The 72,000-nt window shown below is 36.4% G+C and overlaps 3 protein-coding genes across 3 annotated transcripts; 1 reads left to right on the plus strand and 2 right to left on the minus strand.

Annotated features, from left to right (window-relative positions):
- Window positions 1–660: 660 nt before the first annotated feature.
- Window positions 661–21,853, minus strand: LOC131842740 (cytochrome P450 4d8-like). The gene is made up of 9 exons (XM_059191304.1): window positions 21,847–21,853; window positions 13,782–13,892; window positions 12,175–12,360; window positions 10,376–10,572; window positions 8,868–8,919; window positions 7,899–8,091; window positions 6,997–7,148; window positions 2,706–2,885; window positions 661–838 (listed from the first exon to the last, which is right to left on the minus strand). The coding sequence occupies exons 1-9, from the start codon at window positions 21,851–21,853 to the stop codon at window positions 663–665; spliced, it is 1,254 nt and encodes a 417-aa protein (XP_059047287.1). The 3' UTR covers window positions 661–662.
- Window positions 21,854–26,180: 4,327 nt separating this feature from the next.
- On the plus strand, window positions 26,181–32,521 carry LOC131842737 (alpha-tocopherol transfer protein-like). The gene is made up of 6 exons (XM_059191301.1): window positions 26,181–26,313; window positions 28,066–28,219; window positions 29,073–29,231; window positions 30,687–30,780; window positions 31,195–31,411; window positions 32,367–32,521. Exons 1-6 carry the CDS (start codon window positions 26,181–26,183, stop codon window positions 32,519–32,521), a joined length of 912 nt encoding a protein of 303 aa, XP_059047284.1.
- A 12,503-nt stretch (window positions 32,522–45,024) lies between these two features.
- Window positions 45,025–49,337, minus strand: LOC131842736 (cuticle protein 16.8-like). The gene is made up of 3 exons (XM_059191300.1): window positions 49,139–49,337; window positions 47,666–47,866; window positions 45,025–45,335 (listed from the first exon to the last, which is right to left on the minus strand). The coding sequence occupies exons 1-3, from the start codon at window positions 49,335–49,337 to the stop codon at window positions 45,172–45,174; spliced, it is 564 nt and encodes a 187-aa protein (XP_059047283.1). The 3' UTR covers window positions 45,025–45,171.
- Window positions 49,338–72,000: the final 22,663 nt, after the last annotated feature.

Here is a 72,000-nt window from a genome sequence, read left to right on the forward strand (position 1 = left end):
ATAAATTGAATATAATGAAATATATGAAAATAAATGAATATAAAAAAAAGAAAGATATATTTAGTTAATCATCTTCATTACATAGTATAACTCACTCACTATCTGTCCGTCTCTATATATGCTTAAATCTTTAAAACTACGCAACGGATTTTGAAGCGGGTTTTTTTTAATAGATAGAGTGATTAAAGAGGAAGGTTTATATGTATAATATATGTATAACCGTGCGAAGCCGAGGGGAATAGCTAATCTAATGTATAAAATTTTCGTGTCATAGGTTTCGTGTTTATACTCCTCTGAAATGGATTGACCGATTTTGAACATATTTTATTTGTATATTCAGTAGGTCTGAGAATAGGTTTAGAACTAATTTTTATACTCCAAATGTTAAGGATGGCTCACCCCAAAAAAATATTATTGAGTTTGTCGACAATTTTTTATTATGTAGCAGTAAAAATACATACAACCTCAATTTTTCACACTTCTTATGTAATATTATATTATCTGTGCTTCTACCATTAACCCCTATTTTTTAATAGTGATTTTAATGTACTTATTGAAACAATATAGGGTGATTTAGTAATATATGACAATTTATATTATTTTTGTAATTATTCCACATGAATAAAGAGTTATACATATATATATATATATATACTTCGTTTTCATTGCTGTATTCTATCCCTACGTTTCAATCTAATCATGTAATTGTCAGCATCTTTGAGTATAATATCGTAGAGAGGTCGTACAGGCGCATCAGTCGTGGTGTTCGGGAGAAATCTGTACTCCTTGAGCAGAGATGCTAGTATCACTTTTAATGATAACATACCAAAGTGCATTCCTGTAACAATAATGATGTAAATAAAATGTCAAATAAAGACAACGAAAGTTTTTGCGAGCCGTGTAGAATAGAATAGAAAATCATTTATTCAAATAAACGTAATTTAAGCATTTTTGAATAGTCGTAACCTTTTTTTTAAATCTATCGCTCATTCGGAAAGCTTTCTCATCACAAGAAGAACGAGCAAGAAACTTGCGTGTTGCTCTTTTAAATAATCATTGTAACTTTACATTTCCAATTCGAACCTGCGAATACAAACCACCAACTAGCACTAATTTATTAGGGTCAGATATTAAGTAGATCAGTCCTTACAAGCAGCACTCGTTCACGAGTATGACGTACATAGTTTTATAATTAATATTTACATATATTTTCTATTAAGAATTTTATTACATATTTTTTTATACCAAACTCAGTCTAATAAAGAGTTTTGACCGACAACAATAATAGCAATAATTGAAGGCCTCGATGGTCCAGTGGTTTAGGGCACCGCTTTACTGCCGATGGTCGCGGGTTCGATTCCTCGCACGGTGCAAACATTGGTATTAATGTCGGATCAGACACAAGGTCTTAAGTTAGGTTAAGCTGTACATATACAAGACTAGCTGTGCCCGCGATTTCACGCGTATGAAATTTATAGCCTATATGTTATTCTGATGTATAAGCTATATGTTTAAACAAAAATTCAGTAGTTTTTGTGTATACATACATCCATATTACAAACTTTCGCGTTTATATAAAGTTTAAACATTTGTATTTATGATTGTTGGTCTTGTGTGTTTTCTATGTATATACTTATGGATGATAATGGAATGGTTCAGTAGTTTTTGCACCAGTGGAGGATGAATGAGGTCAGGCCAGTTAGGCCATCGTGACAAACATAATTTATCCATACTACAAACTTTTGCTGGCAATAAGATCATCAGTCCACATTACTAACAATCCACTTTCCCCTTGAGTGTAAATTATGTATGTATTTACAAAATATATATCTAAGTATATCTAATAGTTCTCTAGTACCCATAACACTAGCTATGCTTAGCATGGGACTTGCTGGTTCTGTCTTAATTGTCGAGTGTCTATAACTTACCAATACAACCTCTAGATTTATAACTAAAAGGCATCAGACACATTACTAACAATCCACTTTCCCCTTGAGTGTAAATTATGTATGTATTTACAAAAAAATATATCTAAGTATATCTAGTTCTCTAGTACCCATAACACTAGCTATGTTTAGCATGGGACTTGCTGGTTAAATATATCTAAGTATATCTAATAGTTCTTTACTACCCATAACACTAGCTATGCTTAGCATGGGACTTGCTGGTTAAATATATCTAAGTATATCTAATAGTTCTTTACTACCCCTAACACTAGCTATGCTTAGCATGGGACTTGCTGGTTAAATATATCTAAGTATATCTAATAGTTCTTTATTACCCCTAACACTAGCTATGCTTAGCATGGGACTTGCTGGTTAAATATATCTAAGTATATCTAATAGTTCTTTATTACCCCTAACACTAGCTATGCTTAGCATGGGACTTGCTGGTTAAATATATCTAAGTATATCTAATAGTTCTTTATTATCCCTAACACTAGCTATGCTTAGCATGGGACTTGCTGGTTAAATATATCTAAGTATATCTAATATAGCTATGCTTAGCATGGGACTTGCTGGTTAAATATATCTAAGTATATCTAATAGTTCTTTATTACCCCTAACACTAGCTATGCTTAGCATGGGACTTGCTGGTTAAATATATCTAAGTATATCTAATAGTTCTTTACTACCCATAACACTAGCTATGCTTAGCATGGGACTTGCTGGTTCTGTCTTAATTGTCGAGTGTCTATAACTTACCAATACAACCTCTAGATTTATAACTAAAAGGCATCAGAGTAGCCGGGTGTTTCGGTGGACTATCGAAGAATCGTTCAGGTCTGAAGGAGTCTGCATCCGGACCCCAATATTTAGGATTTCGATGTATTCCCCATATGCTGATGAAACAGGCTGCTCCAGCGGGCAGGACTGTACCTGATGCTGGAATGAAATGAAATTTATTGATTAAATGTGGTTTTACATATCGATATAAACCATAGAAAACTGTAGAACTAATATATGTTAAACCAGACGGTTTAACATATATTAGTTCTATAGTTTCACACACATACACACATACACACATACACACACACACAGAGGCGCACACACTTAAAACAAATTTATATGAAGGGGAGACCTGGTGTCTAAGGTACAGGCTATAGCTTAGTTTCGGCTCCAGATTTCCCACAAATTATAGAATAGAATAGAATAGAAAATCATTTATTCAAATAAACTTAATATAAGCACTTTCGAATAGTCAACATTTTTTTAAATCTACCGCTTATTCGGAAAGCTGTCTCATCACAAGAAAATCTGTTTCATCACAAGAAGAACGAGCGAGAAACTTGCGTGTTGCTCTTTTAAATAATTTCATTGTTACTTTACATTTTAAGTTGAAGTATGTGAATGCAATAGATAACATGTGCTATTTGTCATTAGTAGTTTTATATATATATAACTAGTTATACGTGCAACTTCGTCCGCGTGGAATTTAACTTTATTTTTCTGAAATAAAAATAGCCTAAGTTACTTCTATTACATCAGCTACCTGCCAAAAAAAGACCGTCAAAATCGGTCCAGCCATTTCAGAGACATAAATTGTAAAAAAATGTTATTTTGGTGTATGTACCGTATTTATATTCATATGCATGTAGTAAAAAACGGTTATTTCAATATTACAAAGAGACACTCCAATTTTATTTATATGTATTAGCAAATAAATAAAAAAGGCAAAAATTCACGGTGCATTCAGATGTTTTATTTTGTGACTAAACGTAGAACGAAAATAAAATAATATCACTTCATATAATATAATATCCATTATCATTGGTCCATTTAATCCACATGGCACATGGTTATTACACTTATAACTCTCAACTGATTACTAGTCTGAACTAGTAGTTTATCCCACATCCCCCAATGTCACGAGAGTTTTTCAAAATTAAAAAAAAATATTGGTTTGTGCTATTATTTGCACAAAACAATTTTTTTTTTAATTTTGAAAAACTCTCGTGAGATTGGGGGATGTGGGATAAAATCTCACGACATCTCACCATTACAGAAAATTAAAAAAAACTCCTCACATAGTTTATGGCCGCCCCCTTACGAAAGGTAAAGATTTCTCACGAAAGAAAGAAAATTAAAAGAAATATTTATTCATCTTAACATTTTTTTATGATGTTGGCCAAATTGGAATTGATCTCTTGAGTTTTAGAAGTAAGTATAGTGAATCACTGAGTCATAGCTAACAGCTCTGTGGGTGCGAGAGATTAATTACATATGTATTTTTTTTTCTTTTGCGTCACGTTGCTGTCTCGGGATGAAAATGAGTTTAATTGTTATTCCAGAAACACACGGCGTAATATTATTAATGTTCAAAGTCGAAATACATATTTTGCGTACATACATGTAGATTTTTTCTTTGGGTGATATGCAAATTTCTGACAGGCATGTCACAGACGCATTTACCTATATTATATTACAAAATGTATTTACTGTTTGGACAGCTGTCTGTCTATTACTATATGTTAATATTTGTAAATACGTAAATTAGGAAAGCTTTTATTTTTTTTAATTACCAGAATGACAAATATGTTGACGGTTCCTTTGGTGGTAAATGGTGATTATGACCGTCTGTATATGAACAGGAGAGAAGACATCACGTCATCATGTGCCCGTGATAGCTCCCATGTGTTGCACTTTATAATCAACTGCCGGGGCGACGGGAATTGTTAATAATGGGGACTGAGCCTATTGCAAACAATGTACCATGTCAGGTTGACCTCCACGCGGTTCCTCCTGGAAACTATCGTGATAAACTCTTGGCGAATTTGTCACGACGTTCTAACTGATCTGACCTCATGCTCATCTTATCATCCTCCACTGGTGCCCCGCCGGTGTAAACCGTTAGCGCAAGTGGGTGAACCATTCCATTATCATCCATAAGAAAAATATATACAGAGAAAACACCCAAGATCAGCAATCATAAATACAAATGTCTGTACCGTGCGAGGAATCGAACCCGCGAAATATATAAACGCGAAAGTTTGTGAGTATGGATGTATGTTTGTTACTCTTTCACGCAAAAACTACTGAACCCGTTTTTGTTTAAACTTTACAGTAATATAGCTTATACACCAGAATAACATATAGGCTATAAATTTCATGCGGATGAAATCGCGGACACAGCTAGTCTTGTATATGTACAGCTTAACCTAACTTAAGACCTTGTGTCTGATCCGACATTAATACCAATGTTTGCACCGTGCGAGGAATCGAACCCGCGACCATCGACAGTAAAGCGGTGCCCTAAACCGCTGGACCACCGAGGCCTTCAATTACTATTGTTGTTGTCGGTCAAAACTCTTTATTAAATTGAGTTTGGTTTAAACACAATAACTAAGTGCCACCCATATCCTATATTAATAACCCTTACAACAATTACAATATCCCAAGATATTGACAGAAAACTGATATAATATAATAATAATAATAATAATCTCAGGACAATTCACACAGCGCCATCTAGTCCCAAGTTAAGCTAGCTAAAGCTTGTGTTACGGGTACTAGATAACTGATACAAGTACATAGATATTTTTTTTTGTAAATACATACAATATATACATAGAAAACACCCAGACCGATACAAACAATCATAGTCATGAATACAAATGTTTGTGTCGTGCGAGGAATCGAACCCGCCACCATCGGACGTAAAGCGGTGCTTGACCGCTAGCCCACCGACGTCGTCGATAGATGATGATAGAAAACTCTAATAATTTTTTTAACATATTCACAATACATTGACAGACAGATGATAGAAATACTTTTATATATTTTTAACATATATACAATATACATAGTGTTAGGGAAAATACTCTCTGCTACCAAAATGTTAGGGAAAGTACTATGTATATATATAGGGAAAAATATGTGGAAGCGTCTGTCTCGTACCTGTATGGTTCTGCGGATTTCTTGGGCTTCAGGGTCTCGAAGATATCTTCGCTAGCTTTCCAGTTTCACAGTAGGTTTAACACAGTTCTAATTTATTTTAATTTACAACACAAAGCGCGCGCGCGTCAAGGCCGCTGTACGGTCAGTTCAGTACTGGGTAAGGGAGGGGAAGGCAAAGCGCGGGAACAGAAACTAACGGGCTCTAATATAATAATCTGTGCTTACGATGATACAGGGTAGATTTTGAACACATAGAAAACACCCAGACCTATAAAAACGATGAGTAAAAACTGGTGAACTGATGAGTACAAATGTATGTACCAAGTAAGTACAAGTAAAACAGCTGGACATCAAGGCATTCAATGATGATAACATCTCAGGACAATTAACATAGCGCCATCTAGGCCCAAGCGAAGCAGAGCTCGTGTTATGATTACTAGCACAGATAACATAACATTACATAACTAGGTAACTGATCTAAATCTATACATATAAATAAAATTGGAGTGTCTGTTTGTAATATTGAAATAACCGTTTTTGACTACATGCATACGAATATAAATATGGTACATACACCAAAAAACCACTTTTTACAATTTTTGTCTGTTTGTCGGTCTGTTTGTTCCGGCTAATCTCTGAAATGGATGGACCGATTTTGACGGAACCTTCTTTGGAAGGTAACTGATGTAATAACGAGTAACTTAGGATAATTTTATTTTAGAAAAATTCAGTTAAATTCCACGCGGACGAAGTCGCGGGAACAGCTAGTAATTAAATATTTCTTTTGTAAATACATATCATTACATAGTATAAAACAAAGTCGCTGTCGCTGTCTGTCCGTCCCTATGTATGCTAAAATATTTAAAACTACGCAACGGATTTTGATGTGATTTCTCATTATAGATAGAGTGATTCTATAGGAAGGTTTATATATATATAATACATGTACACCCGGGCGAAGCCGGGGCGAGTAGCTAGTATAATATACAAATATTTCTACTGTGCGAATTGAACCCGCTACCGAGTAATAAATAAACCGGTGTGCTATCCGCTACATCAGTGAGGCCGTCAAAGTTATGGAAAATCGAATACTCACGCATCTCGATATCTTTATCGATTTTCCTGGACACAGTAGGGACTGATGGGTAGAGTCGAAAAGTCTCCTTAATGACCGCCTCCAAATATTTGTTCTCATGCGGTCTGCTTTTTGTTAATCCTTTTTCGTAACGACTACTTTCTTCATCTAACCTGAGAAGTCATCATCATCATCATCATCATCATCATCATCATCGTCGTCGTCATCATCATCATCATCACCATCAACATCATCATCAACATAGTATAAAATAAAGTCGCTGTCTGTCCGTCCCTATTTCCCTAAGTATGCTTAAATCTTTAAAACTACGCAACGGACTTTGAATCGGTTCTTTTTAATAGATAGAGTGATTCAAAGGAAGGTTTATATAATACATGTACACCCGTGCGAAGTCGGGGCGAGTAGCACTAGCTACTAAATAATAAATAAATACAGTGTATAAACATTTGTACTAGATAAGTAATACAAATACATACATAATTTTTTTTTCGTAAATACACACATATTATAAATAGAAAACACCCAGACCGATACAAACAATCATACTCATGAATACAAATGTTTGTGCCGTGCGAGGAATCGAACCGGTGACTATCGGACGTAAAGCGGTGCGCTAAACCGCTAGACCACCAAGGTCGTCAAGTATAGGAGAATATCTCAGCTCTTAATAGACATTTGTAAGGGGTGTAATGCTTATGATATGATGGAATATTTGTAAATCACTACATAGTATAAAACAAAGTCGCTGTCGCTGTCTGTCCGTCCCTATGTATGCTTAAATCTTTATAACTACGCAACGGATTTTGAAGCTGTTTTCTTAATAGATAGAGTGATTCAAGAGGAAGGTTTATATACATGTACACCCTGTGTCTTCAATAAAATAAAAACTGTTTGGTACGCACTCTCGAATAAGTTTCTCCTGTACATCTGGATACTTCGCCAGCATCATGCATGTGAAGCATAATGAAACGCACGGTAGAATAGTACTGCCGAACAGCATCACGAACAATTCCTCTCGTATCTCATCAATTGAGAATTTTTTATCATCAGGCGATGAGTACAGGAAATCGACAAGTGATTTCAATGAAATATTTGCTGTAAAATAGTAAAAAATTAAATGTTAATGATTAAAAAACTTAATAATATTATGAATGCGAAAGTAACTCTGTCTGTCTGTTTCGTTTTCACGTCAAAACTACTGAAACGATTTAAATGAAATTTGGTACAGATAGTAGTACAGTTAGATTGTCATATTTGATCAACAAATTAAAAATAAGTTTCAAGCTTCCATGTTTAAAATAACGATATTTCCGTACAACCTTTTTTCTTCCCTTTCAACCCCTTACAACCCGTAAGGGGTTGAAAGGGGAGAGATGAATTATATTAATCAACAGCCTAGAAAATGAGTTTGAACCTTCTAACTTTTAAAATGGCGAAACTTCCATATAACTTTTAATCACCCTTTTCAACCCCCTAAAACCCTTGTTCGCATTAAAAAGTAGCGTATGTATGTTTCTCAGGTTCAAGACTATCTGTGCAATAAATTTCATTTTTAGATTCTGCAGGTTTGGCGAGAAAGCGAAACAGACAGACAGACAGATTTACTTTCGCATTTGTAATATTAGTAAGGGTAGTTATACAGATTGTCCCGTAAGTAGTGGACCAACGGGACAACATGTATATAATTTTTATAAAGGGTATATTAAGGTTTCTTAGGGGTCGGCAGAGCACACCTGACTCTCCTAGTATTTAAGGCGTCCATAGGAAATGGTAACCGTTTACCATCAGAGAGACCGTATGCTTGTCTGACACTTATCTAAAAAATACATATATAGGAATTATTCGTTTCATAATATCAAAACATCACATACCATCGACGTTGTTATTTTTTCCATCATATAACTTTTGTTTAGAGGCCATTACCTAAAAAATAAATTATATGTTAATTAAAATACATTTACACTTCTGTTGGAGAGTGACGTCACCGATATTTCTCTATCTGTCTATCTGTCACGCTTTAAAATTGAAATTAAAAAAATAAATTATTCGTGTAGGACATTTTAGCCGCTTTTGAACGTCAAATTTTTTATATTATAATTGTTACCCTACCGTCCAGTTCAGCATATAGATCCAATTGAGAAGAACTGGCAAGAAACACAGTGAAAAATGTCTCGACACTATAAGTAGTGAACCAACCCTTTTTTCGCATTAAAAGGTAGCCTATGTACTTAGGACCTAGATTCAAATTCAAATTCAAATTCAAAATATATTTATTCATGTAGGTCTATTACAGACTCTTATGATATGTCAAATCTACCGTCAGTTCGGAATGATATCGAGATGAGAAGAACTGACAAGAAACTCAGCTCGTATTTTTTTCAAATAATAGTGGAACATATTTATGATAAATACAGTTATTAAAATTCAAATTTGAGAGAATAGAGTGACCACCAGCATATGCTATCGCAAAGAACAAAAAAATTAATCAGTGTTCACAACCTGAACAGACTATCTATGTACCAAATTTAATTTAAATTGGTTCAGCTTTAATACGTTCAAACACGCGGGCCTTACCCAACACTTATGGGCCAAAACAAAGTATGTGCAATGTGTGTGTGTGTGTGTGTGTGTGTGTGAGTGAGTGTGTGTGTGTACTTATTGTGTGACTGATGTTATGTTATTATTATTATTATTATTAATAATAATAATAATCATTTATTCAGCATAAAAAAGAGTACAGAGTAAAAAAGAAAACTTAAAAACTAATAATTCGCTGCTGAAAAGGCTTCCACTCAGCTGGTGCCGCAGCGTGTCACTACAGCGCTGATTTTCAGTGGAGCCACTTGAAAAAAAGAAATAGCATTCGTGATGAATTTAAATATCTAAAAAAGGAAGAATCAGTTTAATGGATGAATTATAAGTTTGTGTGATATATAGAAGGCAAATATATAAGGATAAAAAAGTGTTGATAGAAAGACTTTTGTGTAATATAATATAGATTGAATTATATTTATTTATTTAATCAATATATATGTATATATAACTACTGTATTTATCTGCCACGTTTAAGATTTTTGTACTTTTAGTAAATAATTTTTTAAAATGATGTTTAAAAGACGAAACTGACTGAATAGTATTTTTTGCGGGTGGTAAATTGTTCCAGCATTTATTATATACAGCATTATTCTCTCCATCGCCCCAGTCTCTCAGCTTTGGCTTGTTGTTACAGCGTGTGTGTGAGCGTGCGTGGGCGCGTATGTGTGTGTGTGTGTGTGTGTGTGTGTGTGTGTGTGTGTGTGTGTGTGTGAGTGTGTGTGTGTGTGTGTGTGTACTCATTGTGTGACTGGTGTGACTAGTGTTATTATTATTGTTTACGTACTTTGGCGATTAATCTTTGAATGTTTTGTTTGTCGTTTAAGAACTTCGCCCATATCGGTAGTCTGCTGTAAATGATTTCGAACTGGAGATACGGTTGGAAGAGGAAATAAGCTACGCTATTGAAGCAGTCCGGTACAGCTTTCAACACCCTGGTGTCTTCTTCTTCATGGGAGTTTAGTGTGAGACCCAGTATTAGTTCTGCAAAATAATACCAATTTTCAAAATACACATTTTTTTAAGTGTGATATTGGAATGGTGCACCCGCCTGCGCTAACGGTTTACGCTGGCGGGGCACCAGTGGTGGATGATAAGATGAGCATGAGGTCAGGTCAGTTAGCCCATCGTGACAAATTCACCAAGAATTTACCACGATGGTTTCCAGGGGAACCGCGTGGAGGTCAACCTGATATGGTACATTGCTAGCAATATGATCAGTTCACATTATTAACAAGGTTTTCGGCTAGTATCAAGTGCTAAGACCCACATATATTTATTGTGCACGCCCTTTATCAAAGTTCGCTACCTAGATCCGTCAGGGACAAGAATTGAAGGATATTCTTTGGACCTTCAGACTAAAGTCGTATCAGTCAGGCGGGAGTTGGCCTTCAGCCGCTCCATAAATCCTTCGGTTTGGAGTGCCATCTGCACTCGCCTCCTATCGTCCGGTGAAGCTGTAAAGGCCAGCTACGGCCAACAGTATTAGAGCAGTCCGAAAAATTAAAAATTATAGATGTTTTCAACCGGGAGAAAACTCACTTTTACCTGTTGCTCGCTGCCCATAAGCATCTTTGTTAATGTGCATTTACTTAGAATATTTAAGATTATGTTATCTGTGCTTAGAACAATATATATTTAAAAGAGCAACACGCGATTTTTTTGCCCATTCTTCTTGTGATGAGTCTGCGTTCCGAGTGAGAAGTAGAATAAAAAAAATGTCTATTATTAAGTACTTATTTTAAGTATATTTGAATAAATTGTTAATGTATGTATATATCTAAATATATATAACTCAAAGGTGACTGACTGATATAGTGATATATAAATGCACAGCCCAAACCACTGGACGGATCGCGCTGAAATTTGGCATGCAGGTAGATTTTATGACGTAGGCATCCGCTAAGAAAGAATTTTGATTAATTTTACCCACAAGGGGATAAAATAGGGGTTGAAAGTTTGTATGAACGTTTGTCAATTTTAAACCTATCGGGCTGAGACTTTGCATGCATAAAGCTACTATGACGTAGGCATCCTCTAAGAAAGGATTTTGATAAATTCCATCCCTAAGGGGATAAATTAACGTGAGCGAAGCCGCGGGCAAAAGCTAGTTTATATATAATATGTAAGTATGTATTTAGTGTATATATTGTATTAAAAAATAGTTCAATTCTATTAATATATGTACGTATTTATGTGTATTTTTTTATTATGATTCTTTTTTAATTCTATTAGCCGGATTCATGTATCTCTGCACATCTCTAAGGTTGACTGGGAGAGAATGCTATACCACTATACACTTTTGTACCAAGTCATTAGAATTGGTACAAAAGGTGGACTAAATCATTACATAGTATAAAATAAAGTTGCTGTCGCTGTCTGTCCGTCCCTATATATGCTTAAATCTTTAAAACTACGCAACGGATTTTGAAGCGGTTTTTTTATTACATAGAGTGATTGAAGAGGAAGGTTTATATATATAATACATGTACACCCGTGCAAGGCGGGGCGAGTAGCTAGTAAATAAATAAATAAAAGCAAATAGATTATTTCTATTCTATTCTATAGACTTGAGTAAATACTCACCCATGATGGTGTCAAATGCATACGGATAAAATATATCGAACATTGAGAAGGGTTCGGTATCTGCCATCGATTCCAGATGCTTCACCAGGTTGTCACTATGTTTTAGAAGAGAATCTTGGGACCGGTTTGCGTTTGTTATTCCAAAAAATGGGGCCATCTGCTTGCGTCGTGGTCGCCACACAGAAACTAAAATGTAATCGCGTAAGTTAATAAGATAAAATTCTCGTGTCACTGTTTTCGTTCCCATACTCCTCAGAAACGGCTTGACCGATTCTCTTGAAATTGTGTGAGCGTATTGAGTAGGTCTGAGAATCGGCCAACATTGATTTTTCATCCCCCTAAATGTTAGGGGTAGTCCACCCCTATATTTTATTTTTTTATTTTAAGGCAAAACAACGTTTGCCGTGACAGCTAGTCATATTATAATATTACAGGACAATTCACACAGCATGTAGTACCAAGCTAAGCAGAGCTTGGGTTATGGGTATTAGACAACTGATACTTATAAATGTATAGATATTTTTTTTAAATACATACATATTACATATAGGTATAGTAACGTAAGAGTATAGCTGTTTATATCGGTCTATATATCTATCTATCTATCTATATATATAAACAGCTATACTCTTGAATGCAAATGTTGTTTGTACCGTGCGAGGAATTGAACCCGCGGAGCTAAGGTGTTAAACCGCTACACTATGAGATATTAAGAAGAAAAGAAGAACAAGACCTACTACAGAGTAGTTTCCTAAAGAATACATTGGATTAATTTAGAACTTACGGAGCGGCTGAAGGCCAACTCCTGCCGTCGTCGTAGCTAGTGGTTTATCATCTCCGACTTAGAATAAAAAATCAAATTTTAATACTATAGCAATAAAGCCTTTTTTCCCAAAATTGTGGTATATTCTGTAGTTTACGAAATGTCCCGCAAATCGCTGTGAGTTTTGGCACAGGCCTCCTCCAGCTCTGTCCTCTGCAACCCTATTTAAGAGCGGCCCCAGAGCCAGGTTAATGTCTTTCCAAGGTGTTCTAACGACCACCCCAACGTCGCTTTCAGCTGCGAGTTTAGCCTGAGGTCATCGCTAGGGTTTGAATCTTCAGCTCAGGCTGTCGTAATTTCAAACCCTGTTTGAATTGGACGGGGAACGATCGGAGGGAAAGACGGGGGATCGATCGGAGGTAAAGCAGCGATCGATCCCCCGGATCGATCGGACGGGGTGTTTTCTACCGCATATATCGGGGAGTGTTTTGAGGAATTGTTCGGATTAATACCAGCCGCTGAGTTTCACCACCGTACCACCCGCCAGAAACTAAAATACCATCCTGATCATCTGGATGAATGGCGGTCTTCCACAGTGCGGTTTTCTAGAAACTTTTTGCCACGCACAACCACATTGTGGAATCACCTTCCAGCAAGGGTATTTCCGAACCGATACGATATTGAAACCTTCAAGAAAAGAGCTTATTCCTTTTTAAAAGGCCGACAACGTACTTGCAATTCCCCTGGTGTTGCGGGTGCTCATGGGCGGCGGTAATCACTTACCATCAGGTGAGCCGCATGCTCGTTTGTCCCGTGTGTTATAATCGCTGGTAGTCATACTCACCTGGCGCCATAATAGAGCCGCTACCGAGCAGTTTCCTAAAGAATAGATTGAATTCATCCTTTTCAAGACAATTGGCCAGAACCAATTCGGCCGCTTCCGCGTCGACAACAACTGAAAATGTAATACACGTAAAGACAGAAAGAAAAACATTCATCTTTCAAAGAAGAGACATTATATTATTTTCTTTGTTCGTGTAGGTCTATTACAGACTCCAATGATATGTCAAATTTACTGTCAGTTCGGAATGATTGCGAGATGAGAAGAACTGATAGGAAACTAGAAAACTAATTATTGCAGGTACATTCTCTTTCAAACAAGAGACAATACTTTTTTTTTTCTTTGGTCATGTAGGTCTATTACAGACTCTTATGATATGTCAAATCTACTGTCAGTTCGGAATGATTGCGAGATGAGAAGAACTGATAGGAAACTAGAAAACTAATTATTGCAAGTATATTTTCTTTCAAACAAGAGACAATAGATTTTTTTTTCTTTAGTCATGTAGGTTTATTACAGACTCTTATGATACGTCAAATCCACTGTCAGTTCGGAATGATTGCGAGATGAGAAGAAATGATAGGAAACTAGAAAACTAATTATTGCAGATACATTATCTTTCAAACAAGAGATCATACATTTTTTTTTTCTTTGATCATGTAGGTCTATTACAGACTGCAATGATATGTCAAATTTACTGTCAGTTCGGAATGATTGCGAGATGAGAAGAACTGATAGGAAACTAGAAAACTAATTATTGCAGGTACATTCTCTTTCAAACAAGAGACAATACATTTTTTTTTCTTTAGTCATGTAGGTTTATTACAGACTCTTATGATACGTCAAATCTACTGTCAGTTCGGAATGATTGCGAGATGAGAAGAACTGATAGGAAACTAGAAAACTAATTATTGCAGGTACATTCTCTTTCAAACAAGAGACAATACATTTTTTTATCTTTAGTCATGTAGGTTTATTACAGACTCTTATGATATGTCAAATCTACTGTCAGTTCGGAATGATTGCGAGATGAGAAGAACTGATAGGAAACTAGAAAACTAATTATTGCAAGTATATTTTCTTTCAAACAAGAGACAATACATTTTTTTTTCTTTAGTCATGTAGGTTTATTACAGACTCTTATGATACGTCAAATCTACTGTCAGTTCGGAATGATTGCGAGATGAGAAGAACTGATAGGAAACTAGAAAACTAATTATTGCAGGTACATTCTCTTTCAAAAAAGAGACAATACTTTTTTTTTTCTTTGGTCATGTAGGTCTATTACAGACTCTTATGATATGTCAAATCTACTGTCAGTTCGGAATGATTGCGAGATGAGAAGAACTGATAGGAAACTAGAAAACTAATTATTGCAGGTACATTCTCTTTCAAACAAGAGACAATACTTTTTTTTTTTCTTTGGTCATGTAGGTCTATTACAGACTCTTATGATATGTCAAATCTACTGTCAGTTCGGAATGATTGCGAGATGAGAAGAACTGATAGGAAACTAGAAAACTAATTATTGCAAGTATATTTTCTTTCAAACAAGAGACAATAGATTTTTTTTTCTTTAGTCATGTAGGTTTATTACAGACTCTTATGATACGTCAAATCCACTGTCAGTTCGGAATGATTGCGAGATGAGAAGAAATGATAGGAAACTAGAAAACTAATTATTGCAGATACATTATCTTTCAAACAAGAGATCATACATTTTTTTTTCTTTGATCATGTAGGTCTATTACAGACTGCAATGATATGTCAAATTTACTGTCAGTTCGGAATGATTGCGAGATGAGAAGAACTGATAGGAAACTAGAAAACTAATTATTGCATACATTCTTTTCAAACAAGAGACAATACATTTTTTTCTTTAGTCATGTAGGTTTATTACAGACTCTTATGATATGTCAAATCTACTGTCAGTTCGGAATGATTGCGAGATGAGAAGAACTGATAGGAAACTAGAAAACTAATTATTGCAAGTATATTTTCTTTCAAACAAGAGACAATACATTTTTTTTCTTTAGTCATGTAGGTTTATTACAGACTCTTATGATACGTCAAATCTACTGTCAGTTCGGAATGATTGCGAGATGAGAAGTATAACGGGAAGGCAATGGTGACTGATAGGAAACTAGAAAACTAATTATTGCAGGTACATTCTCTTTCAAAAAAGAGACAATACTTTTTTTTTTCTTTGGTCATGTAGGTCTATTACAGACTCTTATGATATGTCAAATCTACTGTCAGTTCGGAATGATTGCGAGATGAGAAGAACTGATAGGAAACTAGAAAACTAATTATTGCAGGTACATTCTCTTTCAAACAAGAGACTATACATTTTTTTTTTCTTTGGTCATGTAGGTCTATTACAGACTCTTATGATATGTCAAATCTACCGTCAGTTCGGAATGATTGCGAGATGAGAAGAACTGACAAGAAACTCAGCTCGTATTCTTTTCAAATTAATATTATATATGTTTACAATAATACAGATTAATTTTTAAATTTAAATTTGGGAGAATGCAATGACCTCCAACATATGGTTATAGCAATTTTGTTAAAAGCAAATAGTCTAATCAGTGTTTGTAACCCGAACAGAGCAGTCCCCATATGCAGCGTCCACGAGTAAGACGGATGAGCCAGCCATCATTGCACTCCACCATATATTTTTATACATAATAATGAAATGGTGCTCCAACCTTCGCTGACGGTTTACGCTGACGGAGCACCAGTGGAGGATGATAAGATGAGCATGAGGTCAGGTCAGTTAGCTCATCGTGACATATTCACCAAGAATTTATCACGATGGTTACCAGGGGAACCGCGTGAAGGACAATCTGACATGGTACATTTCTAGCAATAAGATCATCAGTCCACATTATTACAGTTAGCTCATCGTGACAAATTCACCAAGAATTTATCACGATGGTTTCCAGGGGAACCGCGTGAAGGACAATCTGACATGGTACATTTCTAGCAGTAAGATCATCAATCCACATTACTGTGTAAATGTGACTGAGCGGGCCGGGTACATATGATTGAGGCCCCCCTCAATCATATGTACCCGGCCCACCCGCCGCCACAAGTTTGTACTCTATAGAGAGAATTTGTGTGTACTTACTGAGGGAAAATCGATCACCCAACCAGAGCGATACAATGCCATTAAATTTCATAGCAATATCACTCAATGCATTGAAGGTTGATAATTTAGCTGTAAACAAAAACTTTTAAGGTTTTTTTAAGACAATTCACACAGCGCCTTCTAGACCGAAGTTCAGCTAGCTAACGCTTGTGTTATGGATACTAGATAACTGATACAAATACATAGATTTTTTCGTAAATACATATTATACATAGGAAATAGCCAGACCGATATAAACAATCGTACTAATGAATACAAATGTTTGTGCCGTGCGAGGAATCGAACCCGCGACCATCGGAAGTAAGGCAGTGTGCTAAACCGCTAGACCGCCGAGGCCGTCAGTTATTATTACCTTCGTGCAATTATTTTATTCACTACCTCACCCGCGCGATTTCGTCTGCATCGCACTTACTCAATTAACATTATATCTTTTTAAATTATAGCCTATTTGTTATTATGATGTATAAGTTATATTACTATAAAGTTTCATCAAAATCCGGTCAGTAGTTTTTGCGTGAAAGAATAACCAACATCCATCCATACAAACTGTCGCGTTTATAATATTAATAAGATTTGGACAACTATTTCAAATATTTAGCATGTATGGATGAAAATGTGCGTGTAGATGGAGAGGAGAGGACGATCAAAAAAAGTTGAATGGATTGTGTGAAAGACGATATGTATAAAAGAAGAGTGAGCTCAGATATGACGGCCGATAAGGATCAGTATAAGATGACACTGCACCGACGACAAATAATGGTATAACGGCAAGGCAATGGTGATTTTTTTTATCCTACCACTTATTCGTAAGTTAAGACTTATAACAAGAAGAATGAGCAAGAAACTGCGTTGCTCTTTCAACCGTCATGATCACGGGTAAACACTGATTTACTCCTGATCATGGTGGTTGAAACACTGCCGCAATATCAGGAACTCGATCTAAAATATATATAACTCAAAGGTGACTGACATAGTGATCTATCAACGCACAGCCCAAACCACTGGATGGATCGGGCTGAAATTTGGCATGCAGGTAGATGTTATGACGTAGGTTAAGAAAGGATTTTTTTAAAATAGGGGATGAAAGTTTGTATGAAACTTTGTCAATTTTAAACCGAACGAGCTGAGACTTTGCATGCATAAAGTTACTACGACATAGGTTTCCCCTAAGAAAGGATTTTGATAAATTCCATCTCTAAGGGGATAAAATGATGTAAATGTATTAGTTTGAACCTATTAGTATCAAATGGTAACGAATAAATTAAGACGAACAAAATAATTTTTAGTTCTTTAGGCTACTTTTATTTTAGAAAAATAAGGTTAAATTCCACGTGGACGAAGTAGCCAGAACAGTAAATAAATATAAAATGTGGTAAGATCCCGTAATTTTTTCTTAATGTTATTCCACCAAGTGGCTGGGTAGGAGCTGTCTATACATTTTAATATTTTTCGGAGCTCTTAAATAACATTATTCTAGTCTCGTGTATATAATGTTTACAATTAATACAAATTCAAACCATCACGCTACAAAATTGTCAAAGACCGTTTATCCTCGTCTGAACCTTGGACGTCCGTACAGTTTTTATTTCGAATAATTTGACCTGGATACTTGAGAATGCAATTTGTTATACGGATCACGTTTTATTCAACATATTTGAAGTAAAGATGTTTTTAAAGCAGTTATGCATTATATTATAATGTTTGAAACTGTTAAAATGTAACTTTCTCTAGATAAAGTATCTATTAGATAATATAATTATAGATATAAAAATGTACAATAAGATACCAAAGGATATACTGGAATTAATGATTAAATTTTTAAATCATATTTTGTTTTAAGTTCATGTTTTTGTAAATAAGGATTTCTGATTCCTGCGACACAAGGCTTCAGCTTAAAACAAAGTCGCTGTCGCTGTCTGTCCGTCCCTATGTATGCTTAAATCTATAAAACTACGCAACGGATTATAATGCGATTTTTTTAGTAGATAGAGTGATTCAAGAGGAAGGATTATATGTATAACACATGTACACCCGGGCGAAGCCGGGGTGGGTAGCCAGTATTCTAATAAAGTATATTCTTCATATTGATTATTACTGTAATGATGTCCTATACTTATGTAATGGACACAATGCGAGCGAAGCCGCGGGTAAGTTCTAGTAGGTACATGTTATATTTTTACTATTATTATTTTATAATTAATCGATCAATATACAGTTTTACCTGTGTTTTCTATTTTAGACTTAACTAGAGAGACACAGAGTATACAGTTTTGGGAAACAAAGTAGTGTTGTACAATTCTTTTTTAATTAACACAGTTTTACAACACACCTAGACTATAAATTTAATGCATGTTAAACCGTGGGTGCAGCTAGTATTACAATAAATAAATAAACTGTACCTTCCCCATTTCCAACAAACATATATGCATGTCCAATTAATGGTAGAGCTGGGTATTGAATTCCGATCTGTCGATGTAACTTTATATATATCCTGTTTCGCCAAACCCAAATCAATGTGACACAGACAAGCAAACATATAAATACGAACATATTACTGACTGATATTACGTGAAATTACGTTTAAAGTGTATTGTAAAATAAGCAGAACCTTATTCATTTCTACATATATATATATAGATACATTGCATTATGTTTAGTTATGCACACCAATCAAAATACTTGTCAAAAATATTATTACTGAGAGTTGTCAGTAATATACTCGTATTACGTGATCTTCCTGGTGTGGCGTGTAAACATATTGTCTTATTTCTAACGGTAGCGGGTTCAATTCCAGCAAGACATGTTGTATACTTAAGTATGTCTGTTTGTATTTGTGTGGGTGTTGTCTATCTGTGGATGATTATTGGGAAGATATGGGGAAGGGCCCATATTTATGCTTGTTACGGGGCGACAGCAGTCACGGGAGACTATTAATTTCTTCTTAAACTTATATTAATTGTTTAACCAGTTGGTTATATATTCAATATTTTTTCTATTTGAGTATTTAATTGAATTAGTGCTAATTGTTGGTTTGTATTCACACACTTAAACTTAAAAATGTAAAGTAATAATAAAATTATTTAAAAGAGCAACACGCAAGTTTCTTGCTCGTTCTTCTTGTGATGAGACAGCTTTTCGAACGAGCGGTAGATTAAAAAATGTAATGACTATTCAAAAGTGCTTCAATGTAAGTTTATTTGAATAAATGATTTTCTATTCTATGTATTTGCAATGACGATTGCGGTGCATTCATCAGTCATTACTGATGGAAATTATCAGTGAAATCTTAAACTGTTGATACGTTTGCGGTCGACATAAATCTCACGAAGTATAAATACCCAATAAACCAATAAAATTAAGTGAAAATGCTTTATTCAGTTATAAAATATGGTTCAAATGATTATGTGAATAGAATAGGAAATCATTTATTCGAATAAACTTAAATTGAAGCACTTTTAAATAGTCGTCACATTTTTTTTAATCTACCGCTCATTCGGAAAGCTGTCTCATCACAAGAAGAACGAGCAAGAACTTGTGTTACGGGGCGGCAGCAGCAACGAGCAATTATTAATTTCTTCTTTCACTTTTATGTATTTTTCACTTCGAACATCTAAACCGAACTGGTCTGTGCACACATTTTTTTTTTGGACTACTCTAATGCTGTTGGCCGCAGCTGGCCTTTCAACTTCACCGGACGCTAGGGGGCGAGTACAGATGGCACTCCAAACTCGGGGAAGGACTTATGGAGCGGCTGAAGGCCAACTCCCGCCTGACGGATATGACTTTAGTCTGAGTGAGAGTCTAGGGGCTCAGGCCGTCGTAACATCGGTCCTTGTTTGAATTGGACGGGGGATCGATCAGGTGCACACAATATGGTGGTTCGTTTTAAAGTCATTAGGCAGGTGGGACTGTTATGGTCAAATCAGAACTTATGTACATATATCTTGTACTCAATAATAAACATGATTATTACAAACTTGTAGAACATATATTTTATGTCATAATTATAATTAGATTTAATCTTTACTATTTATATATTTATTTTACAGTTTAAGCATAAATAATATTTATTAAATAAAAATATATTGTGGTGGTTATCGCACTCAAACTAGATGGCGTTGTAGTCGCTGTAATCTGCTTTAGCTGGGCAAGATGGCGGACGGTTGCCGTTGATGGTAATATGTATTATTTATTAAGTAGGTACAGGTACTTTAGGAAATAAAGAATGCTTTCCGCCAGGGACCAGGAAACGATATATAGGAAAGAATTTTAGATAATGTGAGTTATAATATAATAATAATAATCTCAGAACAATTCACACAACGCCATCTAGACTCAAGTTAAGCTAGCTAAAGCTTGTGTTATGGGTACATAGATTTTTTTGCGACAATCATAAATATTATACATAGTAAGTACCCAGACTATTACAAACAATAATACTCATGAATAGAAATGTTTACACCGTGCCAGGAATCGAACCCGCGACCATCGGAAGTTAGGCTGTGTGCTAAACCACTAGACCATCGAGGCCGTTTATAATCTTATCTGTGCTATAGCTGTTTAGTTATAGGTAGCTACTAATTATCAGTACTTGCACAGGCAGTTTCAAGTCGATGAAGGACAAGAATTTTCTCAGTCTGTTGGTCAACTTGAGATTAAAAACTCGTGTATTAAACCTACTTACTATCAAACTGTATTATCTGTACATATTTGTATCATATCAAGTGTTTAACAGTAATATCGTGATTTCTATGTAGATTATTATAAAAAAACTTGTGTTTTAATTCATATATATTTTGCAGTTGGATAAATTGAGTCATTATTAAGGTAATTGTTTTATTATTTGCAGTTTTTCTTATTTAATTTAAAGTACGCAGTAGCTGATCGGAGTACCTTCGTCTACATCACACTTACCCGACATGTCATCATAATATGTCGCCTAATTTACATAATATCTTTTTAAATTATAGCTTATGAATTATTCTGATGTATAAGCTATATTACTGTAAAGATTCGGTCAAATAAGTTTAGTAGTTTTTGCATGACAGAGTAATAAACATTCATCCATCCATACTTACAATCTTTCGTGTTTATTATATTAGTAATATGTTTTTTTATACCACTGATTAGCCCACATGACAAATTTTATACCACTTCCGAATAGAATAGAATAGAAAATCATTTATTCAAATAAACTTAATTTAAGCTTTTTTGAATAGTCATAATATTTTTTTTTATAACCGAATTAATATAATAATAATGTTAATTTAACTTAAAATGTGCACAGAAAGTATTTCCTATAAATACACTTTTACATAAACGTTCTAAACTAAAAGGCTGCCTTATTGCTTAAAACAAGACCTAACAGACAACCTAGGAGATAGATATTACTATTATTATTAAACTAGATGTACCCGCGATTACGTCTGCGTGGAAAGTAACTTTATTTTTCTAAAATATAAGTAGTCTAAGTTCTTCCTTATTACATCAGCTACCTGCCAATAAAAGTCCCGTCAAATACGGTCTAGCCATTTCAGAGATTAGCCGGAACATTATTTTAGAAAAATAAAGTTAGATTCCACGCGGACGGAGTCGCGGAAACGGCTAGTAAATAATATACGTTTTATATATGTATCCATTGAAATATTAATAATTGATCAAATATATATGGAAGAGTGATTATATGTCCAAACATACGGATATTTGGAAATATTAAAAAAAAAAAAAAATCCATTTGAAAAATTACTCTTCCATATTGTTATACAAACGGTAAATAATATAATTAGCTACTCGCCCCGGCTTTGCTTAGGTGTACATGTATAAACCTACCTCTTGAATCACTCTATCTATTACAAAAAAAAACCGCTTCAAAATCCTTTGCGATCCTTTTAAAGATTTAAGCATACATAGGGACGGTCAGACAGCGACAGCGACTTTATTTAATACTATGTAATGATACTAATATATTTGGACAATTTACACAGTGCCATCCACTCCTAAACTAAGCAAAAAATGTGTTAAGGGTACTAGTTACTTAATATAAATAGAAAACACCCAGAAATGAAACAATCAAACAAATCAATACAAATGTTTGTACAGGGAATCGAACCCGCAACCATTGAAATTTAAACGTTGTGCGAAACCACACCACCAAGTCTATTATAGGTCATCCAGACATGAAACAATCAAACAAATCAATACAAATGTTTGTACGAGGAATCGAACCCGCATCGAAAGTAAAGCGGCGAGCTAAACCACACCATGGCCATTATCAGCCGGAGTTGAACTCACAACCTCTTCGGTGGAAGTCGGGGTAGTAACCACTAATCCATGACGTGCACATTATATAATGTTATTGTTTTCATTTTCAATCATGTTTATTGCCAATTTGGTTTCAAACAATGAGCAGTAATTATGATTGTATGTCTACATTTAATGTCCTATTGTCCTGTAACACTTGATCACATCAGTGATACAGTTTTCTATATTTTTTTTGTTATATACTGTTTTTTAATTTAACGCGGTTATTATATATACATATAATTAGTGAAATCACGGCATCTTACCACGTTTTAGTGTAACACATTGTAAATAAACTGGCTTTAAAATAAAAATTAAACAAAATAAAAACACTCAATTGAGTTTCTTGCCAGTTCTTCTCAATTGGATCTATATACTGGACGGTAGGGAAAAAATTAAAATTATAATGTAAAAAATTTGACGTTCATTAGCGACTAATATGTCCTATATGAATAAATGATTTTTGAATTTGAATTTGAAAAGACTCTTATGATACGTCAAATCCACTCTACTCACTGATCTGTATGCAAATAGTTACTGAAATCTGGAAATACATTTGTGGACTCCCGCGATACAGGTTCACCTATTTTATTAATTAGCTTTTTATTAATTAGCTATTTTATTAAAAAATTGTCAGTGCCAGTTTATTTACATATATCAAATTCAATTTCAAATTAAAAAAAAAATTTTTCATGTAGGACTCATTAGCCGATTATGAACGTCAAATTTGTATTCATGTGTATGATTATTTGTATCGGTCCGGGTGTTTTCTATGTATATATTTACAAAAAAAAGTAGTAGCTCTGCTTAACTTGGGACTAGATGGCGCTGTGTGAATTTTGTCGTAACTAGCTAATCACAAGTGTATTTTATATTCTAAATTTGTATTTAAAATTATAGTTATTTTATTGTACACTACATTTGCCCGCGGCTTCGCTCGCGTAAATTTATCCCCTTAGGGGTGGAATTTATCAAAATCCTTTCTTAGAAGATGCCTACGTCATAATAGCTTTATGCATGCAAAGTCTCAGCCCTATCGGTTTAAAGTTGACAAAGTTTCATACAAATTTTCAGCCCCTATTTTATCTCCTTAGGGGTAGAATTAATCAATATCCTTTCTTAGCGGACGCTTACGTTATAACATCTACCTGCATGCCAAATTTCAGCCCGATCCGTCCAGTGGTTTGGGCTGTGCGTTGATAGATCACTACGTCAGTCACCTTTGAGTTTTATATATTTAGATTCTTGTTTGTTACTTCTCTTCTGTTCTATTGTCAATACTATATTTTCTCCATATACCAAGTCTTTATTTCTTTTACCTATTGGGTTATTTGGGCTATTGTCATATACCTGAACCTGTAGCACTTTGACCTACATAGATTCATTGTGCTCGTCCTTTTTCAAAGTTTGCTACCTAGACCCGTCAGTAACAAGATTTGAAGATTGAAGGATATTCTTCGGAGCGATCATTTTTATCTCCTCGGGAAAGACTGTAAACTTTACAAAGGAGATATTTCGTTTATGCATGAGTGGGCTACAACCACATAGGATGTGTAGTGTCGTTTCCTCTTCAGTTTGGCAGAATCTGCAGATTTTTGTCGTGCATAGGCCTAGGTAAGCCATATGCTTGTTCCTCATTTTATCTATATACAAATATAATAAAACTACAACAGAATTGTTCAATAATATTATTATTATTTTATTTTCCTTTTCACTATTGCTATGGTCATTGTCTAATTCAATAAGGTGAGTTATCCATATTAATATCATTATATAGTATAAAACAAAGTCGCTGTCGCTGTCTGTCCGTCACTATGTATTGCTTAAATCTTTAAAGCTAATCAACGGATTTTGAAGCGGTTTTTTTTAATTGATAGAGTGATTCAAGAGGAAGGTTTATATGTATAATACATGTACACCCGTGCGAAGCCGGGGCGAGTAGATAGCATATTATAAATGCGGAAGTAACTCTATCTGTCTGATTGTTGAACAGAAAATAATAATAATTTTCAATAGTATCGATCTGTTTGACTGCTGAACAGAAAATAATAATAATTTTCAATTACTAATAATTTTTCTATTATCAATATATATAGGTACAGATATGAGTAGAGATAATCATTTGTGATTGAAGTAAAATGTTCGTCATTATTTCCACTACATCACTATATTTAAATGAGACACGACCCTGAGATGACAAGCGAAGCGTCAAAATATATAATACATATATGTTATTATATGAGTTTTATTCTTTATAATTTCTAACATTCATCTTGCATTTGGGATCGACTTGACGTAATATTTAATCATCATCTAGTTTTAAGCTAAGCAAAGTTTGTGTTGTGAGTACTAGACAACTGGTATAAATATTTCTTATATATAAAATTCTCGTGTCACAGTTTTCGTTCCCATACTCCTCCGAATATGTATATATATATATAAGATATTTATTTTATGTTAGAGATATGGATTTCCGTCAGCCCTCTCTAGGCATTTTGATTTTTGTAGCCGTAGTCAGGAGCTGACTGTCGAAATAAGTAAAACTTTATCTAAATATATATAACTCAAAGGTGACTGACATAGTGATTTATCAACACACAGCCCAAACCACTGGACGGATCGGACTGAAATTTAGCATGCAGGTGGATGTTATCACGTAGGCATCCGTTAAGAAAGGGTTTTGATTAATTCTACCCTCAAGGGTATAAAATAGGGAGTGAAAGTTTGTATGAAACTTTGTCAATTTCAAACCGATCGGGCTGAGACTTTGCATGCATAAAGCTACTACGAGTATGACGTAGGCATCCCCTAAGAAAGGATTTTGATTAATTCCACCCCTAAGGGGTTAAATTAATGCGAGCGAAGCCGCGGGCAAAAGCTAGTGTAGCATAAACTGATTCATATTAAAACCTATTTAACTATTATTTATTGTTATTCTAGAAGAGAAGATGGCAGGAGTTGTCCAACAGTTGCCTATAGAGAAGGAGTACGAGAAAAATCCAGATATATCGCCCGAGGATATTAAGAAACTTAGAGAGTGGCTGAAGACACAGCCCCACTTGCCTGGAGATAAATTCACAGGTAACGTGGATACCTTATACCTTTTGTTACCTACGGCTTCTGAGTCGCATTTAATTTTTTTTTAAATCGAAATAAATATTTTTTTTCAATAAAGTAGCTTAACTTAGTTCTTATGACATCAGCTACCTGCCAAGAAAAGTCCCATCAAAATCGGTCCAGCTATTTCAGAGATTAGCCGGAACAAACAAACAGATAGACAAAAATTGTAAAAAATGTTATTTTGGTGTAAGTATCGTATTTATATCGTTCTCAGCGAGTAAAACTGACTGTTTGTTAAAACTGACTGTTTGTTCTTGCTAATCTCAAAAACAGCTGATCCTTACGGTTGAAAAGTTGAACCGGGAGATACAACAACACAGTTACGCCTTGATAAAAAATACAAATTAACTGCCCCATCACTATTGTCTTTGCATGTTCAATCGTTTCTACTCTATATTTAACTGTAGTAATTTAATAACGTGATATTGCAACACTGTATCCGTTCCATCCGGGATCCTTGTCCGTACCTGTTATTAATCATATTATTACTATGAAACCTCGGTGGTCTAGTGGTTTAGCACACCGCTTTACGTCCGATGGTCGCGGGTTCGATTCCTCGCACGGCACAAACATTTGTATTCATGAGTATAATTGTTTGTGTCGGTCTGGGTGTTTTCTATGTATAATATGTATGTATTTACGAAAAAAAAATATCTATGTATTTGTATCAGTTGTCTAGTACCCATAACACAAACTTTAGCTAGCTTAACTTGGGTCTAGATATCGCTGTGTGAATTGTCCAAAAAAAAAATAACTCTTGGAAATTACATATAAGAACTGTTTCTTTGACGGTCTCGATAGTGTGACGCTTTAACACACCGGCTTACTTTCAACGGTCGCGGGTTCGATTTCTCGCATGATATATACATTTGTACTCTGTTTGTAATGGAACAGTAACCTATATTAATTATTAATCAATATATATAACTCAAAGGTGACTGACATAGTGATCTATCAACGCACAGCCCAAACCACTGGACGGATCGGGCTGAAATTTGGCATGCAGGTAGAAGTTATGACGTAAGCTTTTGCTAAGAAAGGATTTCGATTAATTCTACCCCCAAGGGGATAAAATAAAAGTGAAACTTTGTCAATTTTATCGGGCTGAGACTTTGCATGCATAAAGCTACTAGGACGTAGGCATCCCCTAAGAAAGGATTTTGGTAAATTCCACCCCTAAGGGGATCAATTAACGCGAGCGAAGCCGCGGGCAAAAGCTAGTTAATCAATAAAATGGAACTGTGTGTTTGTAACTTGAAATGAAGAGATTTTCACTAAATGCATATGAAAAAAACATATTATATATTCTTTATTGCAATTATATATGTATATAGTAAGAAACAACATATTTATGAATAAAAATGTGAGCAGTAGTGAACTTATCTCTGAAATAGATCTCTTCCAGCCAACCTAACGCTGTGATATTGGACATATTTAGCGAATAACGGTAATGCAAGAGTTCTAAATACACAAATAGAATATCACTATGTACAATTAATAAATATTATAATACACTAGCTGTCCCGGCAAACGTTGTTTTGCCTTAAAATAAAATAAAAAATTAGGGGTGGACTACCCCTAACATTTAGGGGGATGAAAAATAGATGTCGGCCGATTCTCAGACCTACTCAATACGCTCACAAAATTTCATGAGAATCAGTCAAGCCGTTTCGGAGGAGTATGCAAACGATCACATTTAGTGTTTTTTTTCAGATCTGGATCTATTTATTATATTCCATTGCTGCGAGAAAAGCCAGGAGGTTTCGAAGCAAGTGTTAGATCTACACTACACCCTGAAAACACTATTCACTACGTTCTTCAAGGACAGAAGGATAGATAAGAAAATGGAGTTCACAATAGATAAAATGTAAGTGACTTCGTTTCTTTATGTAAATTGAATAGCAAAGTAAGGGCACATCTGATGGCAAATGTAAATTAAAATCAAAATTCAAATATCTGTATTCTTGTAGGTCTATTACAGACTCTTATGATATGTCAAATCTACCGACAGTTCAGAATGATTTCGAGATGAGAAGAACTGACAATTTAAGTTTAAGTATGTGAATATAAACTACCAAATTAGCACTAATTCAATTAAATAATTAGAAAAAATATTTATTGCAAGAAACTCAGCTCGTATTCTTTTCAAATAAATGTTGTACATGTTTACAAACTGTTGTAAACATCGTTTATATATATACAACACTTTTCACTGTTATAAAGTTAAATTCCACGCGGACGAAGTCGCGGGAACAGCTAGTTACTAAGAAATACTGCCTAAGACCCCTTATAGTCCGAATTTTTTTACAAAAGAGTACCTTGTAATCCGACAAATTATAGATCCAACGATGATTCTTTATATTATATACATATACAGTGGACCCCCGGTTATCCGACAAACGTTTTGCAGGGCAGTGTCAGACCATCGTATTTGTCGGATTATAGAGTGCTGCTTAAGGGTCCCCTGCTTATAGTCCGGAATTTTTTACAAAAGAGTATATTGTAATCCGACAAATTACAGATCCAGTGATAAGATTCTATGTTATATATGTATGTATGTATATGCACTCTGAAGTATATTGTCAAAGTAATATTCAATAACAAATAATAGACAATGTCGGATTACAAGAGGGGCCGGATTACCGCGGGTCCACTATACTATTTTTTTCTAATAAGAGGAATTTGGAATTGGTTTAATGAATGAATCTTGTTACTTTTAGTCTGTTTGCTGCTCTACCTACACCGACACCGGAGGGGTACCGTGCAGCGTACATGAGACTGCTGGATACGGACCCTAAGAATTTTATGTTCGCCGACTCAGTACGAGTGTTCATGATGATGTTCGAACTATGGCAGCTCGAGGAAGGCACGTGGCCGGGGTGAGTGCACGATGAAAAGTTTTATTTTTAAATTGAAATGAAATTTTATTTACGTATTATATATATTACTTGCTACTCGCCCCGGATTCGCACGGGTGTACACGTTATATATATTTATATATATAAACATTCCTCTTGAATCACTCTATCTTTTTAAAAAAACCGCATCAAAATCCGTTGCGTAGTTTTAAAGTTTTAAGCATACATAAGGACAGACAGCGACAGCGACTTTGTTTTATACTATATAATGATACAGTTAGATATTAGGTAATATGTCCAGATAATAATATTATTGGCAACTGTTTAATTGCTCCAATTTATGGACATGCAAATTATTGAATAAATTTTTAATGTTACTGTATAATAGCTACTGGTAAATATTTAATGCAAGGATAAGATAATTTTGAATGAAAGCAATAATGAAATTATAATTAATAATTTTACATAAGCTTTGGCTTTTAGGCATTAAATGTAGAAATATGAATGTATCTAAAAGTACTATATTAGGCTGTACGGTCTTTGGATCTTTGCCTGTTCCATCATTAAAAAGGAGATGGACGAATATGAGGATAAAAAGAAAAAAAGTAGTACTACTGATATAATAGCTGTCACATGCACATTTAGTCTAAACAAATTTACATCCCCTATCAGCTACTAAATATAAAACGTGGTAAAGATCCCGTGATTTTTACTAATCTAAATATATATAACTCAAAGGTGACTGACATAGTGATCTATCAACGCACAGCCCAAACCACTCGACGGATCGGGCTGGAATTTGGCATGCAGGTAGATGGTATGACGTAGGCATCCGCTAAGAAAGGATTTTGATTAATTCTACCCCCAAGGGGATGAAAGTTTGTATGAAAGTACTGTAAAGCCGCAGAAACTATACTTAATAGTAATACTTCTTAACGCGGGCGAAGCCGCGGGCAAAAGCTAGTTATACGTATAAAACATAAATAATATTCTTGTAACATTTTGTTTACATTTATTTATATATTCTTTATTGCACTTTTAAATACAGTTCTACACTTAAACATATACAGAGTGAGCAAAGGTGGACTTATCTCTAAGAGAGATCTCTACCAGTCAACCCAACAATGTGGCATAGCTAGTACTGAGTAGGTAACACCTGTGCAATTAAAACTATTATGTTGAATCCTCCAAAAGTTGAGAAAAATAAAATATTTAAAATTCAACATATTAAATAAAGTTCTAATTATATTATAATTATAATAAAATATACAATAATAAATAAAATAAACATTAATAAAAGTTATATATATATATATATATATATATATATATATATATACATACATATACAATTACTATAGATATCTACATATATTACACAAAATACAAATAATAAAATACATGATGAAACGAATCATACTAAGTTCGATAAATAGTACGATTTCAACCTTATTTATTATATTAATTTGTCCTCAGGTTTATTATATTAATAGATATGGACCAGGCTGTTATTGGACACTTGGCGAGACTGGAACTGATGCATATACGAATAGTGTTGTATTTTTTGCAAGTGAGTTTTATTGTCAACTAGCTAGTCGCCCCGGCTTTGCACGGGTATACATGTATCATATATATAAACCTTCCTCTAGAATCACTCTATCTATTAAAAAAATCGCTTCATAATCCGTTGCGTAGTTTTAAATATTTAAGCATACATAGGGACAGACAGCGATAGCGACTTTATTTTATACTATGTAACGTTGTCTACCTGGTTACATCTCTGACTGACTCTCTGGTGATGGAAACACTGATAACATACCGAAACTATGTAATATTATGTTATCTGTGCCGAAACTAATTGAGGACCAGTAAACATTGTCTGTCAGGTTACATCTCTGACTGACTCTCTGGTGATGGAAACACTGATAACATACCGAAACTAATTGAGCATAAAGGTTAATAGAGATCTTGCTTGACGTCACAGGAAGCCATGTTGGTGAAATTGAAAAGCGTGCACTTCCTTAACGCACCATCGTTTATGGACAAATTGATGATGATGCTGAAGCCCTTCATGAGCAAGGCCCTGGCGGATATGGTGCATATCCATCAGGTCGGGTCTGACACGCTCTACAAGTACGTCCCGAAGAAGGCAATGCCCAAGAACATCGGAGGAGACTATAAGGATTATGAGACCATCAAAAGTAAGTTTTTTTTCATATAATTGAAACGGGATCTTTGGGGGAGGACTATGTCCAGCGGACGTCTTCCGGACTGCAGTGATGATGATGATGGTGAATTGAAACGGGAGCTTCTCCCGAATATACTTAGGTTACTGCTGAGGTTTTCTCTACAGGTTAGAGTATGGGGTTTTTCAAGAAGAGGTTAAGGTTTCTTAAGGGTCGGTAATGCGCATGTGACACCCCTGGTGTTTCAAGCGTCTATAGTCTACGGCTTATCATCAGATGGGCCGTATGATTCTTTGCCGCCGGTTAATAAAAAAAATGGCATATTGAATAGTAATATGAAGGTGTCTTAAGGGTTGGCACATGACACCTCTAGTGCTTCAGGCGTAAATAGGCGTAGTTTATCATCAGATGGGCCGTATGCTTATTTACCACCAAAAAAATAGTACATTGAATAGTAAATAATAAGATGATACTATGATTATCACGTTATCATGTGATGCCTAATACTACTCAGGTGTTGCCATTTCAGAGAACTTATACTTCGTGCCTTTAATTTATGTTTTATATTTATTCCGACTTGTTCCCGCTACTTCGTCCACGTGGAATTTGACTTTATTTTTTAAAAATAAAAGTAGATACTTACTTTCTTACTACATCAGCTACCTGCCAAAAAATGTTCCGTCAAATTCGGTCCAGCCATTTCAGTAAAAAAAAGTTATTATGTACCGTATTTATATATTCATATGCATGTACCTAGTAAAATACGGTTATTTCAAACAGACAGACAAAAATTGTAAAAATAAAAGTATTTATATTAATATGCATCAGAGATTAGTAAAAAACAAAAATTGTAAAAAATGTTTTTTGGTGTATGTACCGTACTTATATTCATATGCATGTAGTAAAAAACGGTTATCTCAATATTAAACAGACACTCCAATTTTATTTATATGTATTATTATATGTTTAGATGAGCTGCTCATTCGCCTGAAAGCCAACCAGAAATTCTTTGATGAGGAAGCTCTACGGAGAGTCAATCAGAGTCTACGGCCTTGTGGCAAAGCGACCACAGTTGAAGATTTATTCAGTATACAGGGTAGTTTCAAGAAATTAGATATAGATTGAACTACTATCTTAATAATATATCATCATTACATAGTATACAACAAAGTCTAAAAGTTTTTTTTAATAGATAGACCGATTCAAAATGTTATATATTAGCCCAAGAGACCATGACTGCCAGACATACGTCATTTTAGTAAACGTGAAAGTTGTTGTATGTGTGTCCCCAACACAGGTAAGAACGATCCCCAAACATGAAATCTGGATCGTGGTTCCTTTGGCAGGTAACAGGTAACAAAGGTGTAAAAAATTTCATATCAAATTCCTTATTTTAAGAAACTCCATATTTTCATATATTGTTTGTAGCATTATTATAACTTGCGATGCTCATTGCCAGACACTTAGTGTGGTTCCAACCCTCCGCCGGACCCCCCTAAACTATACTATTTTAGAAATAAACTTACGTCATTTTAATAAAGCTGAACTTCATGTTTGGGGATCGTTCTTACCTGTGTTGGGGACACACATACAAGAACTTTCACGTTTACTAAAATGACGTATGTCTGGCCGTCGTGGGCTCTTGCTCTATATATACATGTACACCCAGACAAAGTCGGGGAGAGTAGCTTATATATAAATATAAATAACCATGGACAATTGATACAGCGTCATCTAGTCCCACGGTAAACAGAGCTTGTGTTATGGGTACTACACAATTGATATAAATACTTTAGATATTGTTTTGTAAATACATACATAATATGCATAGAAAGGACCCAGACCGATACAAACATTTGACCGCATTCAGAACCGAGCAGCCAGAATCATTGGTAATCAACGTCTATGTGACAGACTCGACCCATTGGCTTTGCGGCGAGATATTGCATCTCTGTGCATTTTCTACTGCATATATCACGGGGAGTGTTCTGAGGAATTGTTCGGATTAATACCAGCTGCTGAGTTTCACCACCGTACCACCCGCCAGAAACTGAAATAGCATCCTAATCATCTGGATGAATGGCGGTCTTCCACAGTGCGGTTTTCTCGAAACTTTTTGGCTCGCACAACCACATTGTGGAATCACTTTCCAGCAATGGTATTTCCAAACCGATACGATATTGAAATCTTCAAGAAAAGAGCTTATGCCTTTTTAAAAGGCCGACAACGTACTTGCAATTCGCCTGGTGTTGCGGATGCTTCAATCTCGAGAGACTACAGCATGGGGGTTTTCAAGAAGGGTATATTAAGGTTTCTTAAGGGTCGGCAACGCGCATGTGACACCCCTGGTGTTTCAGGCGTCCATAGGCTACGGTAGCCGTTTACCATCAGATGGGCCGTATGCTTGTTTGCCACCTAAGTGGTATAAAAAAAAAAATCACTTACCATCAGGTGAGCCGCATGCTCGTTTGTCCCCTGTGTTATAAAAAAAATGTTTACTTCCGAAGTCGTGGTTTCGATTCATCACTACAAACATTTGTATTCATTAGTATGATTATTTGTATCGGTCTGGATATTTTCTATGTAACTATTTATATTAGTTGTCTTTTTTTAAGGCAAACAAGCATACGGCCTATCTGATGGTAAATGGTTACCGTACCTTACCTACCGTACCAGAGACAACAGAGAAGTTATGTACGCGTTGCCCTTAAAAATCCTTCATATACCTTTCGTTAACCCATGAGATAACCTCGGCAGGTAGTTCATTCCACAATCTAAGTATACGCGGGAGGAAGCTCCTCTGAAACCGCACTGTCCGAGACCACTTAGGTTCCAGCGTGTGAGGATGAATTCCCTGTCGATGGCGAGCAGTGTGATGGTAAAAGGACGCCAGACTGTTGTAGAAATATGTAGTGAAACTATTTATGACTGGAAAAATTTATTGTAAGATGGTGTTAAATACATAAAATATTTACCATATTGTAAATTAGGCAAATTCAATAATAGTAGTGAGCAACACTTTTGTATTGATGGTAACATTGTACAAAGTAATTTCCTTATCTTTTTTTGTGACTGTTCAAAATCTACCCTGTAACATCGTAAGCACAGATTATTGTATTAGAGTCCGTTAGTTTTCTGTTCCCGCGCCTTTGCCTCCCCTCCCTTACCTAGTAACAAACGGACAGTACGGCGGCCATGACGCGCGCGCATTGTGTTGTGAATTAAAATAAATTAGAACTGTGAAACTGGAAAGCTAGCGAAGATATCTTCGAGACCCTGAAGCCCAAGAAATCCGCAGAACCATACAGGTACGTGACTGACGCTTCCACTTATTTTTCCCTATATATATACAGAGAGTAAATTCCCTAATATTTTGGTAGCAGAGCGTGGTTTCCCAAACAGTGACAACTATATAGTACGCTACTGAAATACACACCGTGCAATTAACGATTCATCTTTTACTAAAATCCCATGCCAAATACCAAGACCTATCAAAATAGAGTCCGCTATTTAATACACAATTTATCAGATGGTAGAGAGTGAAGTGACAATTACCCACATACCCATCTCTTCTTCTCTTCTTAATCGTTCCCTCACTGCTGAGGATCGTGACTCTATACTATCTTGTCGACTAGCCGGCACCATCTGCTGCGCTCAGATGCGTGATGTATTGCGGCGCTGACAGTAATGTTCAGTTGACGTGATATTTGATCTGACCATCGGATGGGACTTCGGCCTCGACGTCTTTTACCTTCTATCTTCCCTGTTACCATCAGTCTCTCCATATTGTCTACATCTGATGTGTCCGAAGTATCACACAATGCGCTGCAGACAAGTAGAAGACAGCCGCTGTGAATCTTCCAATTTGAGCTCTTTTAGTACAGAGACGTTTGTATGGTGGGCTGTCCACGGTATCCTCAATAGTCGACGCCAGCACCACATTTCAAAGGCATCAACTCTTTGCCTATCAGCGGCTTTGAGGGTCCATGTCTCTGCACCATATAGCGCGATGGAGAAAACCAGTGATCGTATCAGGTGTATTTTACACATACCCATCATCATCATCATCATCATCATCATCGCAGCCCGGAAGACGTCCACTGCTGGATATAGGCCTCCCCTAAAGATCTCCACGACGATCGGTCCTGCGCTGCTCGCATCCAATGCCTTCCAGCGATCTTGACCAGATCGTCGGTCCACCTTGCTGGAGGCCTTCCCACGCTGCGTCTTCCGGTCCGTGGTCGCCACTCGAGGACTTTACTGCCCCAACGGCCAACTGTCCTACGAGCTATGTGCCCTGCCCATTGCCACTTCAAAGTCGCAATTGTTCGGGCTATGTCGGTCACTCTGGTTCTTCTGCGGATCTCCTCATTTCTGATTCGATCACGCAGAGTAACTCCGAGCATAGCCCTCTCCATTGCCCTCTGAGTGAGCTTGTTGATGGGACACATAGTTAGCGACCACGTCTCTGTTCCGTAAGTCATCACTGGCAACACTTCCGTAAGTCATCACTGCGGAAATTTGGACGAAAAGATATATCGGAGCTTCCCGAACGCTGCCCATCCGAGTTGGATTCGACGATTGACCTCTTTCTCGAAATTGGATCTACCTAGCTTGATAGTTTGCCCTAAGTATACGTAGTGATCGACAATTTCGAGTGTAGAATCTCCGATTTTTACGGGAGCAGGTACGACATGGACGTTTCACATAATTTTCGTCTTGTCCACATACCCATACTCCTAATCAAACACATGGACACATTTAATTTTATCTTTATTTTTTTCTTTTCCTCATTTTTCTTGTATACTTATTACTTTGATTTTTTTTTCTCTCTACACTATGTTCAATTAAAGTTCAGTACAATCTAGTATGTCAAAAAGAATAGCGTCTCTTTTAAACATATTTTTTGTATTCAAAAGCATTTAAGTTTTTTTTTCTCATTTCTTTATGTACACAACTGCAGATGTACCAAAAATGTTTACAGAATGTTGGTGGGAACTGGCTTGTGGCACTTTCACCTATATCGAAAGCCAGTCTATATTTAATTGTACCGTGTATTTATGAATAGAGTTTATTATTATTAAAAAATATATATATATAATTTTGATTTTATATTTTTGATTATAGAATACAAAAATAAACTTTAAATATATAGATATTCTTTATTGCACTTAAATACATTTGTAAGTATATTAATTAGAACTAATGTTAACAAAGGAGTACTTATCTCTAAAAGAGATCTCTTCCAGTCAACCCAATAGAGCGTGGCATAGGAAGTGTTGAGTGGTCCAATGTCCAAAATACAGATACTAATATAATATAGGTACATAAAGATAAATTATAAGATTTATATATATATACTAGCTGTCCCGGCAAACGTTGTTTTGCCTTAAAATAAAAAAAAATTAGGGGTGGACTATCCCTAACATTTAGGGGGATGAAAAATAGATGTTGGCCGATTCTCAGACCTACTCAATACGCTCACAAAATTTCATGAGAATCGGTCAAGCCGTTTCGGAGGAGTATGGGAACGAAAACTGTGACACGAGAATTTATATATAAGATGGCATAGGAAGTGTTGAGTGGGTCAAAATGTGCAAATAATAATTTGAAAAAAATATCATAAATAATTAAAACTAAACAAAAATATAATGTCCAAAAAACAGATACTAATATATGAATATCAAAAGAGTTTCTCAACACCGACTATCTTAGATAGTTAACTAAAATACGTCAATATAAATATGTATATATGTACATGTATATTATATAAAAAAAATGTATTATTTATAGGTGTAATATTATCTCATTATTTATAATGATTGTAACACTCAATATTTCCACTGGTACATCGACAATTGTTATATTTCCTGTACTTACACTATATAATACAGGATATATTTTATATTTATCAGTTGCTTAGTAACATACGAGTAATACAGTAGTACTAACATGAAGGTTTTGGCATACGTGTTGGCTATTTTAGCCATTGTGTTTGCAGTTGTGGTAAGTAATAGAAATATTTTTCAATTTAATGAGAAATAAAAACAGTTTTGAAAAGTTTAAGTTGCTATTGTGGTGAGAGGATTGGCTAGCCTAGATGCTGCGATATTATGTCTAGCCGTTTCCAGGTGCACCGCGGAGGGGCTTCTATCTTGCATCCAGGGGTGGATCGTGAATTTGTGGGGCCCTGGACCGAATCTACTTAGGGGCATTCTAATTGTATTACTCAAATAAAAAAATACACCGACCAAAAAGAACCGACCAGAAATTCCCGATAGAGGCGCGCATGCATGTGTTGATTGATCTCAGGGTTTTTTTTTTATGGATTATAATGGAATAGTGCACCTGCCTGCGCTAACGGTTTACGCTGGCAGGGCACCAGTGGGGGATGATAAGATGAGCATGAGGTCAGGTCAGTTAGCCCATCGTAACAAATTAGGAAAACCAGGAATTTATCACGATGGTTTCCAGGGGGAACCACGTGGAGGTCAACCTGACGTAGTACATTGCTAGGAATGGGGTCATCAGTACACATTACTAACAATCCCTTCCCCCCTGATCTCAGGGTTGTATTGTGATAGGTTTTTTAACATTCCGGCTCGAAGGACCATTAATGTAGGGTCCTACACTAAGGACTTTTAAATTAAAGGTTGATTATGGACTGTAATTTCGTATAATAATTTAAATATAAAAAATACAGAGAAAGAGATAGAATATTGAGCGCGCGTGTAGTAATTCGGTGGCGAGATCAGAAGTGAGGGCAGGTCGGTGCGGTGCTATTCGCACCCCCCTCGAGCCGCGCCCCGCAGTATTGCACATGGACTCCTGTCCGGCGAGCCAACGATGTCCGAACACTAGATATCTTTTTATATTCTAAATATCGTTGCATCGGGTTGCAGCCTAAAAAGCCCTTGGGTAGATCCGCCCCTGCTTGCATCCGAATTGGACCATTGCAGGTTGCAGGTAGCGACCTGAAATGGCCCATTTAGAAATCGCTTAATAGACTCCTAACTCAGATCACTCGCTGCAGATACAACTTGGTAAAATGGGGTGTCGCTTCAAGGGAGGCTTGTGACTGCGGAGCGCCATCCCAGACTATGGCCGATCTGTTGACCTGTCGTTTGTACACAATGATGTTGGGCATAAAGATCTAAAAAATGCGACAGAATGCGCAAAAGTTGTCGCTACATTCTTGGGAAAGTACATTTCCCAAGAAACTAAAGGACGGCCGGGCCACCCAAAAACAATATCTTTATTTATTCGACATTTTTTTTTAAGTTTTTTGAGCTTAAAGTTTTTCGACAATTTTATGAGCGGCAGATTAAAAAAAATGTGATGACTATTCAAAAGTGCTTCAATGTGAGTTTATTTGAATGAATGATTTTCTATTCTTTATAAAGTGCTTATTTTATTTTTTCAAAAGAAGTGTTTCGAAAAAATAAAATAAACAAATGTATTAAGTACTTTAAAAAAAAATGTATGTAATAAATAGAGATATTTTTTTGGGTGGCTCGCCTTTAACACTTCGTATATTTTTTGCCACCCTTACACTTAAGGGTATAGAAAATATATATTCTCTATTCTCAATCTATTCTCAGAGCTGCTAAGTATACGTATAAAATTACACCAAAATTGGTTCAGTACTTTATGATTCCATCACGGACAAACATGTGAAATGAAATGAAATTTGTCTGTATTCTCTATTAGTCTATTCTCAGAGCTGCTAAGTATACGTATAAAATTACACCAAAATCGGTTCAGTACTTTGTGAGTCCATCACGGACAAACAACATGACGCGACATTTGTATAGGTATATCAAAATATTTATTTGGTAATTCTTAGTAATGTTTGTTTTTGTTTTGTTTTGTGTGTGTTTTATTGTTTTTGTTAATTTTAAGTGTATTGTAATTGTATGTTTCTGAGTACTTACCGAATAAAACTTTGAAACTTTGTAACTTTGAAAATGTAAAAAATTCTTTACATTTTCAAAGAGCAACACGCAAGTCTCTTTCTCGTTCTCCTAGTGATGAGTCTGCGTTCTGTATGATACTATGACTATTCAAAAAGGTTTATATTAAGTTTGTTTTAATAAAGATTACTATTTCTGTTTATTACTATTTCTATTTTACTTCATATGACGGTTTATGAATAACCACCAAATATATTTACACTAGCTTTTGCCTGCGGCTTCGCTCGCATTAATTTATCCCCTTAGAGGTGGAATTTATCAAAAAAATTACTTAGGAGATGCCTACGTCATAGTAACGTTATGTATGCAAAGTCTCAGCCCGATTGGTTTAAAATTGACAAAGTTTCATACCAACTTTCATCCCCTATTTTATCCCCTTGGGGATAGAGTTAATCAAAATCCTTAGCAGATGCCTACGTCATATAATCTACCTGCATGCCAAATTTCAGCCCAATCCGTCCAGTGGTTTGGGCTGTGCGTTGATAGATCACTACGTCAGTCACCTTTGAGTTATATATATTTAGATTTTAAAAGAGCAACACGCAAGTTCCTCACTTTGTGATGACTCTGCGTTCCGAATGTGTGGTAGAATAAAAAATGTGACTATTCAAAAGATATTTATTGAATAAAGATTATTTCTATTTTATTTCTTTTAATGATATTGGACTATATATATAGAGCGGCATGTCCGTGGGTGATAAGCCAGCTGCTCTGAAAGAAGGTGCAAAGCGAGCTGGATGTAATGGAGGAGGGGGTGGTAGACCTCAGCAACCACCATCGCAGCCACCAGCACCACCAGCAACGGCAGCGCCATCTAGTAAGATCTTTCATAATAATATCAGGACAATTCAAACAGCGCCATCTAGATCCAAGTCCAGCTAAAGCTTGTGTTATAGATACTAAACAACTGATATAAATACATATTATACATAGAAAACACCCGACCGATTGAAACATACTCATCATCATCATCATCATCTGCTTCTTCCTTATCCCATTTATTTGGGGTCGGCGTAATATGTTTTTCTCTTCCATTCATCTCTGTTCGCAGTCATTCCGTTATTTACTCCCTTTCTCACCATATCATCTTTCACACAGTCCATCCATCTCTTTTTCGGTCTTCCTCTACCCTTATATCCATCCACATTCATATGTAACACCGTCCTTAGGATATGATCTTCATTCCTACGCATTACATGCCCATACCACGATAGACGATTACTCTTTAACTTCTCTGACATCGGTGCCACTTTCATACTTCCTCTGATGTATTCATTCTTGAAACATACTCATGAATACAAATATTTGTACCGTGTAAGGAATCGAACCAGCCACCATAATATAATATGCTTTATTGCACTTATTATATTAATAAATATAGATAATTATACAAATATTCGAGCAAGGGTGGGCTTATCTGCAAGAGATCTCTTCCAGCCAACCTAAAGCTGTGTCTAGCGTTTAATGTTCTGGTCTAAACTATCTGTGTATCAAAGTTTATTTTAAATCGCTTCAGTAGTTCTAGCGTGAAATCGCGACAGATAGACAGACTTACATACTTTCGCATTTATAATATCAATAAGGGTTTAAAATGAGTATAAATATATTTTCACATATTTTTTTTTCCAGACAGCACTGGTTGAACGCAACAAAGGACTACGGCTAGACGTATGACCCAACTACATTGAACCAATAAACATTTATTTCATTACTATACATGTGTTTTCATTGTTTATTAACAAATAAATAAATAACCTATAGCGTCATCTAGTCCCACGGTAAGTATCGCTTGTGTTATGGGTACTAGACAACTGATATAAATACAAATTTTTTTATACGTATAATTAGTAAAAATCACGGGATCTTACCACAATGACTTAAAATAATGACCGCGTCAAGTTTAAAACAGTATATAACAAAATATTTTTTATAAATACACAAATAATATACATAGAAAAGCTTAGACCGATCCAAACAATCATACTCATGAATACAAATGTTTGCACCGGGCGAGAATCGAACCCGGCGTATGAAAATAGTTTACGCCTATTCTAAGATTTACTGAATATACACGCAAAATATTATAACAATCGGTCAAGCCATTTCGGAGGAGGTTTGTTACAAACACTGATACGAGAGTTTTATATTATATTTTGTAAAAGCGAAAATGTATGTATGGGTGCATGGATTTTTTACGCAAAAATTACTTAATAGATTTTAATGAAACTATACAACAATATAGCTCATATCAGAAGAACACTTATGGTATAATTTATGAAAAAGAAGCAGAACCAATTCCGATTAATTTTGGTATAAAGATAGATAGGAGAAGAAAATATGGTAGTTGAACTACTAACTCTGCGCACATACCTGAAGTCGCGGATATCACCTAGTAATATAATCTTAACATATTGTATTTAGTTCTTTAATACTGGGTAGCAAAGGAACTGTTATTTAATTTATTACAATACAAGCGAAAACGTCCGCGTGGATATAAACTTTATTTTTCTAAAATTAAAGTAGTCTAAGTTACTCCTTATTACATCCCCTACCTGCCAATAAAAGTCCCGCCAAAATCGGCCCAGCCATTTCAGAGATTAGGCGGTACAAACAGACAGACATAAAAATTATAAAAAAAATTGTTTTGGTGTATGTACTGTTTTTATAAACATATGTAGTAAAAGACGGTTTCGATATTACAAACAGACACTCCAATTTTATTTATATATATAGATAATCCTACATAATGAGCGATATATAATTAAGGTTATAACTGTTAAACCTACAATTTGAATCACCGTTACTTTTATACATTACTAGCTGTCCCGGAAGACGTTGTTTTGCCTTAAAATAAAAAAAAATAGGGCTGGACTACCCCTAACATTTAGGGGGATGAAAAATAGATGTTGGCCGATTCTCAGACCTACTCAATACGCTCACAAAATTTCATGAGAATCGGTCAAGCCGTTTTGGAGGTGTATGGTAACAAAAACTGTGACATGAGAATTTTATATATAAGATTTTATACTTATCAAAATATGATTTTCTTTATATACATTTTGGTTTATACACTCCTGTCACTGCGCTCTGCTGTGATAAATATATACCAGCATCTCTCGCAATATATTATAATAATCGATTCCTCATACAAACATTTGTATTGATGTGTTTGATTGTTTCATGTCTGGCTGTTTTCTACGTATATTAAATATCTAGTACCCATAACACAAACTTTGCTTAGCTTGGGAATAGGTGGCACTGTCTAAGTTGTCCAAGTATATTAGTAACATTATGATTACTATACTATACATTAGTATAAAATAATGTCGCTGTCGCTGTCTGTCCGTCCCCATGTATGCTTCAATCTTTAAAACTACGCAATGGATATTGAAGCGGTTTTAATAGATAGAGTGATTCAAGAGGAAGGTTCATATATATAATACATGTACAGGGCGAGTAGCTAGTAACAAAATAAAATCAAAAGCAAGAATAGAAAAATATTTATTATTTTGTACAATTTTATAAATAATACAAAATATTTTTACCATTTAATTTCATTTACAAAAGTAGAAAATAAATTGTCACTGAGACTAGCTAACGTCGAAAATAACAAATTAAAGAGTATTTTACAGTAGTCTTACAGATAATATACGAATATAATCTATCTTTGCTAAATAATTATATTAAAATAAGTGTAATAAAATCCGATGATTGATCACAGATATCAAATATTATGATTAAATCACTATCAAAGATTGTTTTGTATCTAACTAATATTATAAACGTGAAAGTTTGTGAGTATGTATGCATGTATGTTACTGTTTTAGGCAAAAAGTACAGAACTGATTTTGATGTAACTGTACAGTAATGTAGCTTATAAGAATTATAATTAAACTTTACAATAATATAGCTTATACATCAGAATAAATTTTATAGTCTTTTTTTATACTAGGATGGTGGCAATCAAGCATACGGCCCATCTGATGGTAAATGGTTACCATAGCCTATGTGCTGCATACGTATATATACTGTGGGTATAGCTGTTTAATTAAAAATTGAAGACTGCATTATAAAGTATATATCATATTATGTTATCTGTGGTATATATATATTTAGAAATATAATTGCTGTTCCTCGATCTCGTAAAAACTTAAAAATATCTTAAATGATAATTGTTTAATTTTTTTTTTGTTCACCATGACACAGCAATGAAACAAAAAATCAAAAAGGTGCAAAATCTTTAAACTCATTTTGCTATATAAATAATTGTAAATTTTGTATGGGAATCATTACATGGAAGAGTGCTTAAAATTCACGTATTTACCTAAAATATACTTAAATGCCTAATATATAGGTAGTTATAAAGAAAAAGAAAACATTTTGGATAGAATCCAAAAATTCATATTGGCACATCATCAACAGCCCACTGCAGTTCACTGCTGGACAAAGGCCTCTCCCAAGGCATACCACTGGGCACGATCTCTAGCCTTTCTCATCTATATTGGCACAATTCAAATTTTGATACTCAATAAAACTAAAACCATACCATATTTTAAACTTAAATTACAGTATCTTTCAAATAGTTTGTAATCTAAATATATACAACTCAAAGGTGACTGATATAGTGATCTATCAACGCACAGCCCAAACCACTGGACGGATCGGGCTGAAATTTGGCATGCAGGTAGATGTTATGACGTAGAAATCCGCTAAGAAAGGATTTTGATTAATTCTACCCCCAAAGGGGCAAAATAGGGGATGAAAGTTTATATGAGACTTTGTCAATTTTAAACCTATCGGGCTGAGTTTTTGCATGTATAAAGCTACTATGACGTAGGCATCCCCTAAGAAAGGATTTTGATTTGAAATTATCGCGAGCGAAGCCGCGGGCAAAAGCTATTTATAGGATAAAAAAATATTATATCGAAATAAATAGGTGTTAATTTGCGAAAGTCCTGACTTTTACTGATTACATTACTGAATTAATTTAAAAATAATACAAAAGCACTAAGCAACAGGATAAAAAAAAATCAATAGTGATATTTTTGACATAAGTACTACTAAGATAAACAGTCATGTGTTAATAAAAAAAATGATCAATCAAGAATTAAAAACACTCTCATTACATTATGCTTACTGCAAAGAAAAAGTTTTGCATTCAATCGTCGTCATCTACCTCTATAAAACTCTTTTTATATTAACCTACATCAAATAAATTGCAATATATTACAAAATAGATTTTTTTTATACTAACCTCAAAGATACACGAGTAACTAAATATTTGAGGTTAAATGAACTTCAGAAGCGCCATCTTTACAAACATTTGTGTCAATTTAATTGCAATAAAAAAGCAATTTTGTTAATAAGGGACTTGATAACTTATATAGGAGTTCATACGAGATCTAGCTAGTTGATAAAATATAAGGAGAGATATGTTTTAAAACATTAAAATTTAAAAAAAGAATAAAGATGGCGGCTACCGCGCTAATGAATTACACTTTACCGCCAAAAGTAATTAAATGTTCCAGAAATAGAGAGATATCCAAATATTAAAATAAAAAAAAAAAGAATAAAGATGGCGGCTACAGCGCTGATGAAATTACACTTTCCCGCCAAAAGTAACTGAATATTCCAGAAATAGAGAGAAATATCCAAATATTAAAATAAAAAAAAAAAAGAATAAAGATGGCGGTTACTGATGAATTTTCACTTTCCCGCCAAAATTAATTGAATGTTCTAGAAATAGAGTGGGAGTTGCATTGTCGAATGTGGTTTGAAATTTCTTTGGAGTGCAATATTGTTCTAATGTCCTAATTCCTGCAGGTTTTGTTTCTCCTCTTCTTCCCGCTGCAGCGCTTCTCGTTCCGCTGCTATCCTGGCGTGCTGCTCTGCTATTACTTTGAACAGTTGTGCGTGCTTCGCTGACGCAAGCGCTACAGCCGCTGACTGGCGGGGAGTTGAGTCGCCTGAAGGGAATACAAGAAATAACATTTAGGAAAATTACTCTATATAATATGATGACAATGACAAACGTACATGGCGATAGTTGGTTTTCATTTAATGTTAAACATAGACATCCATATAAGTAAATAAACTGGCTTTTTAAAAAAAATAAAAATTAGTTGAGTTTAGGTTGTCTATTTGCCAGTTTTTCTCAATTGAATCTATATATTGAACTGAACGGTAGTGAAAAATATTAATACAAAAAACTTGATATAAACATAGCTAATATCACATAATATACATTTCAATTTACACTATCAATGCTATGGGATACAAAATACTCCTTAAAAACTCCAGGCAAATCCAGAAGGTTGATTTGTATATATTTTAATAGTTTTTAATTTAATTTAATTTATTTATTAATTTATAATTGCACATGCATATACATAAATTTACATATGATAAATCAATACACATGGACTCTGTTTAAAGAGTTGGCAATTTCGTAGATGACTCATTCCTAAAATGAAATTTAAAATTCAGATCTGTTGTAGTGTCCAGTTAGCTCCTATAGTACGTCTGTTAAAAAATCTTTTATTGTATAGTAAGTTTTTTTCGGCCAGTAGTTCTTTAAGCCTTGTTTTAAATAAATTAATTTTATCTTCATGTTTTATGGTTTCCGGGTGTTTAATCTCATCATTATGTTCATTACAGTGTCAATGAATCATGCATTAGATCTATTGTATTGATTGAAAAGTATCCATTACAAATTACTCATTAAATATTACATGGCATTTCCAAGTAGTAACAAAGTAATGTTTGAAGGCCTCGGTAGTTTAGCGGTTTACTTCCGCCTTACTTCCGATGGTCGCGGGTTCAATTCCTACTGAGTGATGAGTCTAATTGTTTGTATTGCTCTAATAATCTAAATACATATAACTCAAAGGTGACTGACTTAGCGATCTATCAACGCACAGCCCAAACCACTGGACGGATCGGGCTGAAATTTGGCATGCAGGTAGATGTTATGACATAGGCATCCGCTATGAAAGGATTTTGATTAATTCTACCCTCAAGGGGATAAAATGGGGGATGAAAGTTTTTATGAAACTTTGTCAATTTTAAACCGATCGGGCTGAGACTTTGCATGCATAAAGCTACTATGACGTACATCCTCTAAGAAAGGATTTTGATAAATTCCACCCCTAAGGAAATTAATTAACGCGAGCGAAGCCGCGGGCAAAAGCTAGTGATATATTTATTGTCGAAATGCCTGTTTGAATTGTCCTAAGTTATTATTATTAGTATTATTAAATAAAAAATAAGTTAGGTGACACGCGAGCGTCGTAAATTATAACTTGTATGTTCGTATTGTAATTACGTTATTAACTATACAATTATCGACACGACAATGTCACATCTAACACTTTGTCATTTAGCAACTCGTTACAAAGTAAGCGGAAATTATACTGTAATTGTTTTACAATGTATTTCTATTCTATTTAGCATAGTGGTACGTGATGATTTGAATGCTCAGATGGTAGGTGATGTTGCGGCTTGAATGCTCAGATGGTAGGTGATGTTGCGGCTCGAATGATAGATGGTAGGTGTTGATGGCTTCAGCAGATTACAGAGTTGTTGAAAATGATAGAATTTGCTTACTATCTTAAATTAAATGGTAAATATAATATTAATTACAAATTTGGTGGAGTGAAGAAATATACTAATTATAATAATATATAATAATTATATCGATCGAATGATTTTTAAATTCGCTGAGTAACGTAACAGACTTGAAATATCAACCGATTGATGTAACGTACAATTTGTTCACTCATCCTAATTTGTAATTTATAATATTATTTACCAATTAAATTCAAGAAATCATTTATTCACCCCGTAATCTGCTGATCTACATCTACCATCTATCATTCGAGCCGCAACATCACCTACCATCTGAGCATTCGAGCCGCATCACTGTGCATTGATAGATTACTATGTTAGTCACCTTTGAATTATATATATTTAGATAAATCTTTCTCTTGAAACACTCTAATAAAAAAAACCGCTTCAAGATCCGTTGCGTGGTTTTAAAGATTTAAGCATACATAGAGACGGACAGACAGCGACAGCGACTTTGTTTTATACTATGTAATGATATGTATTTTACATATCTCTCTTTGATAGGGTGATAGACTTGACACCAAACAATGACTTCTATGAAAGAAATGACAACGATGGTGAGTTTTTAAACGAATTATTATTATTACAATCGACAGTTCTAACTTTCCATCTGTTAGGTCATTACTTTTTTTATCAATTTGCTTATGTTGATTATCATTTTGTTCGTTACCCAATGGATGAGGTTGGTGTGCATGCTCCTCAGCAATTTTAGCATACAGCCGGTAGTGTTTGTCTTTAGCTTGCGCCACAGACTCAGAGTCAGCTGGATGTTCAGGAGGAGCATCGTTCAGGATCGGGTGGAAGCCTTCCTTGTCTGCTATGTAGTCCACAGTGCGGACCTTCTGGCGAGGGTCCACGTAGGAGAATGAGCCTGAAAGGAATTGAACAATTCGATATTATTTCATACTAGCTGACCCACGTAACTTCGTCACACTTATATTTATCGTTATATTTCGCTCAATTTACATAATATCTTATAAATTATAGCGTATGTGTTATTCTCATGTATAAGCTATATTACTGTAAAGTTTCATCAAGATCCGTTCAACAGTTTTTGTGTGAAAGAGTAACAACATCCATAATTACATCATTACGCGTTTATATTATTAAGATTGTATAGTAACAAACATTTGTATTCATGAGTATGATTGTTTGTATTGGTCTGGGTGTTTAATATGTATATAATGTATATATTTACAAATAAAAATTTAACTGTGTATTTATATCAGTTGACAAGTACCCATAACAAAAGCTCTGCCTAGCTTGGGACTAGATTGTGTTGTGTGAATTATCCATGAGTATTGTTATTATTGCGTAGTAGTATAAATATACTCAAGTTTTGCTGATCTTTGCACTTGTAGTGTTAACCACACTTAAATGGCCGATACTAAGTGTATATTTTTTTCGGACTACTCTAATGCTGTTGGCCGCAGCTGGCCTTTACAGCTTCACCGGACGTTAGGGGGCGAGTGCAGATGGCACTCCAAACCAAGGAAGGACTTATGGAGCGGCTGAAGGCCAACTCCTGCCTGACGGATACGACTTTAGTCTGACACCACTAGGGGTTCGAACCTCGACACAGGCCGTCGTAATATCGATCCCCGTTTGAATTGGACGGAGGATCGATCGGAGGGGAGTTTAATAAAATATATACAACTACAGCTACTTATACTACTGCAGAATTGCCAGCAATTTTTTGTGTATACCCAAAAAATAATTGTAAATTTTCTAGTAACAACCTTCAGCAGTTTTCAATTATTTAAAGTGGTGATGATGGTCGTTCTGGTGGTACTGCAGGATGTTATGGGAACAGAATAGATCTCCGACCTCGTGGTTATGTGGTTTACAGTTTTCTGGGAATAATCCCCGATTTTCCTCGGAGAACCTCCCCCGATGGTAACACTAATGCGTAACTTTGCACAGTTGAATATTGGGGGGTCGCCGATCTCCGCAAGGAGTTATTCGGGAATATTTCCTAAACTCCAAAACCTTGTGCAGAAATCAGTTTTTAGGTTTCACTCCCATACTATGGGATTCACAATTGCATAACTTTTGGCGTTTGTTTCACTAAAATAGTAGTTGATCTGTACATATCAACTATTATGGGGTGTTTTTTTATTATTATTAAATGCAAGCATCTCACCTCTAATGACTCCACTGCCGTCACTAACTTCGGTATGCTGTCTATCAGCATGACCAGGGTACCTGCCGGCCGTGTAAGAGAACACATAGGGCTTCGGTGGCGGCGGCTCCGTCGTGTGGTCTTCCTGAAGCTGCAGATGAGACACGTCGCAGCTGGATAACACCACACTGGATAAGATGAGCAGCGTGTGATACAGCATCTGGAGTTTATGTTATGGATAACATCAGTTTCTTATTTTAACTGTAATGTGAATGTCAGTTATTTACTAAATGTATCTAATATATTAGAAAATTTTCCTGTCACAGGTTTCGAATTTATACTCCTCAGAAACGGCTTGACCGATTTTGATGAAATTTTTATGTATATTGAGTAAGTCAGAGAATAGGTTTACAATTAATTTTTATACTCCTAAGTGTTAAGGGTGGTCCACGAGAAAAATTGTTTTTTCATTCTTTCGACAATTGTTTTTATTTTTACTCTTTTATTATGTGGATTTGTAGTTTTTTTACCAAAACTTCGTAAGTAGGTAACTTCGTAGCCCCAGTTGTCGTACTATTTGCGTATTTATGTCCATCTGTTTATTATTGCTTGATATATATAGCAATACAGTTTAAGTCTTGTATTTTTACACACAACCCTAAATTTTCACTCTTCTATCATCAACCCCTATTTTTATAGCGTTGTTAATTTATAGGGCTAAACGTTTGCCGGGACAGCTAGTATTATTATATTATTATTTGTAGGCGTACATAATGTTTTGCGATTATTATAATTTTTCTTTTTATTATTTATTATCTTTTTCTCATAGACATAATTTTGTTTTTAATTGTATAATGTCTATTTTATAAAGTTAATGTATGCGTATTTTTTAATTGTAATATATGTGCGTCCGTACTGTGGGCCCAACTGAAAATCAGCGCCGGAATCTATGTTTCCAGCATTATGTTGAGTTGTGGTCCACACTGACTCTGTTTTTTTAATGTGTATATTATTCCTTGTGCACATGTCATTACTGTATAAAACGAGTTAATAAATTCTATTCTATTATTTTGTTTAAATCCGCTACCATTAGCATGTGTGACATCACAAATATTCAGTGCGGAAACCTGACCACCGTTACGGGAAGCGTTACGATCTTCCCCACTAGTGACCAAACTTCGACCGTTATCAGATCTACACCCGTTGCAACACGTGTATCGACTCTAAAATTTTGACAAGTCAAAAATTTTAAGTACTGTACATCAAAAATTTTTGCATGTAGTGAAACGTTGACAATTTGAAATTACAAACAGATGTTTAAACTCTATTTCTTTATATAGATAAGGAAATCCTCCATAAATAAAGGTCCATAATGACAAACATTTGGCTGCGAGTTGCGCCAAAATAAAGGAAAATATTAATATTGGACGCTGTCCGAACATTTATTTGTAATCGTTTCAAAGCACTAGAGTCAAGAAACTTATAAAATTTGTTTTCGTTGCTTTTGAATCTTGTATTAAGTGATAATAATAATTTAAGCACAAAATATTTTGCATTCTTTATCTTTTTTTAGCATTATATATATATATAAATGACTTTGTTTGTTTGTTTAACTTTTCTGCATTAATAATTTTATTTAACGGTTTTGTTTTCGTACAATTCTAATGCTGTTGGCCGCGGCTGGCCTTTACAGCTTCACCGGGCGATAGGGAGCGAGTGAAGATCACTCGCCCCCTATCGTTCGGTGACACCCGAGAATTGGTTCAAACCCCTAGCGGTGCCTCAGACTAAAGTAATATCCGTCAGACGGGAGTTGGCTATCAGCCTTCATAAGTCCTTCCGCGAGTTTGGAGTGCCATCTGCACTCGCCCCCTATCGTCCATGAAGCTGTAAAGGGCTGTGGCCAACAGCGTTAGAGTAGTCCGAAAAAAAAGAAGAATCTCGCAACTATAGAAAACAAACTGTTACACCACCCCTTGAGGCCCCCCTCCGATCGATCCCCCGTCCAATTCAAACGGGGATCGAAAATACGACGGCGAGGGCCGAGGTTCGAATCCCTAGTGGTGCCCTCAGAAGGGAGTTGGATTTCAACCGCTCCATAAGTCGTTCCTTCGGTTTGGAGTGCCATCTGCACTCGCCCCCTATCGTCCGGTGAAGCTGTAAAGGCCAACAGCATTAGAGTAGTCCGAAAAAAAACAATTGAGGCCGTAAAAATGTTTCTACTTACATTTTTTATCTATGCTTATAATTCAAATTCTGTTACTAAATAAAACTGATACACTACAAGCACACAAAAACCGCGTTTACACTACAACAAGTGCACCATAGAAATATTAGTTTTGCATTAGATGAGTCTGCCATAGAACCCGTTCCGCGACCTTTGATGTGTCTTGCGTCACATTCAATAGGATCCGCTTCTGACCTGACTATAGTAAACATGTGACTATAAATTATTGGCTCAACAACATTTATATTTGACTAGCTGTACCCGTGAATTTGTCCGCGTGGATTTTACTTTATTGGTCTAAAATAAAAGTAGCCTAAGTTACTCCTAATTACATCAGCTGTCAAAAAATGTCCCGTCAAAATCGGTCCGGCCATTTCAGAGATTAGCCGTAACAAACAGACATAAAAAATGTAATGTATGTAAAAAATGTTATTAGCCGGAACAAACAGACAGACAGACAAAAATTGTAAAAAATGTTGTTTTGGTGTATGTACCGTATTTATATTCATATGCATGTAGTAAAAACCGGGTAATTCAATATTACAAACAGACACTCCAATTTCATTGTCTATATGATTATTTTATTTATTTATTTCAGGCAACTAGGCCCATATTATAAATACCATATAGACTAACATGCATATGAGTTAATATTATAAAACAAATATATTGCTATATTGAAACTGTCTGTTTGTATTAAATCGTAAGAATTATTATGTAAACACAACACGTGTATCCACAGCGCAAAATCATTATAATATCCGTATCATCATTACATAGTATAAAACAAAGTCTTAAATCTTTAAAACTACGCAACGGATTTTGAAGCGGTTTTTCTAATTGATAGAGTGATTCAAGAGGAAGGTTTATATGTATAATACATGTACACCCGTGCGAAGCCGGGGCGAGTAGCCAGTAATAACTAATATATTTTTTTAAATTGCAATTTCATGTCGTAACGTTTGGAATTTCCTCATTTTATTATCATACTTTATTTCGGGAATAAGATTCCGATATCCGAGAACATTTTAAGGTCTTTGGTTGGGCCAAAGACCTTAAAATGTTCTCGGATGTTTTTTTTATTTATCGCTACGTATTTTGGTATCCACATAAATATTTACTTAAAGTGTGCTTTTTTAGATTTTACAACTTATGAATTTTATTTTAAGGCGTATAAAATCGGGTACTATATTTTAAACGAAAACTAACTGCATGCTGTGATTTTATTATGTTTTTTTAAATTAAATAATACTTTATATTAAGCTGTCAGCGTCGTTTTTATTGTGTTGTGATGTGTGATGTAATAAATGTTATTCTATTCTATTCTATTCTAAATACAGCCCTGTCCGATGAATTTACTGAAATACCATCCTGATCATCTGGATGAATGGCGGTCCTCCACAGTGCGGTTTTCTAGTAACTTTTTGCCTCGCACAACCACATTGTGGAATCACCTTCCAGCAATGGTATTTCCGAACCGATACGATATTGAAACCTTCAAGAAAAAGAGCTTATTCCTTTTTAAAAGGCCGACAACGTACTTGCAATTCCCCTGGTGTTGCGGGTGCTCATGGGCGGCGGTAATCACTTACCATCAGGTGAGCCGCATGCTCGGTTGTCCACTGTGTTATAAAATAAAAAAAAATGTATGCACCACGATGGGCTAACTGACCCGACTTCATCTCATATTATCATTCTCCTATAGGTTATATCGTTAGTGCAGGCAGTTTACCATTGCTATGCACTTAAAAAACTGTCTATCTTCACGCTATCCTACACAGAGTTGGCAGCGACAGCAGATCAAATCAAAATATCTTAATTCATATAGATTTGACATACCATAAGACCTACGTCTTAGGGGCTGTTCAAGTATTACGTAAGCAGATTTATCACAATTATTTACCCCCCATCCCCCGTTGTCAGCAAAAGTAAGCAAAGCTCTTACCCCTCCCCCCATGCTTACGTAAACATCTCTCAATTAATGTATTGTTTTTTTAACAAAGACAATGTGAGGGTTGCCATTCGTGTAAAAAAGTAAATTACGACCGATGACGTAATCATCATACAGACTCCCCCACCCCCATGTCATCCAAAATAAGCAAAGAAAAGACCCCCGCCCCCGATAGTGCTTACGTAATACTTGAACGGCCCCTTATGGTATGTCAAATCTACCATCAGTTAAGCTTAAGAGCTAATGTCGAATTTACACTCAGCCCGTGTGGGCAGGGAAGTGAGCAGTGCGAGAGTGTAAACACTTCCCATGCCATTGGCGCTGCCACTCGCGCTGCCCGGCGCTCCCTCGATTGTCGGTTTTTCGTGCGCGAGTCAAAGGACTGGCAGCGCGAGTGGCAGCGTGTTTTTACATTCAGCCCTCTAGCTCAGTTGTCGCCCGGCAATATTTCCGGCAGCGCGAGTGGCAGGGGAAGCGGCTGAATGTAAACGTAGTATTGAAGAACTAACAAGAAACTCAGCTCTTATTCTTTTTAAATGAGCTTGTACATGATCACAAAAATACAGACTGATTTTTAAACAAAAAATAATAATGTAGTAGCTGTAAACAGAACAGACTAGCCACAAGCAGCACCGTTCACGAGTATGACGATAATTTCGCAATAATGTAGATAATTTACGCATTAGATGTATGGAACTGGTTAATGTAATTGCCTTACCATGCGAATATAGTAGCCATGACCTCATGGTTCCCTCGCATACCGCGCATAGATTATTTCATATCAATTACCGCCCGTCACGACTTACTCCGAAATATAACCATAATTTAAAAAGATAAAACATACTGTAAACGAAGCGGAAACAGCTGTTAGACGAAAGATTTATAAAAAATATATTATGGGAGTATTTTATTACGTATGATTATGGAATGAATGAATATTTTTTGTTTACTTTGCTTTCCGAATTACTCATTCTATTATTAAAAAAAAAAACCTATCGAAATTAAAAAAAAAACCGATCGAAACGACCCGGTGGTTGTGGGTTCTATTGTTCGCACGGTACAAATATTTATATTCATGAATACAATTGTTTGTATCTGTCTGGGTGTTTTCTATGTATAATATGTATAACATTTATTTAAAATATATATATATATATATATATATATATATATATATATATATATATCAGTACTTATATCAGTTGTCTAGTACCCATAACACAAGTTCTACTTACGGACTTGGACTAGATGGTGTTGTGTGAATTGTCTTTTCGTTTTACCTATACACAAACTAAATAAAACTAAAATATCATAAATACTCGATCACAATATTGAAACTTATAATTTAAATTGATTAAGGTCTAATTTCGAATACCTGTTAGTATTGAATATACATCGGTGCATAATAATAGCACAATTTGTTGTACACGAACCACGGCCCTTACTTGTGAACACGAGTCGATGCGAAAATATTCTATAACAATATTTAAATAAACAATATTGAAACTTATAATTTAAATCGATTAAGGTCTAATTTCGAACACCCGTTTGTATAGAATACACATCGGTGCATAATAACAGCACAATTTGTTGTACATGTACCACGGCCCTTACTTGTGAACACGAGTCGATGCGAAAATATTCGACAACAATATTACAAACAATATTGAAACTTATAATTTAAATTGATTAAGGTCTAAATTCGAACACCAGTTAGTAATTAATACAATTCGGTTCATAATAATAGCACAATTTGTTGTACACGAACCACGGCCCTTACTTGTGAACACGAGTCGATGCGAAAATATTCTATAACAATATTTAAACAAACAATATTGAAACTTATAATTTAAATTGATTAAGGTCTAATTTCGAACACCCGTTAGTATTGAATACACATCGGTGCATAATAATAGCACAATTTGTTATACACGAACCACAGCTCTTACTTGTGAACACGAGTCGATGTGAAAATACTCGACAACAATATTTTAACAAACAATATTCAAACAAACAATATTGAAACTTATAATTTAAATTGATTAAGGTCTAAATTCGAACGTCTGTTAGTATTGAATACACATCGGTGCATAATAACAGCACAATTTGTTGTACACGAACCACAGCTCTTACTTGTGAACACGAGTCGATGTGAAAATACTCGACAACAATATTTTAACAAACAATATTCAAACAAACAATATTGAAACTTATAATTTAAATTGATTAAGGTCTAAATTCGAACACCCGTTAGTATAGAATACACATCGGTGCATAATAACAGCACAATTTGTTGTACATGAACCACGGCCCTTACTTGTGAACACGAGTCGATGCGAAAATATTCTATAACAATATTTAAACAAACAATATTGAAACTTATAATTTAAATCGATTAAGGTCTAATTTCGAACACTCGTTAGTATAGAATACACATCGGTGCATAATAACAGCACAATTTGTTGTACACGAACCACGGCCCTTACTTGTGAACACGAGTCGATGCGAAAATGCTCGACCGAGCATATCCAGTTGCCTAACACCGTGAGGCAACACTGATAACATCTAACACGCTGTTGCAATCTATGCTAAGTTTTTTGTACTCAAGTGTACAAGTGATAGTACCCGGAACTGCAGGTGTGTTCTTGACTTGTGACACGCCGTTACAGGGTAAGGTATGAGAGCTATGTTCTTTGGAATCAGGGCTGTCAGTTGTAGAATGTTCGAGAGTTTTGATGTTTTTATTAGAACTTCAACTTGATACTTTTAACAAAGTTCAAGATTAAAAAAATCATTTACTCATATGGAAATTTTAGACCCTTATGAACGTAATTGAGACCTATGTTCTTTGGAATCAGGGCTGTCAGTTGTAGAATGTTCGAGAGTTTTGATGTTTTTATTAGAACTTCACCTTGAGACTTTTAACAAAATTCAAGATTAAAAAAATCATTTATTCATATGGAAATTTTAGACCCTTATGAACGTAATTGAGATCTATGTTATTTGGAATCAGGGCTGTCAGTTGTAGAATGTTCGAGAGTTTTGATGTTTTTATTAGAACATCACCGTGATACTTTTAACAAAATTCAAGATTAAAAATATCAGTTATTCATATTAGGACATTTTAGACACTTATGAACGTAATTTTTTCAATTATATTTTTTTTCCCTACCGTCCAGTACAGTATATAGATGCAATTGCTTGTCAATTGCATCTATATACTGTACTGGACGGTGGACTTGCAAGAAACTCAATTGAATTACTTTTTTTTATAGCCAGATTATTTAACAATATTAATTTATATAGGTGTCTATGTCTAACATTAAATGAAAATCCCGTGCATGAACAATTATTGCCATGCACGCTCGTCATTCAAATAATCGTTTAATGAGTATTGGCTTTGCTCAGTAAATATGATTTAACTTAAAATACATTATAAAAATTATATAAACAAAAATTTTTTATTTTATCTCAGGACTATTCACACAGCGCCATCTAGTTCCGAGTTAAACAAAGCTTGTGTTATGGGTGAATAGTACCCATAACACAAGCTTTGTTTAACTCGGATATAAATGTTATTGCAATGCGAGGAATCGAACCCGCGGTCATCGAATGTAAAGTGATGTGCTAAACCGCTAGACCACCGAGGCCGTCAAAAAATATAAAAACATGGTCACATGAATATAGAAAGTTGTGATGTGAAAATTGTATGTTAAATCTACCGTCAGTTCGGACTGCGCAAAGCGGAATGAGCAAAGAAGAATTGACAAGAAACTTAGCTCTTAGTTTTTTCAAATGAGCTTGAATAATTAAAAAAACACCGATTTCGTTTCAATTTAAATAAAGAGAATGTAGTACCTATATAACATAATCAGACATAATCAGAAATACATAAATACTTATTACATATATACTGCAAACAACACCATATGGCGAAAACAAGCTATAGTATAGAAACTAGGAAATATGTACAAGGGAAATATGAAACCCCACCTCAACATCTAAATAATTATTATGGATATCGAATGTTACAATTAAAATTGCCTGAAATAAAATGCCTCAACATATTAGAGACAAAAATATATATAAATTATTTTGTATAAATTATAGAAAACATTTATTAAAAAGATATAACCTAGAAAATTAATATACATAAAAATCTTGTCCTTAAATTTAATTAATTAAATTATTTAATAGTATTTAATACTTAAATATTGTAAAACGGAATACTGTATTTTATGTGTACGTTAAAATTGTCTAAAATAATATATAAACACTAGCTGTCCCGGCAAACGTTTGCCTTAAAATTAAAAAAAAATAGGGGTGGACTACCCCTAACATTTAGGGGGATGAAAAATAGAATTTGGCCAATTCTCAGACCTACTCAATACGCTCACAAAATTTCATGAGAATCGGTCAAGCCGTTTCGGAGGAGTATGGGAACGAAAACTGTGACACGAGAATTTTATATATAAGATGTACCTATTTAGTAAGTAGATAAGAGTGGACTACGTGCCTGCAGACAAACTCCGACAGGAGTTTTGCAGGATGGTAGAATTATAATATGTAAAATTTGAAAAAAAAGCTTTTTACCTATAAAAAAATACCATAACTATACAATAGTCGTAACCCGTTTAAGCAAGTTTCCTGATAGCACCGAGGTATTATCGAAAAGATAATGAATTTAAGAGTAAACGAAGCTAGGGATCGAAACAATGTATGCATCATGACTACATAGGTCCCTTATTGGTCACTGCAAATTGAATAAACACAGGGCAAACTTGGGCCTGCAAAACAAAATCTGCTGAATTTGCCAAACTGAAGAGGAAACGCCACTACACATCCTATGTGGTTGTAGCCCACTCATGCATAAACGAAATATCTCCTTTGGAAAGTTTACACTCTATCCTGAGGAGATAAAAACTGGTCACTGCAAATTGAATAAACACATGGCAAACTTGGGCCTGCAAAACAAAATCTGCTGAATTTGCCAAACTGAAGAGGAAACGCCGCTACACATCCTATGTGGTTGAAGCCCCCTCATGCATAAACGAAATATCTCCTTTGGAAAGTTTACACTATATCCTGAGGAGATAAAAACTGGTCACTGCAAATTGAATAAACACATGGCAAACTTGGGCCTGCAAAACAAAATCTGCTGAATTTGCCAAACTGAAGAGGAAACGCCACTACACATCCTATGTGGTTGTAGCCCACTCATGCATAAACGAAATATCTCCTTTGGAAAGTTTACACTCTTTTCCGAGGAGATAAAAACCATCGCTCCTAAGAATATCCTTCAATTCTTGTCCCTGACGGGTAGCGGTAGGTAACTCTGAAAAAGGGCGAGCACAATAGATCTATATAGGTCGCAGTGCTACAGATCCAAGCAGCTCTCAATAGTTCAAACCCCTCAATAAAAAAATAGGGGGACGAAAGCGAGACTGTACCACTCAAAGCGGGAAGTGTGGTCACACTACATTTATCACATGTAACTCACATGTACCTACGCTATTTGAAGCATAAACAAGTGACATTGTAGGCGTCTCTGTCATCATTACCAGCCCACTTTGCATAATGATGATGTCGTATTAAAACCAGTTCCAATTACAGATGACAGATTAATTGATTTTACTTTCTTTTGTCCGTCTGTTTATGTTCTTCTTCATCTGTATCTGTGTCTGTCTGTAATATTGAAATAACCGTTTTTTATTACATGCATATGAATATAAATACGGTACATATGCCAAAATAAAAAGTCAATTTTAAACCGATCTGGCTGAGACTTTGCATGCATAAAGCTACTATGATGTAAGCATTCCCTAAGAAAGGATTTTCATAAATTCCACCCCTAAGGAGATAAATTAACGCGAGTGAAGCCACGCGCATAAGTTAGTCTTAATAATAAAACGCGAAAGGTTATAATATGGATGTTTGATACTCTTTTACGCAAAAACTACTGAACGGATTTTGATGAAACTTTATATATATATATAAGCATATATATAATTTATTCATAAGAATTACATATCATTACATAGTATAAAACAAAGTCGCTGTCGCTGTCTGTCCGTCCTTATGTATGCTTAAATCTTTAAAACTACGCAACGGATTTTGAAGCAGTTTTTTTAATAAATAGAGTGATTCAAGAGGAAGGTTTATATATATATAATACATGTACACCCGTGTGAAGCCGGGGCGAGTAGCTAGCAAGCTATAATTTAATAAGATATTATGATAGCGGTAGATTAAAAAAAATGTAATGACTATTCAAAAGTGCTTCAATGTAAGGTTATTTGAATAAATGATTTTCTATTCTATTCTATGAAAATGGGGGGAAATATAATGATAAATATCAATTTAAGTATGATGCTGAAGTTTTTTTTTATGGATGATTATGGAATGTTTCACCCGCCTGCGCTAACGGTTTATCCTGGCGGGGCACCAATGGAGGATGATAAGATGAGCATGAGGTCAGTTAGCCCATCGTGACAAATTCACTAAGAATTTATCACGATGGTTTCCAGGGGGAACCGCGTGGAGGTCAACCTGACATGGTACATTGCTGCTGACGAAGTTGAGAGGGTCAGTTACCATTAAAATAAAAACCGACGAAAAATGTTTTTATGTTGAACTAGCTGTAAGTGAACCTAGTCGCGGGGACTTGGTCCGCGTGGAATTTAACTTTATTTTCTAGAATAAAAGATTTTTTCTAAAGTAAAAATAACCGAAGACCTCAGTAGAGTCTCACAAGGAGTAGGTCTTAAAATGAACATGGACAATACGAAAATTATGTCAAACGTCTATGTCGTAACTGCTCCCGTAAAAATCGGTGATTCTACACTCGAAATTGTCGATCACTACGTATACTTAGGGCAAACTATCCAGCTAGGTAGATCCTATTTCGAGAAAGAGGTCAATCGTCGAATCCAACTCGGATGGGCAGCGTTCGGGAAGCGCCGGTATAACTTTTCATCCAAATTTCCGCAGTGTCTCAAGACGAAGGTTTACGACCAATGTCGCTAACTATGGGCCCCATCAACAAGCTCAGAGTCACTCAGAGGGCAATGGAGAGGGCTATGCTCTATGGAGGAGGAGTAGGCTATGGAGTTTCTCTGCGTGATCGAATCAGAAATGAGGAGATCCGCAGAAGAACCAGAGTGACCGACTTAGCCCGAAGAATTGCGACTTTGAAGTGGCAATGGGCAGGGCACATAGCTCGTAGGACAGATGGCCGTTGGGGCAGTAAAGTCCTCGAGTGGCGACCACGGACCGGAAGACGCAGCGTGGGAAGGCCTCCAGCAAGGTGGACCGACGATCTGGTCAAGATCGCAAGGCATTGGATGCGAGCAGCGCAGGACCGATCGTCGTGGAGATCTTTGGGGGAGGCCTATGTCCAGCAGTGGACGTCTTCCGGGCTGCGATGATGATGACGAAAAATAACCTAAGTTACTCCTTATTACATCATCTACCTGATAAATTTACATGACACTTAAATCGCGGGTAGAGACAATGGCCTCACCTACTTATGTTTCAGACAATATTAATTATATTCAGATATATCATTACTCATCTAATGAACTTGTGTAATGAGGATGGGCGTTTATAGACATAGTTCTAGAGTGACGCATATCAATATCTATATATATATATTTATACTAATGTTATAAAGAGGAAAGATTTGTATTTTTGTTTGTGTATGTTTGTATTGAATAGGCTCCGAAACTACTGGACCGATTTGAAAAATCCTTTCACCATTACGAAGCTACACTATCCTCGATAGGCTATATTATATTTCCAAATAAACTAATTTTTTTTAGAGTTTTAGTAAGGATCCTTAGGGATCCTTACTAAAACTAATAATAATTACTAAAACTAATAAAAATGTAACCCATAGAGTTTTATTGCTATTAATCCTTATCAAAATATATTTGATTATTTTATTTACAGCACAGGGGACAAACGGGCATCAGTCTCACCTGATGGTGAGTGATTACCGCCGCCCATGAGCACCCGCAACACCAGGGGAATTGCAAGTACATTGTCGGCCTTTCAAAAAGGAATAAACTCTTTTCTTGATTGTTTCAATATCGTATCGGTTCGGAAATACCATTGCTGGAAGGTGATGCGTGGCAAAAAGTTTCTAGAAAACCGCACTGTGGAGGACCGCCATTTATCCTGGTGAATGAATGGTGATGATCATTCATCTGGATGAATGGATCATCTGATCAGGATGTTATTTTAATATCTGGCGGGAGATATTTAAGATCGCTCATAACTGAGTTTTGACAACGTTTGTACTGTCTGTATTTTTTTATGTAACATACCATTTGAATATATGTAATGAAATAATTATTATTATTATTGTTAACTAGCTACTCGCCCCGGTTTCGCACGGGTGTACAAGTATTATATATATAAACCTTCCTCTTGAATCACTATCTATTAAAGAAACCGCTTCAAAATCTGTTGCGTAGTTTTAAAGATTTAAGCATACATAGGGACGGACAGACAGCGACAGCGACTTTGTTTTACACTATGTAACTAGCTACACACATGCGAAGCCGGGGCGCGTAGCTGGTATAATAATAATAAAATAAAAATCCTACGGTAAGCAAAACTTATGTTATGAGTACTAGACAACTGATACTAACATATTTTTTTATAAATATATACATTATATACATAGAAAACACTCAGACCGATACAAACAATCATACACATGAATACAAATGTTTGTACCGTGCGAGGAATCGAACCCGCTACCACCGAGGCCGTCATAAGTGTTATCATAAATGCCATCATTAGTCGCTAAAATAAATAAATTTGTTTAATTTGTTTGGTTAATATTTGGGATCGTCATGTGGGACAGTCTTCTCTGCTATACCAATTAATCTATAATATATAAAGCTGCATTACGGTCACTGACTGATTGACATAGTTGTTCTCCCAGAAGCAGTGCCGGGGGGTCGTGACGATGTATGGGGGAAGTGTACCTCTCGCCAGGGTGACCACGAGAAAATTCCGAAATTTGGGAAAATCCAAGATGGCGGACCAAGATGGCGACTGAACTTTGTCAATTTCCATCGGATCGATTTCGTTCAAGCGGTAGTTCGTAGCGGGCCGCAAACGGTTGTATTTTAGGTTAAAAGAAAAAAATAAAATCCAAGATGGCGGCGTGAAAATGAAAATGAAAATTGTAATTTTTCGAGGGTTTCAAAAACCGAAATTCCCAGGGTAGTTGCGGGGGTGCTGGCGACACCGGTTGTGGGGCATAGGAAAGTCGAAGGACCCGGCCTCTAGGGAAAATTATGAAATTTCGAAAATCCAAGATGGCCGACGAGTTGGGGGCGTGTGAATTTGGTCCTAAAAATCCGGATTATTTCCAAAATCATTTTTTAGGTACAGGGCAACCCCGCAGCGAGTCGGCTTCTATGGGGCGATGATGGGTCTCGGTAAGAAGTATTGCCAGCGCTAAAAAGAATTCCCGAATTTGGGGTAATTTGGGAGAAATGGTCCAAAAAGTGGGAAAATTTTTTTTCGACATTTTTGACAAAAGAGGCATCAAGGCCTATCGAGAAACATCCCCTAAAGGGTTTTAGGTGGGTTTTGTTGGAATTTGCTGGCAACACCTATACATGGTTTGACCAAAATAGAAATTGGGGTGTCTCTCCAAAAACTGAAATTCCTAGGGTACTTGCGGGGATACTACCGATCCCTATTGTAGGCCATTGGGAGGCTGAAAGACCCGGCCTCTAGGGAAAATTATGAAATTTCAGAAATCCAAGATGGCGGCCAAGCTATGGGAGATTTAGTTTTTGGAAAAATTTTGGGATATTTTCAATCGCGTTTTTGCTGCACATGGCAACCCCGTAGCTAAACGCCACCTACTGACATGGGTAAGTCTCAGTAAGAAGATTTGCCAGGGCTAAAAATTTTCCCCGATTTTGGGTTAAATTTGGAGAAAAGTCCCATAAAGTGGGAAAAATTTTTTTCGACATTTTAAATGAAAAAGTCTTGTTGGTCTACCAAAAATCGTCCCCTGAAGGGTTTTAGGGGAATTTTGTCAGAATTTGCTGGCAACACCCATACATCATGGGACAAATTTAGAAATTGAGGTCTAGCTTCAAAAACTGAAATTGATAGGGTACCTACGAGTGTGCTAGCTCAACGCACTGTGCGGCGTCGGATAGCCGAAGGACCCGGCATCTAGGGAAAATTATGAAATTTTAGAAATCCAAGATGGCGGCACAGATAGGGGAGTTTTGCTTTTCGGATAAAATTTGGGACATTTTTAAATGTTGTTTTAGGACACATGGCAACCCCGCAGCGAGTCGACTTCTATGGAGAGATGATGTCTCTTGACACAAAGTATTACCTGGTATGAAAATTTTCCCTGATTTTGGGGTATTTTTTGTGACAGGTCCTAAAAAGTGGGAAAATTTCTTTTCGACATTTCAAACAAAAGAATGATGAAAATCTGTCAAAAGTCATCCCCTTAAGGGTTTTTGGTGGTTTTTGTCAGAATTATCTGGCAACACCTCAGATCAGTTTTCTTAGGGAATAGTACAAGAAGAAGTCACCGAAGCTCTACATAATGTATGGACGAAATGTTTCTGCTACTAGGGTGAATACGTCAAAAGTATTAAGAAGTAAAAATCCAAAATGGCGGCAGAGATAGGGGAGTTTTGCTTTTCGGAGAAAGTTTGGGATATTTTTAAATGTAGTTTTAGGACACTTGGCAACCCCGCAGCGAGTCGACTTCTATGGAGAGATGATGTGTCTCCACACAAAGTATTACCTGGTATAAAATTTTTCCCCGATTTTAGGGTAATTTTTGAGATATGTCCTAAAAAGTGGGAAAATATTTTTTGGACATTTCAAACAAAAGAATGATGAAAATCTGTTAAAAACAATCCCCCTATTGATTTTACCTGGTTTTTGTCAGAATTATCTGGCAACACCTTACATCAGTTTTCTGAGAGAATAGTACTAGAAGGAGTCACCGAGGCTCTATACAATGTATGAACGAAATGTTTCTGTCACTACGGTGAATACGTCAAAAGTATTAAAAAGTAAAAATCTAAGATGGCGGCCGAGTTAGGGTACTTAATTTATGTTGACAATTTTAGGGACTTTTTAAAATTCAATTTTGGGGTACCATTTATCCCTGCAGCGAGTTGACTTCTATAGAGCAATGGAAACTCTCGGTGGAAAATTTTACCTGGTCTAAAAATTTTCCCCGATTTTGGGGTAATTTCGGAGAAAAGTAAAAAAACGTGGGAATTTTTTTTTTTCGTTAAGTTGAACAAAACAGTTATGAGCGTTGGTCCAAAATCATCCCCCAAAGGGTCCTAGGTGGTTTTTGTCAAAATCAGCTGGCAACACCATAACACGATTTTCATAGTAAACCGTACTCAAGAACTACTAAGTGTAAACTGGGCTCTGTAGAATGTATGGATGAAGTGTTTCTGTCACCAAATTGTATATATGTCAGAAGTATTTAAAAAGGAAAAATCCAAGATGGCGGTTGAATTAGGATACTTTATCTATGATGACAATTTTAAGGACTTTTTAAAATTCAGTTTTGTGGCACCTATCATCCCTGCAGCGAATTGACTTGTATTGAGGAATGGAAACTCTCGGTGCGAAGTATTAACTAATTTTCATAATAAACAGTACTAAGGAACTACAAGAAGAAGTCACCTTACCTCTGTACAATGTATGGACAAAATGTTTCAGTCGCCAAAGTGGATAAGTTAAAAGTATTCAAAAAGGAAATATCCAAGTTGGCGGCCGAGTTCGACTATTTTATCTCTGATGATAAATTTAGGAATACATTTTGGGGTACCTGGCTTCCTTGCAGCGTGTCGACTTTTATAGAGCCATTATAGATTTCGGTTTGAAATATTACCTAGGCTACAAATTTTCCCCGATTTTTGGGTAATTTTGCAAACCCAAAATGTGGGAATTTTTTTACACATACTAAATATAAGAGTGATTGGGATCTATAATAAATCTCATCTTAATAGTTTTATGCGATTTTTTGTAACATTAGGTGGCAACACCATACATCGATTTTCGTAAAAAGTAATATTTACTAAGGACCCATTAGAAGGACCGTGTTTCTGTACAATATATGGACGGAAAAGGAAAAATGGTATGAAAATTTTCCCCGATTTTGGGGTAATTTAGAAGACAAGTCCAAAAAAGTGGGAATTTTTTTTCGATATTTCAAACAAAATAATGATGGATATCTGTCAAAAATCATCCCCTTATGGGTTTTTCGTGGTTTTTATCAGAATTATTTGGCAACACCTTAGATTAGTTTTCTTAGGGAATAGTACAAGAAGAAGTCATCGAGGCTCTACATAGATAATGTATGGACGAAATATTTCTGTTACTACGGTGAATACGTCAAAAGTATTAAGAAGTAAAAATCAAAGATGACGGCCGAGTTAGGGTACTTTTTAAATTCAGTTTTCAGGTACCCATCGTCACTGCAGCGAGTTGACTTTTATGAAACAGTGGAAACTCTCGGTACGAAGCACTATCTGGTCTAAAAATTTTCCCCGATTTTAGGGTAATATCGGAGAGAAGTAAAAAAAACGTGGGATTTTTTGCTTCATCGTTTTGGACCAAACAATGATGACGATCTGTCAAAAATAATCCCCAAGGGGTCTTAGGTGGTTTTTGTTAAAATGAGCTGGCAACACCATACATCGATTTCCATTGTAAACAGTACTTAGGAACAACTAGAAGGAGTTACCTTGGCTCTGTACAATGTATGGACGAAATGTTTCTCACCAAGGTGTATATGTTAAAACTATTTAAAAAGGAATCATTCAAGATGGCTGCCGAGTTAGGGTACTTTATTCCCGATGACAAGTTTAGGGACGTTTTAAAACTCATTTTTGGAGTACTATTTTATTCCTTACAGCATGTTGACTTCTATGGAGCAAAGATAAGAAGAATTATATAGGCTACAAATTTTCCCCGATTTTCGGGTAATTTAGCAAACCCAAAATGTGGGAAATTTTTTTCGACATTTTTTTAAAAATAAAAGTGATGGGTATCTATTATAAATCTCATCTTAATAGTTTTATGCAATTTTTTGTAAAATTAGGGGGCAACACCAGGCATAGATTTTCGTAGAAAGTAATATTTACTAAGGACCCACTAAAAGGACCGTGTCTCTGTACAATATGTGGACGAAATATATCTGTCGTAATGTAATATATATGTCAGAAGTATCAAAATGGAAAAATCCAAGATGGCCGCCGAGGTTAAATTGAACAAAATTTGGAAGATTTTTTTATTTTGGTACATAGTAACCATGCAGCGAGTCCGCTTTTATGGGATGGCATTGAATCTCAGTATTGCCAGCGCTAAAAACTTTCCCCGATTTTAATATTTATGATATTGTAATTAAAAGAGTGATGGGTGGTTATCATTTATCGTAGGTCCTTTACCTACGATAAATAATAACCCTAAGGCTTTTATCAAAATTATTTGGAAAACTTTATTATGAAAACCGATGTAAGTTGTTACATCGGTTATACTAAACTATTAGAAGGAGTTGACAATGTATGGACGTTTTTTTTTGCCACCCTGGTAGCTAAGCCAAAATAAAAAAAAATAAAAATTCAATACTGCGGCCGAAGACGTCAATTTTTCGCCTATACCTTAGTATAGGTGACCACAAATATCAAATTAGTTTTGGATTGTGACATAAAAACTCACACAAATATTGAACATTTTCGATGTCGAAATTATTTTCAGGAATGCTGTTCTGAATAATTTGTGTCTTTGGATTTTATAATTGGAAGATTGCAAAATGTGTAAAATTTTCAGATTGTAAATAATGACAATAAGTTTTGTCCATACATTTCTTTCATTGTATGATATCCACGGTTTATTACCAGCTAAAGAGACTATCTTGGAATTCATTCCTGCTTTGGTGACTATTCTAAATGATAATCGTTCGTGTAAAAAATACAGTTATGATTTATATGTTCTTTACACTAGAAATTTTGGTCACAGATCTATTCTATAAGGTATAAAAGTTGGTTAGGTTAGGTTCAGTTTTATGACCTCTACATTAGAAATAGCGACCCCATACTAATTAGTATATAGAAAGTAGGGTTCGATATGATTTTGTATTTCGTATTCGGTTAGGTAGTAATATAATGGCCAATTATAATAGAAATTAAGGCCACAGATCAATACGGTATGCAGAAGTGAATTAGGTTAGATTTCGTATTCTGTTCTCTACATTATAAACTATGATCACAGACTAATATATTGTAAAGAAATGTAGGTTAGGTTTTGTATTGGGACCATTACAATACAAAGTGGCGCCATAAGTCAATACGGTATACAAACAGTGAGTTAGGTTTCGTTTTTTTCACTCTTACAATAGGAATTGACATTTGTGGTATAGTTTCGTATCAAAACATGTTTCTGCCAACCAAGATCGAAAAGAAAACCTTCACCATAAAAAAATCAGCTAAAACGACCCACACGCAACCTAGACGGTTTTGTTTTTCTTTATTTCCTTTACAATAGAAATTATGGTCAAAAATATATACAGAGAGGTAGGTTAGGTTAGATTGCTACTCAATAGTAATTATTGCCTCAGACTATTAGTATACTGAAAAGTAAGATAAGGTTAGGTCTATAGACAGGAGAATATGGAAATTGGCCACAGATCAATAAGGTACACAGAAACGTGGGTTAGGTTAGGTTTCGTATTATGATCTCTACATCAGAAACTGTGAACCGAAATTGATATAGTATACAGAAAGGTAGGTTAGGTTAGGTTTGGTATTGCGATTCTTTTCCCGAGACAGCCTCCCTTCACGCCTCCTCCGATGATGCCGCGTGGCAGTGATGGAGAGGCCAGCGGCGTCAGCGCTGCTGCGGTTCCTGCCATCACCGAGGAGGAGTTCGCCGCGGCCGTGGATAAACTCCGGGGCAAGAACGTCGCCCCGGGTCCGGATGGTATCCACGGCCGCGTCCTGGCCTTGGCCCTAAACACCCTAGGGGACCGACTCCGGCGCTTGTTCAATGCGTGTCTGGAGTCGGGACGGTTTCCCAACCAGTGGAAAGCGGGTAGAGTGGTCCTGCTCCGCAAAGCGGAGCACCCTGCAGGTTCGGTGGTTCCCTCGGCGTTCCGCCCCATAGTGCTGTTGGACGAGATCGGCAAGCTCTTCGAGAGAATCTTGGCGGGCCGACTCGTCCAACACCTGTCTCAGGTAGGTCCCGATCTCAGCCCGAAGCAGTTCGGGTTCCGAGAGGGGCGCTCGACGATAGACGCAATCTCGCGTGTGCGCTCCCTCTCGGAAGAGGCGACGTCCCAGGGTGGGGTGTTGTTGGCGGTCTCTCTAGATATTAGGAACGCCTTCAACACCCTGCCCTTTGCGACTATTAGGGAGGCGCTGCAGTACCATCGCGCGCCTCCCTACATTCGGGACGTGATCGGGGCCTACCTGGAAGACAGGTCTGTGCTCTGCACGGGGCGGAACGGCGTTGTAGTGTCGAGGGAAATGCAACGCGGTGTTCCACAGGGATCGGTTCTGGGCCCGATCCTGTGGAACATCGGGTATGATTGGAACCTGCGGGGCGCCCTTTTAACGGGCACTGACCTCGTGTGTTACGCGGATGACACCTTGGTCACTGCCCGGGGGCGGGACCTACGGGAAGCTACCCGCTTTGCCACGGCAAGCGTGGCACTGGTCGTCGGCCGAATAAGGAGGCTTGGGCTCCAGGTGGCGCTGGAGAAGACCGAGGTCCTATGTTTTCATGGGCCTCGGCGCGCGCCACCTCCGGATGCCCAGCTGGTCGTCAGTGGCCAGAGGGTGGGGGTCAAGCCCTGTATTAGGTATTTGGGGCTTGACCTGGACAGTCGTTGGAGCTTCCGCGCTCATTTCCGGAACCTGGTCCCTCGCCTTATGGCAGCCGCCGGCGCTCTTAGCTGGCTGCTGCCAAACGTGAGGGGCCCGGGAGAAGGTTCCCGCCGCCTATACCTCGGCGTGGTGCGGTCCATGGCCCTGTACGGGGCCCCCATCTGGGTGGGGGCCCTAGGCAGGGAAAATGTGGCCTGTCTTAACAGGCCACACACGGCCATGGCCATCAGGGCCATTAGAGGCTACCGCACCATATCCGGGGAAGCGGCGGGTCTGCTGGCGGGGTCTCCTCCGTGGGACTTGGTAGCGGAGCTCCACGCGTCAGTGTACCACTGGCGCGCGGAGCGACGTTCCATGGGGAGGCACCCGCTGGTCATGAGATCGAAGCGCGGAGGTCCGACTTTCGGCGGATCCTCAGGATCGAATGGCGGGCAAGGCTAATGAGCCCGTCAGCCGGCCTGAGGACCGTCGAGGCTGCCCGTCCCATCCTCAAACGGTGGATGAATAGGAGATGGCCACTGACGTACCGCATGACACAGATACTGTCCGGGCACGGTTGCTTCGGGCGGTATCTGTGTCATGTGGCGAGGAAGGAGCCGACGACCGGCTGCCACGAATGCGGAGGTGTTGAGGACACGGCGCAACACACGCTGGAAGAATGCCCAGCGTTCGTGAGTGAGCGCCGTGTCCTCACACGAATAGTGGGGGACGATCTCTCGCTGCCGAATTTAGTTCGGAGGATGGTCAGTAGCGAGAGATCGTGGCTGGCGGTGAGCTCCTTCTGCGAGGAAGTTATCTCGCGGAAGGAGGCGGCGGAAAGGGAGCGGGAGTCAGATCGTCCCGCTTCCCTCCGCCGCAGAAGAGCCAGGCCTAGAGGTAGGGGCGTACCCAACTCCGCCCCCCTCTATCCCCCACTGGGGCCGGGGTGACTGCCTTGAGGGAGGCAGTCCCCCAATCCAAAGGCCCCGGAGGTGTGCGCGTGTACCCACACGCCTCCACAATGGAGTAGGGCGAAATAGGTCGCCCTAACCACAAAACGAGATGGGGCCTGCCCTACAACATCTACAGGGCGGGCCGTCGCCGTCGGAGCTGGGGTAGAATGCACTTGCGAATCCCCTGGCTCCGGCATAGGCGCTCGTAGGTACACCGTGTGGTTTTTTAGTGGGTACAAGTCCCACACACCACCCCGCCATCCCTCCAGCGGGGTGACGGTCTTTTGAAGATTTTTCCACACGTTAAAAAAAAAAAAAATGGTATTGCGATTCTTTACAGTAGAAATTATGGCCTCAGAATAATATAGTAAACAAAAAGGTAGGTTTCGTATTATGAGCTCTACATTAAAAACTTTGACCCCAGACTAATATAGTATACAGAAAGGTAGGTTAGGTTAGGTTTTGTATTGTGACCATTACAATACAAAGTTTCGCCACAGGTATATATGGTACACGTGAAACAGAAATTCACTGTTACAATAGGAAGTCACCTAATCGTATCAAAACAGACAACTCTAACAACGAAAAGAAAACCGTCTTCACAAAAAAATCAGCGACAACGCCTCGCGGGCCTCTTGAGGCCCGCGCACACACGCACCCTCTAGTCTATAATATATAAAGCTGCATTACGGTGACTCACTCACTGATTGACATAGTTGTTCTCCCAGAAGGAGCGTCCGGGGGTCGAGACGATGTATGGGGGAAATGTTCCTTTGGCTAGGGTGACCACGAGAAAATTCCGAAATTTGGGAAAATCCAAGATGGCGGACAAAGATGGCGGCTAACTTTTACAGTATCGCTCGGATCGATTCCGTTCAAAGAGTGATTTGGCACGTCTCGGCGGGACCCAGAATATGGCGTAAAAACAAAAAATTAAAATCCAAGATGGCGGCGAAAAAATTGCCAAAAACTGGTTGAAAATTTTCTACAGTTTCAAAAACCGAAATTCCCAGGGTAGTTGCGGGGGTGCTGGTGACTCCGGTTGTGGGACATAGGAAACTCGAAGGACCCGACCTCTAGGGAAAATTATGAAATTTGGAAAATCCAAGATGGCCGCCGAGTTGGGGGCGTGTGAAATTGGTCCTAAAAATCCGGATTATTTTCAAAGTCATTTTTTAGGTACAGGGCAACCCCGCAGCGAGTCGGCTTCTATGGGGCGATGATGGGTCTCGGTAAGAAGTATTGCCAGCGCTAAAAAGAATTCCCAAATTTGGGGTAATTTGGGAGAAATGGTCCAAAAAGTGGGAAAAATTTTTTTCGACATTTTTGACAAAAGAGGCATCAAGGCCTATCGAGAAACATCCCCTAAAGGGTTTTAGATGTGTTTTGTTGGAATTTGCTGGCAACACCCATACATGGTTTGACCAAAATAGAAATTGGGGTGTCTCTCCAAAAACTGAAATTCCTAGGGTACTTGCGGGGATACTACCGATCCCTATTGTAGGCCATTGGGAGGCTGAAAAACCCGGCCTCTAGGGAAAATTATGAAATTTCAGAAATCCAAGATGGCGGCCAAGCTATGGGAGATTTAGTTTTTGGAAAAATTTTGGGATATTTTCAATTGCGTTTTTGCTGCTCATGGCAACCCCGTAGCTAAACGCCACCTACTGACATGGGTAAGTCTCAGTAAGTAGATTTGCCAGGGCTAAAAATTTTCCCCGATTTTGGGTTAAATTTGGAGAAAAGTCCCATATTGTGGGAAAAATTTTTTTCGACATTTCAAATGAAAAAGTCTTGTTGGTCTACCAAAAATCGTCCCTGAAGGGTTTTTAGGGAATTTTGTCAGAATTCGCTGGCAACACCCA

The sequence above is a fragment of the Achroia grisella genome, unplaced genomic scaffold (assembly GCF_030625045.1).
Source record: "Achroia grisella isolate CSIRO2021 unplaced genomic scaffold, CSIRO_AGI_Agris_v1 utg2470, whole genome shotgun sequence".
NCBI classification, from domain to species: domain Eukaryota; kingdom Metazoa; phylum Arthropoda; class Insecta; order Lepidoptera; family Pyralidae; genus Achroia; species Achroia grisella.

Coding starts and splice junctions, on each gene's coding strand:
- LOC131842736 (XM_059191300.1), bottom strand. CDS start 49,337: ATGCTGTATCACACGCTGCTCATCTTATCCAGTGTGGTGTTATCCAGC. Junction 47,867..49,138: donor CGGCAGTGGAGTCATTAGAG/GTGAGATGCTTG, acceptor AATTCCTTTCAG/GCTCATTCTCCTACGTGGAC. Junction 45,336..47,665: donor ACACCAACCTCATCCATTGG/GTAACGAACAAA, acceptor TATTCCCTTCAG/GCGACTCAACTCCCCGCCAG.
- LOC131842740 (XM_059191304.1), bottom strand. Junction 12,361..13,781: donor CGGCTCTATTATGGCGCCAG/GTGAGTATGACT, acceptor ATTACATTTTAG/TTTCTGTGTGGCGACCACGA. Junction 2,886..6,996: donor CGATAAAGATATCGAGATGC/GTGAGTATTCGA, acceptor ATTTCATTCCAG/CATCAGGTACAGTCCTGCCC.
- LOC131842737 (XM_059191301.1), top strand. CDS start 26,181: ATGGCAGGAGTTGTCCAACAGTTGCCTATAGAGAAGGAGTACGAGAAA. Junction 28,220..29,072: donor GAGTTCACAATAGATAAAAT/GTAAGTGACTTC, acceptor TGTTACTTTTAG/TCTGTTTGCTGCTCTACCTA. Junction 30,781..31,194: donor TAGTGTTGTATTTTTTGCAA/GTGAGTTTTATT, acceptor TTGACGTCACAG/GAAGCCATGTTGGTGAAATT.